The 70,199-nt window shown below is 28.2% G+C and overlaps 8 protein-coding genes and 1 non-coding gene across 11 annotated transcripts; 5 read left to right on the forward strand and 4 right to left on the reverse strand.

The window, feature by feature from the left end:
- The first annotated feature begins 8,688 nt into the window (after nucleotides 1-8,688).
- LOC119680443 lies at nucleotides 8,689-15,000 on the forward strand. The gene is made up of 5 exons (XM_038093257.1): nucleotides 8,689-9,197; nucleotides 10,192-10,320; nucleotides 13,125-13,172; nucleotides 14,336-14,452; nucleotides 14,520-15,000. Exons 1-5 carry the CDS (start codon nucleotides 9,153-9,155, stop codon nucleotides 14,874-14,876), a joined length of 696 nt encoding a protein of 231 aa, XP_037949185.1. The 5' UTR covers nucleotides 8,689-9,152; the 3' UTR covers nucleotides 14,877-15,000.
- Nucleotides 14,958-23,937, reverse strand: LOC119680434 (cilia- and flagella-associated protein 61-like). Its single transcript, XM_038093245.1, has 17 exons — nucleotides 23,605-23,937; nucleotides 23,350-23,525; nucleotides 23,145-23,286; nucleotides 22,951-23,086; nucleotides 21,852-21,997; nucleotides 21,674-21,787; nucleotides 21,495-21,610; nucleotides 20,605-20,897; nucleotides 20,236-20,534; nucleotides 19,991-20,180; nucleotides 18,445-18,731; nucleotides 18,157-18,369; nucleotides 17,012-17,577; nucleotides 16,794-16,957; nucleotides 16,190-16,438; nucleotides 15,876-16,094; nucleotides 14,958-15,236 (listed from the first exon to the last, which is right to left on the reverse strand). Exons 1-17 carry the CDS (start codon nucleotides 23,910-23,912, stop codon nucleotides 15,066-15,068), a joined length of 3,789 nt encoding a protein of 1,262 aa, XP_037949173.1. The 5' UTR covers nucleotides 23,913-23,937; the 3' UTR covers nucleotides 14,958-15,065.
- A 1,300-nt stretch (nucleotides 23,938-25,237) lies between these two features.
- LOC119680441 lies at nucleotides 25,238-26,334 on the reverse strand. Its single transcript, XM_038093255.1, has 5 exons — nucleotides 26,239-26,334; nucleotides 26,037-26,183; nucleotides 25,842-25,970; nucleotides 25,528-25,684; nucleotides 25,238-25,461 (listed from the first exon to the last, which is right to left on the reverse strand). Exons 1-5 carry the CDS (start codon nucleotides 26,299-26,301, stop codon nucleotides 25,238-25,240), a joined length of 720 nt encoding a protein of 239 aa, XP_037949183.1. The 5' UTR covers nucleotides 26,302-26,334.
- Nucleotides 26,335-26,683: 349 nt separating this feature from the next.
- Nucleotides 26,684-27,539, forward strand: LOC119673965 (general odorant-binding protein 66-like). Its single transcript, XM_038085083.1, has 3 exons — nucleotides 26,684-26,728; nucleotides 26,799-27,147; nucleotides 27,203-27,539. Exons 1-3 carry the CDS (start codon nucleotides 26,684-26,686, stop codon nucleotides 27,409-27,411), a joined length of 603 nt encoding a protein of 200 aa, XP_037941011.1. The 3' UTR covers nucleotides 27,412-27,539.
- A 1,249-nt stretch (nucleotides 27,540-28,788) lies between these two features.
- On the forward strand, nucleotides 28,789-29,601 carry LOC119680450. 3 transcript variants are annotated; one of them, XM_038093268.1, is made up of 3 exons: nucleotides 28,789-28,941; nucleotides 28,996-29,107; nucleotides 29,178-29,601. In XM_038093268.1, exons 2-3 carry the CDS (start codon nucleotides 29,044-29,046, stop codon nucleotides 29,522-29,524), a joined length of 411 nt encoding a protein of 136 aa, XP_037949196.1. In that variant the 5' UTR covers nucleotides 28,789-28,941; nucleotides 28,996-29,043; the 3' UTR covers nucleotides 29,525-29,601. The 3 variants fall into 3 exon arrangements, with proteins under 3 accessions (XP_037949196.1, XP_037949197.1, XP_037949195.1); XM_038093269.1 differs by having other exon boundaries at nucleotides 29,008-29,107; XM_038093267.1 differs by having other exon boundaries at nucleotides 28,789-29,107.
- Nucleotides 29,602-30,135: 534 nt separating this feature from the next.
- Nucleotides 30,136-31,651, reverse strand: LOC119680445 (general odorant-binding protein 66-like). The gene is made up of 4 exons (XM_038093259.1): nucleotides 31,519-31,651; nucleotides 30,838-30,955; nucleotides 30,418-30,769; nucleotides 30,136-30,344 (listed from the first exon to the last, which is right to left on the reverse strand). Exons 2-4 carry the CDS (start codon nucleotides 30,880-30,882, stop codon nucleotides 30,136-30,138), a joined length of 606 nt encoding a protein of 201 aa, XP_037949187.1. The 5' UTR covers nucleotides 30,883-30,955; nucleotides 31,519-31,651.
- Nucleotides 31,652-32,333: 682 nt separating this feature from the next.
- Nucleotides 32,334-36,137, forward strand: LOC119680439 (inorganic pyrophosphatase-like). The gene is made up of 6 exons (XM_038093252.1): nucleotides 32,334-32,610; nucleotides 34,365-34,483; nucleotides 34,570-34,965; nucleotides 35,283-35,434; nucleotides 35,501-35,610; nucleotides 35,920-36,137. The coding sequence occupies exons 1-6, from the start codon at nucleotides 32,349-32,351 to the stop codon at nucleotides 35,949-35,951; spliced, it is 1,071 nt and encodes a 356-aa protein (XP_037949180.1). The 5' UTR covers nucleotides 32,334-32,348; the 3' UTR covers nucleotides 35,952-36,137.
- A 1,948-nt stretch (nucleotides 36,138-38,085) lies between these two features.
- Nucleotides 38,086-44,321, forward strand: LOC119680436 (tetratricopeptide repeat protein 37). Its single transcript, XM_038093247.1, has 18 exons — nucleotides 38,086-38,229; nucleotides 38,303-38,386; nucleotides 38,457-38,587; nucleotides 39,197-39,395; nucleotides 39,464-40,086; nucleotides 40,214-40,291; nucleotides 40,384-40,690; nucleotides 40,755-40,868; nucleotides 40,931-41,113; nucleotides 41,178-41,362; nucleotides 41,432-41,614; nucleotides 41,981-42,186; nucleotides 42,247-42,429; nucleotides 42,814-43,030; nucleotides 43,096-43,524; nucleotides 43,585-43,759; nucleotides 43,832-44,019; nucleotides 44,113-44,321. The coding sequence occupies exons 1-18, from the start codon at nucleotides 38,140-38,142 to the stop codon at nucleotides 44,264-44,266; spliced, it is 3,729 nt and encodes a 1,242-aa protein (XP_037949175.1). The 5' UTR covers nucleotides 38,086-38,139; the 3' UTR covers nucleotides 44,267-44,321.
- A 353-nt stretch (nucleotides 44,322-44,674) lies between these two features.
- Trnay-gua lies at nucleotides 44,675-44,766 on the reverse strand. The gene is given in 2 exon segments: nucleotides 44,675-44,710; nucleotides 44,730-44,766. It is a non-coding gene; the product is annotated as a tRNA-Tyr (tRNA).
- Nucleotides 44,767-70,199: the final 25,433 nt, after the last annotated feature.

Here is a 70,199-nt window from a genome sequence, read left to right on the forward strand (position 1 = left end):
GATATCAGAATGTGTTCATGCGTTTCTCATAGATACGAGTATAATAGTAGTTAATAGATAATCAATGCAAATTTCTGTATACCAATAAAATGAGGGGTCTTTTTATTATCTTTTTAGTTTTCCTTTAACTATATTACTTATACTTCCGTCATTAGCATACAAATTTATTAGTAATAAGAGTAACTTCCCTTCTGTTTTATCGTCTATAAGCTATGCAGGGGAACGCACATAATGCATCTTATTTGAATAAATATATTATAATCGGTATTTATGTATATTGAGTAGAATTTTAACATTTCAATATGTTAAAAAAAAGTAAAAAATTGTGATACTGATAAATATTCATTTAAGTAAATTTAAATTTAAGAAAGAATAAAAATGAATAAATTCAAAATAATTTACGTGTTATATATGACTATATTTTATTACAGATGAGTGCTAAAGTTATTTTTCTAAATATTTATAAAGAGGAACATTTTTTAAGGTGACGAAGACTAGAATAAAACTAAAATAAATACTATATGGAAACATATCTAGAAACATATCAGCAGTCTAGAAACATATTAAACATACTATATAAGTTTAGTTTTTACTTGTTAATAGGTATGAGAAAAAGAGAAAAATGGTAGTGGGAAGAAAATAAGATTATTAAATCTAAACTGAATTAGGTTCAGATATTACATAGATATACATATAACAATTACATACAGAACGAGTCCCTCTGATGTGACAAAATGTCGTCCCTATCTCTAAGTTCTCTAAACTTTTGGTCACATTCTTTGTGACTATTGAGCTAAGAGAATAATGTCGGAGCTGAAATTCTGATACTTATCTACAATAAGAAATCTCTCCATGATATTTATTCGAAAAGTAGAATACGTGGTATATAGTTACATGTATATAAAATACTGTTTCAGTGGAACACTTAACTCATATTGTATTTGTGAATCTATTTCTACATATACAAAGAAGCCGATTGGAATACGAAGAAGACCACAACTTAAGAAGTTTTAGTTGGTTAATAAGTTGTAAGATGTCAGTACAAACTGTTCATCACATAATTAATATATTCGAGAATTTCTATATATTAAAGAATGAGTGTATTTTGATTCCTCGTTAGATTCACTATACATTTGAACTCCATTGCATTCTCTTGATTTGTTAGAGGATATATAAGATTAGATTTTATATATACATATAAAACATAATATAAATATATTTTTTTTTGTTGTTTTTTGTATTTTGAATCTACTTATACGATAGTTTCTACAGAAAATTTTGTTTATATGTTTTTATTTTGCTGATTTCTTTAGTGGTGTTACTTTATACTTTCTTTGTTTCTTTCTTTTTTAAGTACTATTAGCTCCTATTATGACTCCTACTATGACATATTATTTTCTTGCATTCTTTAGTGCTGTTAGCCGACTCTATGTTTATTTTTAATTTGCACTAAGTTGAGTACTGTCTGAAAGCGTTACTATGTAGAAGGGGTTTATTTTTATTTTAAACATAAAAATATGTAAATGTTTCTAAGTTCTCTTTGTAAAGACGATATTTTAACTGTTTGACTAAGCTAAGTAAATGATGTTGAGAATTTTAAGTTATAAATGTTTGTGACTATATAGAAAACTATTTAAAATATATAGTATATCATATAATATATGTATAATTTAAAACTCTTTAACTTAATTAGTGAAACTATTAAATTTAATAAAAAAAATATTTACCAAAATGGAATAACATTGACGATGTAAAATGAATTTAAAAAGAAAACCTTCAAATCACAGTCAATTATTTCTTGATACTGAATTCATGAAGATTTTTACAACGAAATATTGGAAACATTTATAAATGAAGTACATAAATAAAAACTAAAAAATACTTATTGATTCATTCATAATTTCACAGGCGTTTCGAAATTGCCCAAAGCAACTGCTATTGTGTTTATAACCAGGAAATGACGAGAAATGATAAAAATTGTTAAGAATGAAGAAAATTCGTAAATTGGCAAAATGAACAAAGTTTTTCAAGAGATAAATAATGCATATCTCACGCACATGCCTTAAATATAATAGATAGAGCAAACCAACCAGCCAAGGAAAGCTACGCCAATCCAGGCCAATCTATTCCAATAGAAGTGTGGAGTGTTGAAGTAAGTACATAGCCATAATGAGCGCAGATAGTAAACAAAAGGAGGAGTAGGCAGTTACTTTGGCTAAGATGCAAACGTTTAAGATTGCAGTGCAGCAGTAAATTTATCTGAATTGTTGTGGATTTGGTGCAGACTGAAGCAGTCAGGCTCGATCCAAGTATCTTAAGTGGCACGTAGAAAGCAGAAATCGACCGCAAATTCTTTATTGTTGCTGTTGTTGTTGCTAATGTTTATTATATTGTTATACAAGTTACTGTACAGAACATTATGGCATTTTTATATGTAATTTTAAAATTTTTTAATTTATTTACTTATTTATTTTTTATTTTTTATTTCTTCAACAGGCATTTTCAACTAAAATTAAGTTTGGTTTTGTAATTTAGCTGGTTTCGTTGTACGTTAGATGCAACCGCTTATTACCGGCTTCAATGATGCCAGCTGGGTCAAAAAGTAAGCCGCAAATATTTTTGAAGTGAAGTAGATTTTGGAAAAGGGAATGCATTACTGAGAAAAAAAAATTTCTTGATGTGCAAAAAAATATAAATAAATAATATTGACTTGAAGATCTAGTAGCTAGTGATCAACTATTATATTAAATATTATTACTTTTACATTTTTTTTTATTAAAATGAAAATAAAAATATTAGAAATAAATACATAAAAAATATACAATATTTTTATAAGAAATATATATTTTAATAGATAAATTAAGTATTGTATTTTAAGAAGACATTTAAAGTTCGAAAAAGTTTATATTTTCCAACTATCATCTGCAATACACAGTATGTTTTTTATACATTTTACTGTGGTTATAGCTAGTTTGTCCTTAGGAATACAAATGGAAGTAACTCATCAGTAGAACAGTGTTAAGGTTGCTTGCAGGTATCCTACCTGGTGGAGCATTTCAACTTGCAAGTTATTTGACGGAATATGTTAACCTCCTGGATACTTAATGGGATATTTTAACTTGCAGAGGCTAAAAAAGGATGTGATCCTCGGTTAATTTTTTCAAGACACTTCACAATACATTCTGGCCGCAATGACCTGCTGGCAACATAAATTCTTATTGTACTCTTGTATTGCAATTTATAGCTTATAAAATATATGATTTGTAATCATCTCGAATTTTTTTCATCTCCAAAACTCACTTCTTGTATATTTCTATATATACAAATACACTTCTTATACATATTATATAACATTATGAAAAGTTCACATTGGCTTGGTTGGCATGAAATTCCATACATAACACCTGGAGTTAGGTTTTATAAGTAAAAAAGCCAGCTACCATATAAAGTTTTCGAGCGGAGATCACGCGATTCCAGTTCTCCGTATAACACGGGCATTCCCCCATATCAAGCGGGAATTTGTGCAGTTCATAATTAGCTCCGCGTACCTTTGCACGTATGTATACGGGGTATACGGGAATACCTCTATTCCCGTTACGGGAATCCCTCTATTCCCGTTACGGGAATACCTCTATTCCCGTTACGGGAATACCTCTATTCCCGTTACGGGAATACCTCTATTCCCGTTACGGGAATACCTCTATTCCCGTTACGGGAATACCTCTATTCCCGTTACGGGAATACCTCTATTCCCGTTACGGGAATAATTTTAATATTTAAAATAGAATTGGTATAAAAATTACACATAGAAATAATCTAAATTTCTATATTTTCTATATCTAAAAAAATTTATTCAAGATAAATATTTATTTGCAGTAGCTTTGAAGTTAACAGAGATAGACAATTGCTACTATAACTTCAGTAATAAGTAGGACTCGTCAACTGAAAATATGTGCTATGCATTTGCAGATGAAATACCCTCTAACCCCTCTTATTAAATATTGTAAAAATAAAATAAACTAAATAAAATTTTCTAAATTATCATCAAATGCTAAAGCTGATGGTAATGGTTATGGTGATGGTGATGGCGATGTTGATGGTGATGGCACATTAATGACTAAAAGGCAGTTACGTGCGTGCATGCGTATGCACGCATGTGCGGCATGAGCAATGCTGCATTTCTAATATTTCTATAATTGTTGGTCATTTATGGTGAGTCCTCGTCTCGTTAATGTCTTTTGTTTGTGATATACGTTCATTTTACTCCTCCTGTAGTTGCTCTACGATGTCCGACTACTATGCGCTGCGATGCTAGATTGATCAGGGTTTTTTTTTTAATTTAATCATTTAATTCAAAGTTCATGTTGTGCAGTCAAAAGTGCATTTTAGTATCTTGTTAGGCAAACCAAAAATTAAACGAATTAAAAGGGTGTCGAGTGCTCATTGTCAGCGCACCACTTAAGGGTATTAATTATGTTTGTGGCCACTATCTTTGGTCAAATGCACAGTTAGGCATTAGCAATTCTCATGAATGCGGCATTAGGAGTTCGTGTTTTGAAAAGATGAGGGCTATGCACTTAAAGTGTCATTAACTGAAATTTGTGGCTTTTGTTTACTTGATTAATAAGAATTTAATAGTTAACAAATCATAAAATTAGCACCAAATTAAGGGAGAAACTCACAATTAACTATTTGTATAGAAAAATAGTGTTCGTATATTTGTACTTTGTTATTATAAAAACTTACAATTGGGAAAAAAGTACTTATATAAATGTAGTAATATAATAAACAGAGAACAATTGCTTTTTAATAATTAATAAAAAAAATATCAAAAATCTAGCGATAATGAAGGAAACAAATCATCCGACTTTTAACTTAAAAAAGTTACATTTTTCAAACATTTGGTTAAATAATAGAATAGAATAGAATAGAAATAAACGGGGTACAAGCTCCCAACGGAGCAGAGCACTGCGACCAGATTGATCTTTCGTTGAATATAATTTCTATAAAATTTATATTCAGAAAGCTAATTTATGACGTCTTCCTAAATTCGTATTAAATTTACTCTTTAAAAATAATATATAATACTGTTTGTTTAGAAGCTACCTATAATATTATGTGTGCCACATGTAGATAAAAATTATTATGAATTTTATTTACTTCGAGCAATATGTAATCTCGTTATAGAGTTGGGTTTTATTAGTTATTGGACTATATCATTATCATCAATGACTAGCTTTTCTTTCCATTCGTTACGTTTTCGAGCTTGCATTCCACATCTTATTTTTTTAATTTTTCTGTGTCGCGATTGAACTCTTTCCCGACTTTAGTTTCTTTGGGACATCTGCTTTAACTTTATGATATGTTTGGGAAATAATTTCCATTGGTTCTAATACAGTTACTTGTATAACTTGGTTTTTTTATTTATATAGTTAATAATACTATTAATAATAATCCATTTCTCCATTAAGGTATTAATCCATTAACTTTGCATGGAATTAAAGACCTATTTCCCATAGTGAGAATGTTCCGATTCTCGTTGTTTTTACAAGCCGTTCGTGTAGCAAATTTTTCACCAGAAAAATCGTTTGTCGCGGACAAGAAAATATGGTAATTATTTGGTGTCAGGTCTGGACTATAAGGTGGATGCATAAGATCTTCCCAACCAAACTTCCGGAACTTTAAGCGAGTTATTATCGATGTATGTATCCTAGCGTTGTCTTGATGAAACACAATTCCTCTTCTATTGCTCAAAGCTAGCCGTTTCTAGGCGATTGCTTCCTTCAGATGGTCCAATTGTTGACAGTACAGTACCGAGTTAAGAGTTTTGCTGTATGGCAGCAGCTCATAGTAAATTTTTCCCTACAAATTCCACCAAACACACAACAAAATCTTTCTGGCCGTCAATCTTGGTCAACGTTTCAGCCAGCTCACCGCGATTTGATCACGATCGTTTTTGCTTGACGTTGCCGTAAGTGATCACCAGTCTCTTTTCATCACCAGTCACCAACTGCTTCAGAAATTATGCGAGTTTGTTACAATTCAGCAGCGATTTGCAGATGACAATACGGTCGATGAGGCTTTTTGGGTTAACTCATGTGGTAACTAAACATCGAGCTTCTGTTTGTGTTCAGTCTTATTGAAATGACTTATACACGACGATAAGTGTTTGGTACAGAGATATTTTGACAGTTGATTATTATCGAGATAATCGCTTTAACTAATTTTGTAATACAAAGTAATATTTATATACCCAGGTTATTAATTGGTCTTTACCTAAGATTTTATTGTTTTCTAAGTTAATATGAACACCAAGATGTTAAAAATATTTAATTTCTTGGAAATTGATATCTCGAATGGATTTCTGTACCGAGTTGAGTCTGAAATTCTTGAATTTTTAATTTGTGTAATTACAATTAAGTTTCTTTTTTATATTTGTAAAATCTTCTTTCACAGACGCAATTACCTGACTAATACACATTAAATTTTGGTATTTACATTGATTATTCATTTATTTAATTTTTTGATTACGTGTTTCGCTGATACATTAAATAAATTGTACGACAAATAATCTAATCGATGTGTATTTGCCAGTATTCGTTCTGAGAAATTGAATTATGTTTTAATTACATTTCTGAAGTTTAACTTTATGATTATTACAAAGTAAATAAGCTTTTTCAACATTCTTAAAACTGAGAGGGCTTTATACAGCTGCTTTGTTATACTATTCGAGACAGTTTTGGCATCGAATAACAAATAAAAGATCATTTTATTTTATTTGAGTTTTTGTTTTAGAATCAGCCGAATTATAAAAATTTTATCTGCTATAGATTTAGTTGCTTAATAAGCATATTAATAGTTTCTTAAAATTTTTTGATTTGAGTGCGTTGCCATTTTAATTTACATGTCAAAATTTTAATGGATTACTGTAATATGTTGAAAAATACAGCTCAATGTTTTAACTAAAATAAAGAATAAAGTCTTACTATATATAAAAATCAAGATTTATATACAGTCTTTAATATTTTTCAGATAGCTAAGAAACAATGAGAACGACTTTGACAGTCAACGTATTATAAGAATCTGTTATGAAAATCCGATAATAAATTTAAGAAACAAAGTTTTTAATTATAACACAAGAGCACCGTTCTAATAAAAGGACAAAGTAATTAAACCAGCATATTAGCCCCAATCACCTTTCAACACATAATAACAATATTTATACAATACAGTAAAGTTCCTACTTCAGTAAGTTATTTTATTTATAAATTACCTGAACAATCTTAATCACGTTTGATAGTTTTGTTTTAGCAATTAGGCCAAGAGGAGACCAAAACAATGTTTATGGCATGATTGAACATATCTTGACTCTAGTATTTTACTACTACAACTGTAGTGAAATAATATAGAATCCAGAATTCTCCGATAACAAAATGATTATTTTATATACAAATAAGGATAAATAAGTAGTAAATTTTGGAAATGTACCATAATGTATTCACACTACAAAACTTAGACACATAACATATGTAGCAGAGCGGTTTGAGCGCGAAATTTCTGGTTCTTATAGTTTGACCGATAGAATTTAATTGTGTGCTATTAGCAAGTTATTAACTAAGAACTTAAAAAACTTAATTATATTCTTTTAAATAAATTTTTTTCTCTTATCTGTCAAACGAAAATAAACTAATTTTTGCACAATTAAGTTGTTTATCTTGTTTGATTACGTGTGTATGACATTTAACATAACATATTCAATATAATAGAAATGCAATATGTATATATTACTGCAGTATTAATTAAAAATAATATTGTATGTCTGCGTTAAAGTCAGAAGAATCTTAGCAGAATCTAAAGCAGCTAAATCTTCACAGGACTTCCGATAAAAATGCATGGCTTCATCATAAAAACAATCAATAATTTGTTGTAATTATTGCACATTCGTTTTGTATATGCTATTGTAATTCAATTATATTGTAAATTACACTTATATAAGTACATTTTATTTTCTAACATTAATAATTCATTATTAAATTATATTAGTTTTAATTACTGAATTGACTTACTTTGTTCTGTTGTAAATATTTCACCACACTCATTTTAGTAATCGGAGGCACACATTTTAATTTGTTAATATTATAATTTTTATATTTGTATAATATTACTTCATATTTTAACAAAGATATATTAATAAAATTATTTAATTGACAAAGTGTTCATATGTAAACATATTTTGCATTACCGGAAAACTAAAACGAGCTTTTATCGTATATATATAATATATTGCTTTATTCACATAAATACAATACAAATTTTTAAAGAAAACGTATTTATCAATAAAATGTTTAGGTCTATAACGATTTTACTTATGTTAACTGCACAATTAGATTTTGCGATATAATTTAGCGAAAACAATTCTTTTCACCTGAGCAACAACACAAACACAACTGTTTTTGACAGTTCGACTTGTTGATTAACAGAGTTGCGTGTTGCAGTTATTATTATTAAAATGTACTATTTATATATTTTGTATATATATGTTATAAAAAATGTTTTATGTTAAATGTGTTATAAAGTATAAATTAGTCCTTCTAAAATTAATATAAATATCATAAAATCAAATTAGAAGTTTTGTTTTCTACAATTACGTTAAAAATTCGTTTATAATACTATTTCAAAATGTAGTAGTATTTTGATTTATAAAAATTGTAAAATAAATCAAACATAGGATGCGCTACAAACGATTTTAGCAAGAATTTCAAATAAGTCATTGTAGAAGTGCATTAAAAAGCTGGAATCACACGATTTCATTTATTTTTTATTTGTTGATGGAAATTTACGAGTTTTGGAAAATCACCAACATATTTACAAAAGTATTAATTATATTTGTTATTGGTTGCCGGTGAATGCTGCCACAGCTAGATGAAATTTCTGAAGAACTCTATTTCTTTTTCATGAAATGTCTTCAATAACTATTAATGTTAAACTCGGTACAGACCATAAACAAATTACTATCGCTGATGATTTATTTGTAAAAGATTTAAGAGAAGTAATTGCCAAGGAATTCAATTATTTGCCACATCAATTGGAATTGGTTTACGCCGGTAAAATTCTTAAAGATTCAGAAAATATTAAGGCAGAAAAAATCGAACATGGCCGCAATTTATACGTTGCAAAATTTATGTAAACTATATAAAGTGAGTATATCTATTTTATATATTGATTAGGTTCATACAAATTATCGATATGATTCAGTACGAGTTACTTTACTTCAAATTGTTGTTTATTTATGAAAACTTTTTAACGGAAAGCTTTACTATACAAATTGTAGTTTCACCACAAAAAGAACACATTAAAAATACCATACAATTTCTTCTAGATGCTATTAATTTAATATAATTTAATTTAAACAAATATTTCCATTGAAATTTGAATGTACTTTTTATTATAGTGATTAAATGATTAGATATTATTTGTTATATTAAGGTGACCATATAACCATAACCTCAAAATGTGAGAAACTAATCCCACAAGGATTAAAGACTAGTTTTTAAATGACAACAACATGCTTTTAATTCAGCTTTGATTTTTTCTTTGAAAAGAAATTAGTAAAAAATTTTAATAGTAGTTTATTTTATGATAGTTATGTCGCTTGTATCCTAAAATCGAAGACTATGATTTTGTATAACAGATCCACCCTGACGTTTATACATATCAATTCGTTAAAAAAAATTAATTGTTTCGACTGCAGATTTTAATTTTGGTTCATTTTTTTGAACATTAAATGCCATCGAGACTTATCTATTGAGTTGAAACTTAAAGTAAGTCTAATACTTGCAGACAATATGTACTTTAACAGATAGATGTGACATACAACACAAACTATAGGTATAAGTTTGTGAATAGAAAACGAATAGAGTGAATGCTCAAGCCGAAAGATGAGTGTTAGTTGAAAACGAACTGATATAAATGAATTCAGCGCAGATTGGCAAATGAAGAATAAATTTTTACAGCGTACCAATAATCTTTAGTGCTGACTTAAATATAGTAAATTCTAGTAGCGACTAATATACAAACTATATTAGAAATATAGTTTATATTCTTCTACATTTTTTTTAGCTGTAAATATTATCATTTTTATTTTTGATTGTTTTATACTGAATTTATATTAACCTTTTTTTTTATTTTTAGAAAATGCTGCTTGACTTTTATTTCAGGAACAAATTCAAAATGTTTGTAAAAATTCATTCTATAAAAATGCCAAATCTTTCCTTTTGCCATAAAATAATGTTAACGAATTTTATTAAAAAAACTTTAAAGGTAAGTTGTTTAATTTTAAAGTTTTAATAATATAAAGAAATCGTGTAAACCATCTACCAGCGCTGAAAGTTTGATACAGAATAAATTTTTTATTCTATAGTAATATTCCGTAAAGATATCAATCATCCTATTGTTTACGGATCTGTATTACTTTTGCAGTAGAAGTGAAGAAGTCGAGAAAAGTGATTCTTGTTTACTAAGCCACTGTGCAATATGCGAATAGTAGGTTAAATACATCTCCGACTTACGTTTTACTGTATCTTAGCGAATTTCAAGACCTTCACTAATAAAATCTTTTGTTTACAAAATAATAATGACTATATTAGCGTCATAGTTATAGCGTCATACAAAGAACCAATTTAGCCTGTTTTTAGATGCCCTGATCTTGTTTGAAACTTATTAACCTTAAATATATACTCAGTTGATCTGCAATTCTCACAATTGTATAAAGTATTTGTAATACGATAGTCCTTTATCAAGTCTAAAAATTCTGTATACAAATAACGATTAATGGTAAACTATTATCGATAAATATTAACGACCAATGGAAATATTTCATAAGTCCATTTCTATATTTCCTATTCACTTCTAATACTTATTAGTCTAAAATACAATCCTAGTTTTCCAACCCTTTATAGGTAACATATATGCAATAGGTTGTAGTATAAAATATTGTTCATTAATATTTAGTTAATATTTATATGTAAATACCGGAGTTGTACCAGGATATGCTTTTCGCTCAATTTTACGTCTGCGATTTTACGTATAATGTAATATATGTGTAGAATATATAAACAATATAAAATCTTCTAAACGACTTTACTGTTATCCGTAAGCCTTTTCATATCACAATTAAACAGATTCCGAAAAGAATAGAAATAGGTGATGCAAAAATGAGGACGCAATTAGTAATTAATTATAGAATTAATTATTGAAATTATGAGGACGCAATTATAGAAATCAGAAAATCAAAGCTATTAGTCCTGCATATTGAAAAAAGAAGCTTTGGTGAAGTCTACTACAGTGTGGTAGTAGCTTACAATTATTTTTTTTCCATAGCAAGTATACATCTGTCTAAATTATTGAAGACATTAAATATATTTCAAAATTCAATTAAGTTAAGGAAAAGCTTGTCAGTTATCTGCTCAATTGCTTACGTACCATTCTGCGTTTACTATTTGTCTAGGGATTTTAGACTGTTGCCGTTGAATAGGTGCATATTGGTTCTGTTATCATCTTATATAGTAGCTTACAATTATGATAATGAAACAAATGAGATAGATTTATCTCAAGAATTCTTTTAGCTGAATGTATCATAAGAATTAATAGATCAACTTGTGCCACATAATTTTTACTGTTAATAGAAGTATTATTCAATTAACCAAGTTAATACCAATCCAATATCTTCGGCAAGTTAAGTTTAAGTACGGATAAGTACATGGATTATAAAAATTTAAGTGATGTGTGTGTTTAGTTTAGATAATTTTTTACGATCTAATAGGTCACATTTTTGTGTGTATGAGATTGTATATACAATTAGGTAGAAAAAAGTCGTGTTGTAATGTAATATAATAAATGGGACAATTTCTGATCCGCGGTTTTAAATTACATTTTTATATTATTACTTTTACATGTTAAATTTGATTTTAACTGGCCAATTAATTATAAATTTTTAGTCAATTATTTTTCTGATTTTCATATCAAAAATTTCTAACTTCCAATGACCTATATTTTCACTTTCATGTGTCATTCAGAAGTGAAGTTTTCACACTCAATTAGTGGGTAATTGACCGAAGTGAGTTCTATATTTTCGATTTGTAGTTGCGTAATGGTTTAGTCATACTCATTAACTGAATAAAAAATAAATTTAATTATACATATTTAATAAAGTCATAAACATTTTTCAAGTTCAAAACGTTTTACTAAGTCCTCACATGAAGACAATAAACCCTCTAATATGAATAGTAACAATTATGTGGAACTAACTAATGTGAGTGATTTGTTGAAGGCAAGTTTTTGACCTCACTATTTGTGATGCTACATATAGCATGAAATACGCCTGATGAAAATATCACCGCTCTATTGATATTAGAAATGAATTTGACTCTGCTGGTGGACAGTGGTCACGCGCCACTGAATATGCAATTAATGTGAAAAAATAAACAACCCAAAAAGATGACACATGTGAATTACATACACGGTTGCTTGGCGATCCATTGGTGGCTTATATAAACTTCCATGCGACCACTCTTAGCAGACAGTAGCATTTTCCATTTGTGATCAACTGAGCAACTAATTTGTTTATAATTTTTTACAAACACAACATTTATTTAAAATAATAGTAGCAAAATTTCCCCGCAATTTTTCTATTAATAAAATAAAAAAAAATTAAAAAGTTATAATATTGTTTTTTTGGGTTTCACCAAAAATTTTGAAATAATCGGACTATAAAAGTCATAGTAACTCAACGAATTTAAGCTATTTGTTCTGCACGCTCAGCAGTAAGCATACTTTATCGTAGAAAATAAAAAAAAAAACAAAATAATTAATAATAATAAAAAAATACTTAAAAAAGTGGGATAAATATATAAATAAAAAAAATATATAAAAGTAGCAAAAATCATATCTTCAAAATGTCAAAGATTGAAATTGTATTATCCTTTCTAGTGCTGTTGGAAGTGTTTCAAGTGAGTGTTCGGTTATTGTTTTTATTTATCCATTATGAAATATATAACATTAAATTCCTTTAAAAGTTTAATATATATATTTAATATTAATATATTTCTTTTAAAATTATTTTACAGTATATATCAGCGATTGCTATAGATTGCCAACGACCACCACAATTAATCGTAAGTACTTATTTAATAGTGTAAATAGTTTATAAGACGATATGCTATAATGTTTCGGATTTTATGTCAGGATATAAATATCTTTTTTAATGGCTGTGATAACGCTCTAGGTCTTAGGACTCATAGATATGTGTAAGCGATAATCCTTAAGCAGATCGTTTTATGAACGATTTATGAATTCATTAATTTTTGACTTTGCCCAAGTTTAAATTCAAGAATAATATAGTTTACTATAACTTTCTTTCATATATCTTCCAATTAACATCTAATGAAATACAAGATCTCTCTTGACATATTCTTCTTTTTTACCTTACTATTCATAATAATTTTGATTTATTTCCACTGAAGCACAAGTTTTTACTACAATCGACTAACGTAACATTAGTTTTATCTGGTTTAGAATGTAAATAATTCTACTCTGTTACTCTCTGTTATCTACTCCGTTACTGCGTAATACTCATTAAATGCCGTATATCGGCTCTAAGGCTTTCCTTCCTCAAGCGTCTGTCCAATCTCCATAGTGTAGTCGTTAAAGACATCACAGAATCCAGTGTTGTTTAGTGGGATAACCTGCCTTGAAGGCTCAAGACCGTGATATTCTAAAAACACACGTACCAAGATAATACGCTCATAAACGCCTCATTGGAACTCCGCCGGAACCAATTGAAGTTATGTGTTTAGCATAACTTACATTTTGGTAAGGTGCGAAGCCTATTCATTCTCTGCTGGTCTTTGGGTCACAACACCTGGTGTGAATATGCAATCCCACACTGAATAAAGGTAAATTACCATCATTTTTTCCGCGTAAGTTTGGGTATTACCAAAGCCAGGAATATTCTAATCCCCTCACCGCAGGGGAGTCAACAGTTCCTTTAAAACTGTGGCTTTGAAATGAGTACATAAAAATTATTATAGCGATTATTAAGTCTGACAACGTCTTGTCCAAGTAACTCAAAAGAAAAAAATACTATGATTTATAATTTATTTAATTTATAAAATTGAGCATTGTAATTAGAAATTATAATATATAGACTATATAGTATAGACTATATAGTCTATAGTTAGGACTCTAGTCCTAACTGTAGATCGTTCTTACATATTAGTTCTATGATTGTTAATGTAATTGTATTTTTAATGAACTAATATTAAAAAATTATATGCAGGATCCGTCGTTATGCTGTAAAGATGGAGGCCGTGATGAAATAACAGAAAATTGTGCTAAACGTATGGGCATTACTGGACAACCATCGGATCCAGCCCCAACTGTTGAAACAGCTACAGTGAATATTAATATATAGAAATATTTTTAATAAATGAAATTAAATTTTCTTTTTTTCCTTTTTGCAGTGCTTAGCTGAGTGTATAATTACTGAGTCCAAATATATGCAAAAACCGGAGCAATTGGAATTTGATAACATACGCAATGATCTATATACAAAATTTAACAATGATACCATCTATGCTGAAGCCATGCTTAAATCTTTCCAGAGATGTCAACCAAATGCTGTGCGCAAAATGCAAGCTTTCCGACAAATGCCGCTTGGTAATGCAGCCGTTCAACGTGGCTGCAGTCCATATGCGTCTATTTTATTGGGTTGCACATATATGGAATATTTTAAAAACTGTCCTGCCCACCGTTGGACCGAGAATGCAGACTGTGCTTTGGCCAAACAATTTGTGGTGCAATGCGCCTTAGGTGCTTAACAATTGCACCAACGACAAATCTTTTAAATTAAGTTAAAATTTTGTTCATTATTGATCATTGCAGATAAGAAAAGACGTGTGTTTGTGTTCAGTATGTTAGTTTAAGGCATTAAAATATATTTAAATAAATAAGTTTAAAAATTTAAAATGAGTTGAGTAGAAATATAAATGATTTTAAAGAAATGGACATCAGTAGAATGGTAATGGGAAATCTTCTGGTAGAGCAAAATAGCGTGGATATTTATCGCAGTTTTTACGTATATACTCCAAGAATAATTCTTCAATCTCCCTAGTTGTGCCATTATTTGACATTTTGTTTTGGAAAGAACTCTTTCGTCTGTAACGAGCTATGCTCATTCTCTGAAATTTAAAATAAAAATAAAATATTTATTACTCTCTGTAATTCTGTTTTTATAATTAATTTATAATTATAAAATTATAAATTTTATGAAACGTGGGAACAGTAGAGATCTACTTGTATTTATCTACTTATTTTTAAAATAAATTATCAATAAATATTTTATAAGAAATGTACCAAAGTATATATAAATATATAATATAGTGTTATCAGGGACTTCAAGTTTGATCCGATCAAAATATATATAAAGTATAGAGCACTGAAAATTCTTTACGAAAACTGACAGGCTTATCAAAACCGCGTTATCGAATCTCAGAATGGCTATAGGCTCCTCGGGGAGGTATGCAGATCTGGGGTCAACTATTGCTTAGTCTGATAAAGTAATAAACAATAATCCAGCCAAGGCGTAGAGAGGGGTTATGAAGAAACCTCACAGTTAATAGAGAGCAAAAGTTCACTGACTCAACTAGCCTCAACATAATAATAATAATAAAAAAAAAAATTTAACAATTAATCTGTGATAACTATATATTATATAATATACATATATTTATATTTACATATATTTTTTTATTATTTATATTTATATAAAAATACATATTTACATATAATATATATTTATAATTATATATAATACTTACAGCTTTGCTATTTATGAAATACTCGGCTTCTTCCTTAAGCAATTTTTCCAATTCCTTAATAAAATTTTGGAATTTCATAGTTATGAGTAACGTAGCCCAACGCTGTTTCAAGAACTCAGTTATATTATCAATTTCACCCAAATACCAACGTGAACGTATATTATTAAGCATCAATTGATGTTTACCACAAAAAAATTGCAGATAATCGAAATCACCAAACTGAAAGTATTAAATGGATCATTATATATATACATATATATATATAGATATTATATTGTGCTATACATAAATGCATATAACAATTTGTCCCTTACTTCTTTAGTTATATAGAGCATTTCCACTACAATCCCATGTTCATTTATGCGAATACGAGAGAAATTTCCATCATATGCAGTCATTGCCAGGTCGAATTCATTAGGTAGATGATTTGTTATGTACCGTTTTGGTATAACCACTTTATATAAGTAATAGCCGAATGGTAACTGAGCTTGGAAGTAATGAGGGCTATCAAATTTCCTTCCTATTCTTTTGTATGGTGGCAAAAGATTTAATTTAATTAAAAGCTGCAATTGAGAAAGTAATATAGAAATAATTAATATTTATTATACCTTTATATCCTTCATATGACGGATATGAATTATGACAATAATTTAGAAACTGAGTTATACAACTTAGAAGTTGAAATATGTCCCAAATCCCATGGTGTGCGCTTTCTGAGCAATTTTAAGGACATAATTCAATCCGATATTGAATACCGGAATATCGGTATCGATATATTGAATATATAGACATATTTTATTAAATTTCATTTATAGTATACCTTTTCAGCCAATTCATTACGATATTGAATACCGGAATATCGGTATCGATATATTGAACATATAGATATATTTTCCTATATTTCATTGATAATATTACCTTTTCAGCCAATTCTTTTGGATTGACATTTCTGTATTGATGATTTTGATCATCAAAATGTTGAATAAATTTGCCCAAAGCATATATATTTTTATCATTTGTACGAAAGCAATTATCGACGAGGATATCGTTATCTTCCATATAAATTTCAGCAGCATCAAGAACTACATAAGTTTTATATTTAGAAAAATGTCATTAATGTCGGTACTAAAACTTACTGTTAATAAATTTTTGAGTAATGTGCATATCATAGAAGCTAACGAACATATCGCAATCAAGTTTGACTATCGCTTTATCGTGCAATGAGTAGAACGTCACATATTTTATAATTTCGTCTCTACCATACTGTTGCCAAGAAAGAAATATGTATCGTTCACAAATCTTAACACCCAAATCAAACACCATTTGTTGTAGAATGTTTTCAACATTTATATCTATATCGGGATGATTCATAATGTGAACTTCAATAGTATTATCAGGAACAACTAGTATAATATTTTTTCCTTTAATTCCGTGCTCTATAAGGAAGTTGATAAATTCATAAACACGTACATGAATACCATAAACGATTATCGTAAAAGGATCATCCATCTCTTCCTTTATGAGGAGGAGTTTATGGTAAAAATTAATTTTATCTAGACGACAATTGAATTGTGCATAATTGTATGGAAATTTTTCATCTAGAATCATTTTTTGTGGTATACTATAATCGGTGTAACAACAAAGTATCAGAATGTCGTAGTTAACATCACATTGTCCGTTTAGTTTTACTTTATGGGATGCACTTAAAATACAAACAAAAAAAATAATCAAACATTATAAGTAAATAAAGATTTAATTTACTATTATATAAGTATATAAGCTACAAATGCTGACTGCAGTTGTTGGCTACAGTCGCTGGCTACAATCGCTGATTAAAGTCGCTGGCTACAATCGCTGGCTAAAGTCGTTAAACACAACCGCTGGCCACAGTCGTTGAACACAACCGCTGGCTACAGTCGTTGAACACAACCGCTGGCTACAGTCGCTACTACACTCACTAGCCACAGTCATTTGTTATAGAATCTGAGAACTCCCACAGTAGTTTAATTATATTGAATACAGTAGCCAGTCGCTGGCTAGAACAGTTAGAAATGTCAAAAATATAGTTGAAACCGTTGCAGAAGCTATTGGCATTATACAGCTATACCACAATAGTTCTATAGTAGTACAGCTATAAATGTATACTATATAGTATATATAGTATGTATATATCTTTACTAGTAAATGACTACTGATGAGAGTAGTCATTTACTGTAGTCAGCGATAGTAGCCTGATTGTTGAGCCTATACTATACTGTTTATTTGCATAAATAATTCTGACCGATCGATTTTACGTAGATCTCCTGATACAAATGTTATCCATTGTTGTAGATCTAAACGTTTCACGCAATCATTAATGTATGCGTTAGAATTATGGAATTGTATCCAGCAATTTTTTTTACACACCCTACAAATAAAGTCTGCATCATATTCAGCTTCCACAATACCGGGTTTAGTGATGACGGTGATATCGAAATTCGGTACACAATTCATGCTTAAATGGGAAAAAAAATTTATTAATAACTCTAGGCTTTGTTTGTGGGCTTTGTTTTGTTTTCAATGAACTCACTCCTGTGAGTTATAGCTAAAAAGCAAGGATCGCAGCAGTGCCTTAGTTACATCTGTGAAGCCGATAATCACTATTTTTATATTAGTGTCGCCGTACATTTCGGTTTCACGCATATGACGTCGATACACAGCATATGAAGAATCCGCGTAATTAAAATCGTAAATAGTGTGAAATTTTTTCTTTTTTTTATGATATTTTTTTTTTGTAATATCAAAAGTTTTAATAAGTTTTGGTTCAACAGGTTGCATTTTCTTTACCAAGTCGTTAAGTAGTGGCTTCAGTTTTCTCTTAAAAATATTATTAAAAAATATTAAAAAAAATATCAAATTAAAAATAAAGAAAAATGAATATATATAATTTCAAATTTTTATAATTGAGATTCAATATACCTTACTCTGTAATGAAATAGTGATATATGTTACTACTAGCCAACATAAATCATTGATGGATCTTTTTGATGTCACTTAAATGTCACGTTGCATTGATTAGTATCGTTTTTATGAATCATTAAACTTCTTAATGAGAGAATAGATTTATTAGACAGACTAGAGAATTTACGAGATAGTATTTTAGTTAATGATATAATTAGAGAATATTGTTAGAGATTCACAAACTCTGTTGTTCACAATGGAATCTCTGTTGTCCGGCTGTATGATGAAATAATCGTCACTCATTTTAGAGTGATCTGCTTAGTTGCAACGGAAAAACGAACAGTTCCGTTTCAATGTGTGGGGGAATATGTTTAAGGTATTATTTAAAGTTTTATGTATTTAAAGTTTTGATTCAAGAACAGTTCTGACGTAGTGTGATCTGTCAGTACCAACACATCCTTTTAAATGATTTAAGTCTAAGAATAAAATTGCGTAGAGTAAACACATTTTTTTTTGTATTTCTTTTTTTTTTGGCAGCAATGCTTGAGAGTATATCTCTTACCTGCACATTACTGAGAAAGAAATGCAAACTCTGGTTTCACTTATACAGCATTTCAATGGCTGGATAAGATATAGTGACTTTCAGTAAATAAAGTCAAAGACACAACAACAATATACATTGTAAAATCGGTTGTAGAAAATGACATTTCTACATTCTTGCTTATTCGAAATATTTTCCTCTGTTATAGAGCTATACAATCACTGGACATTTTATTTAAAGTACTCGTTAAACTTTTCATTCGTTGGTGTTACTTGAACCGTAGTTTAGAAACTCAAGAATATAAAATATCATATATATTTAATTAAGTGAAGTTGAATAATAGCGTCTTTGTTTTGATGGTAAACACCATAAGTTCTGTGGGTTTACTGTAAAATCAGTTGGAGTGTCCAATTTATTTTTAAGAATTTGTTCTTGATCTCTCTATAATTTTAATTGTGTAAGAACAATAAACAACGTATTGCTTATGGAGGCATCAATCTAAGTAGATATGAAAATAATAAGAACATATTGAAAATAAGGAATTTCCACTAATTTCAAAAGCCATATATAACTATCTTTTAATAATAACTTCAAACTACCCCAATTTCTTACAATATTAAAAATGTGCACTTACTCCATTTGGTGCTATATAATACAAGATGTTAAATCCACTCATGCGTCCTAATTCTCGAAATATTAATTGATACTCAAATTGATAAAATGGATGTAAGTACAAACACAAAATTTCTCCACTGGTGGAAATTTTCATTTCTGTACTTCTTATAAAGAAATGCTGTTCTAATGCGGAAATATCGTGAAATGCTCTTCAAATAAACAGTTTCAATATATATAAAGATCTATTTGTGATAATCTATTTACCTTGTGATAATGAATCCAACAATTGTATTGAAAGCCATATGCTGCGATGACTTGCCGCAACGTACCAAAAAAACACTGATAGTAGAATTATCAGCATCAAAGTGTTCTTTTATTCTACACATAATTTCGGCAGTTGTATCGTATAACTCATCATCACTCTCATAACACAGTAGCATTTGTTGGACTAATGCGTCATCGATTTCATTCACTTGCTGCAAAAAAAGTTCACCATACAATGCACTGTGATGAACTATATATAGATCATCGTGTAGTGAACAGTTTGGTCGAGATTGAACATGCTGAAAATTCATATTGTCTCATTAATAATTTGTATTAAATAAAATGATAATTGATTAGATCTATACTCACAACACAGCAATCTGTTAATTTTAATAAATCTTTCGATTTCTCAACTTTTTTTGGTACTGAAATAATGCAAAATTCACGATCGGGATATGCACTGAAAGTGGCTGCCAGGAAAAGCTTGAACAAGCGAAGATCTCTATCATTCTCCAGACTAAATAATTGTAGAGCAAAGACGTTCGATGTTTCCTCTGGTCTATATTGAGCTAAATTTGTAGCATCATAATCGTTTGGGATGTTATAGTAAAATTCCATAAGTGCTTCAAAGGATTCCATGTACCACTCATTGGAACGAGTTTCTAAAATTAAAAAGTAATACTGTATAAATTGTAGTTAAGTATCAAGTAATATAAGTTATTGTAGTTCGTTTTCGAATTTACATTTCTGACTGAAACACTTTGACTATGTATTAAAAGGTATACGGACTTTAGCTTAATTATTATTATTATTATTCCATACTCCATTAGGAGCTTAAGGACTCAGCAAAGATTTTTCAACAGTTTTTTTTATAGACTGAAACTAAAACATTGGCTACAAGGAACCGCATTTCTATTACAATTTGCATTGCTGTATTCGGACCAATCAATATAGTTGAATTTTCGCTCAACTAACATACTAATTTTGGTTTTTGGATTGGACCTGCCTCTATTCGCTAAACTCATATCTCTCACAGTTATTTAAGCAATATGTCAACTCTTTACTCTTCTAATGAACAAAACACAATATTTGCTTGGTTTATGGTAGTAAATGGTGATTTTACTATAAGTAATTGGTTCAAATATATATCAAATATCACCTGACATGGATTGTTAATCTGCATAAATTCCAATTTTTTATTTCTTAATAAGTAAATAAATTTTTAATATATTAATAAGTAAATTTCTTTCAGAACTTACTGTCATCAATTTTTCGAAATTTTTTAAACAATTCGTCAAATAAGTATAATCTTTCATCCTTAATATCTTGTATTTGCCCTCTATCAGAAATCACGTCTATGGTTTTATTATAAATACTAATATTTTACAAAAGAAAAAAAATTGATTAAGTCAACATTTAAGAAATAAATACTATTTACCTTATTTTACTAAATTTATGTTTCGGGAAGTATTTCATCATAACGGTCTTTTGAAGCATATCTTTAATTGAGTCCACAGTAAATAGTTTTGTTATAGCAACTTTTCCATATACACTTCAAAAATTAAATATAACTATTTATATATGTTTATAAATGTTTATAAATATAACTTGCTAACCGTAATGGAGTCTGTATTTCTATAGTTGGTAGATTTGGATCATACTTCACTAAGTTCCCAAAAATTTCAAGCTCAAAGTTCTCCACTAATTTTAGTATGTCCACATTATCGTTCAACCAAAAAAAACCAATTGTTTTATGTTTAATCTAATCACGAAACATATTGAGCAATATGATGGAGTAGATACAGTCAGTCAAATAAATGTTTATAAATCAATATTATGTTTAATAGAATTATATCATGCCTTGTAAAAAATATATATCAAAAATATTATTTTTATCTATTTGAGGTCGACCTAATTATTATAATCTGAAAAAGGGTACTACACTACCACCTAAAAGACCTATTATATCCCTTAGTCGGATTAGAGTGTTTCTCCAAGTCAGATATCTTTAATGAAAAGCAGTATAGAGCGACCTAAAAGACCTATTGTATCCCTTAGTCGGATTAGAGTGTTTCTCCAAGTCAGATATCTTTAATGAAAAGCAGTATAGAGCCTAGTCTAGCTAGCCATTCCTAATTTTGAATCCTAATCTATCGTGAAATACCCTCCTAGGTGTTTTTCCGCTTGTGCATTTGTGCCGGGCACTACCCAAACACAAGGTATGTAGTTTCTCTCTCTTCTCTACAGTATCTGCAGTTTGAGTTGAATTGAATTCCCAATTTCGTTAGGCGTTTATTCAATCTACAAATTTAATTATATCCGTATAGTTTATTATTAGTAACTTAGTTATTAGTATTAAAACCACAAACTCATTTAAAACTCCTTATTCGATTAAAACAAGACAATTTGTACGCACGGAACCCGTTTTTTTGTAATTGCACATTGTAAGCAGATAATATAGTCAGGTGCCAGTTATCTTTAGTCTCATATATGAACAGCGGTAGTTAACAGGAGCACGTCCAGTTAAGAATACATTGATATATCTGAGTTCAAATATATTTAGAATGAGAATTTGGTTAGACTATTCATATAGTCTGCCTATAGTCTGAAATCTGACACATGTCAGTAACATATACATATATTTTACATAACTATATATATAACAATTTTATTATTAAGAAGCAATTACTAGTGATAAACATAGTAGTCATTTACCTCGCAAACAATTAATGAGCTATGAGAATTTGCATTATGTAGAAGTTCCTCAGCGATGTAAAAATCTCCCAGCTCGGTTCTTATTTGTGGACAAAACATATCCATCATATCAATTATATCATCATTATCACCTGGTCTAAATAAGTTATAAATATAAAAAACAACTTAAATAATAACTAAATATAATTATATACAATGCCCTTCTGTACGTAATATCACGTATGATGCTTTCACGTTCAATGACATGAATACATTGAACATTTTTACATATTGGATCAAAAACTATTGGATAATATATAGTTGAAAATGGTTCCAGCCAGCTATGATCTGGTATATCTGTATTCGATAAATCATATAATTTTGTATTAATTATGATATTTCATATTTACTAGTAAATACCGTTAGGACGTATATAGATCATATCAGGCATTTGTAGTATTAGTATATAACGCAGTTTAAGTTCCCGCATAAAAATCTCTTCCAGTACATGCAATAACATTTCCGGTATATGTGATGGATTATATATAAATGAACTCAGAAATAAGGAATTAGTAGGTGATAATTCCAGACCAAGACTGTAATGATAAATTTCTGTTAATTGTGAAAAAAGCAAGAAAGGTAATGAATTAATATTGATGAATTGATGTAACTTGCCAAAAATTTGTAGTGATCCAGTCTTCCCAACATTCTTTTGGTAAAGCTGTAATTGGTGGATGATTTGAAAATTCTGCAAAGCCAACCGTGACAGCTGAGTGCGCACTCTCAGTGACCAAAAAAAAATGTGTTGAACTCAAATTGAAGAAGTCTATTTTGTTGGAAATTTTACGTTTCGGATAGCCAATATGTCTAATGAACTTTACATTGGCGAATACATGTAACTTTTCAAAGTCTTTTCGTAAAGCGTTTCGTATGAAATAAGATCTAGTTCGCTTATATCCAGGCTTATCAGAAACAGCTTGCATTTTTGTATAATAATCTGATCACCTTTTAATAATACAAAAAAAAAATAAAACTTTCTTGATTAGGGAAACTTAATTTTTTTTTTTTTTGATATTTAAACATAGAAAATATGATTAAATATTTTACACATACTGTTTTGAATGTGAACGATTTACTATTTTTGTTTTGTTATTAAGATTAGGTAAAAGCCTTCTTATTCTTGTTTCCTTTAACTCCTATTGAAGCATGCAGCCTCAACAAAATATCTATATCTCTTATGGTTTTAAGCTAACTGCTTGACTTTGCCCAAAGATTTCCCGGTTATTTTAATTTTTTTTAAAAGCATAAGCATACTATAAGGTAAAAGTGGCGAACTCAAACTTTATGAAATATGTAAATCGTATAATCCTATTGTGATACAATAAGATCAGCTTTTCATATAAATGTTTTTATTCTCTATATACATAAATATTTTAAAAAATCAGATTCATTGAATCCAGATAAAGAACTTTTAAGCTTCTTCCATAAATATCTTAACTTAGTTGTCCCTATTCCCTTTGCCGTATTCGAGATATCAGAAAAGAGATTAAAGCAGTTTCGTTTTGATAAGGTTTTATGACATGTTTCTTTACGGGTTAGTCGAACATTTTTCTGGAATATTGTTATTTGTAGGGTGTGTCCGTTTCTCTATTGATTATTTCTGTAACATTTTACAGTACCTTTATTGTAAGAGTGATTTGCGGTTCTCTGTACTATTGCATTTTTGCTATAACAATTTGTGTAGATCGTCATAGAAAGTATATTCAGAATAATTTCGAATAAAAAGAAAGCCATTCGCCTTGAGTTTTTTGTAGTTATTTCTATATAAAATTTAGGTTATCTTTAATTCAGAATTATCTTTAAATACCCTTGCATTTTCTTCTGGTTTACAAATCAGCGGATTTGATTAGATGCCGTGGTAACTAAATAATTTTTTATTAGTCTTTCTCTTTCAAATTATTTCAAATTATTAAAAAAGTAAATGTCTGACAATTTTGATACAGCTTGAATATTTCGCACGGAGTATGTGGACCTCATGTTTTAGTATCAAGCCATTTCTGTTCGAACGTAATGGTAGAATTTTACTCCAGTAAACAAACGGCGGTAATGTTGTTCAATATTTAAGGGATTATTTTAACTAAAACAAAATTAGAGAAGGACATGTAATGTTATACTTAAGTCAAAATACTTCTAAATAAAAACCAATTTTCTAAATAAAAGTGTAGGTTGTTACTAAAGAACGTATTCATTTTATAGAATTTATTTTGTATTTATAATAGTTAATAGCATTTATGTTATCTCAATGATACTATATAGATATTCCATCAATTTCATAGCATTTGTTTTTAGCTGTCAAGCATTCCTTTTCTTGAGGTGTCTTGGATTTACCTACCCACCGATGATAGGGACAATCCTGCTTTCTGTGATAATCAGAAATACATATAAATACAAACATGAAAAACGGTTTGCAAGAATCTTTTAACATATATTTTGCTGCAGGATTCATTTTGATTAAACCATACGTTGTTATTGCTAAAAATATATCAATGTTTGTATTATTAATACTGCATATCAGTCAAGTGATTATCTTAATAATACCATCTTTTCGGCAGAACTCATACATGGCTATGTGATAATCTTTTTCTTTGGGACGATCTGCATATGTCTTCTCGGCATCAGATTTAACCATTTTCATATTTATATTATCGCCTTTTCCAAGATACTTCTTTTGCTTATATAGACATTCAACAAAACACTTAAAGGCAAGAAAATATTAAATATTAATACAATTATAAGATTTACACTATGTATCACTGTAGCTGAAGATAAACACAATAATACTACTTTTACAAAACCTGCTACTTATAAGTATTTATAAGTGATACTGATATCTATGATGGGGACTTACATACCGACAAGAACTTCATTAATTTTGCTGGATCATTTTCATTATCTTTCGGCATTTTACTCTGATGTAGTGCGAAGCATTTCATTAAACTTTGTTCATCACCTATGAAAAGTTCGTCACAGCAGCCGTTCCGCTAAATAGATGAAAATCCATTTCTTTAGTTTCACTGAGATTAACACAAATGCGTAAAGAGACTTACACTTTTCATACATTTTGTCTCATCAAGAGCACTGATACTAACATCATTAGCATTACTACTGCTGCTAGGTGTAACGCTTTCAACCTCCTCTTTCGGTTCAATCGGACCATTTGGTTCTTCAGGTAAATCTTCACTTGCAATCAGATTCTATATAATAGCAATAGTATATTTTTACAAAAGTTTTCTTATAAATATTATTTACCACGATACATAAGGAAATTCCTACTAATATTATATTACGGCAACCAGTGATCCAAATTTTCATTATTTTAAAATCCGTAAGGCGCTGTTGTCTGCATCGAACGTTGAATAACTAAATGAATTTCCTCAAACTGCTACCAAATTTTATATAAATAGATTTATTATATCAAATCCGATATAGGTTATTTAATGTTATCTTAATATTTATCGGTAGAAATGAGCCGTTTTATATGCGGTCATCAGTGGCTGAATGGCACAATTAATTTTGAAATGTATTAAATAAATTTAGAATTTAAAATTAAATTACAAATATTAATTGCTTAAAGTTAGGCTTCATTTAACTATTTATTAACTAAATTAAGTATATTAATTGGTTAAGATAATAAATTTCATATAAAAGCAGCGTAAAAGCAAGGTAACTTACTATTCACCAAACTAACTTCAACATGAAATTACATCAAGCATTTGCGTTTGTGACTTTGCTAGTTGTGGTGAGTTAAGAAACTTTTTTTAGAATTTCACCTCGTACTCAAATTGATAATTTTTATTTTATTTTATTAGCATATTTGCGGCTTAAAAATTGATTGCGATAATCCCGATGGTATTAATGAAGATCATATACATTACTGTTGCAAACATCCAGAAAAACCCAATAAAGTGCTAGAGGATTGTTCAAAAGAAACTGGCTTTAAGTGGCCCAATCCCAAGGAGGAGGCTTTCATTGATATAACACCTGATCGCGCTATCGCTGGCACTTGTTTTAGCAAATGTGTTTTTAATAAACTTAATTTCATTAAAGGTGAAGATTTTAACATGGAAGCTGTTAGAAAATATTACAGTGATAATCATAGCAACGATCCTGAATATGTTAAGGAAATGTTGAATGCCTTTGATCATTGTCATGGCAAATGTAAGAAATCGTTGTTAATACCTTATCTTATATCTAAATTTATTACCCTTTACAGCGGAAGACAACGCAGCTAAATTCTTATCGAATCCTATGTTCAAAACTTTGTCCGACGATTTTTGTGAACCCAAGTCCAGCGTTATACTAGCTTGTGTTATACGCCAATTTTTCCATAATTGCCCAATTGAACGTTGGTCGAAGTCTCCGGAATGCGATCGTGTGTTGGAGTTTAGTAAAAGCTGCAAAGATGCTTTGATTTCTATGTAAAATTAACCAAAAACTATAAATTTTTCATTTTTATGTATACCAATTGCATTGGTCTGATTGAGTTGCATATAGAAACGTTTACTACAAAATAAATTTGAATTTACCGATTTCATGTATGATATATTAAGAAGCCAATAAATTACACCAATTTGAACTTTTAAAATTGATTTCAGTATATATAAGATCAATGTTCTTGGGTACAGTTAGAGCTACATGCTTAACAGTTCGATAATATTAGGCTTGTTCTAACAAGCTAGCTAGGCGTGTCACTGTACAGCGCCAATGGATCTTCTCTCTCTCTCTCTCTCTTTCTCTCTTAAATTTCTTACCTTTATTAAAAAAATAATAAAATATGATTATAATTTATTTATAAATTATATTATAAATTTTATATAATTATATATAATATAATTTGCTAATTATAATTTAAATATTGCACTCACATATAATAACCATAAAACTTCACGTATCCACTTCAATAGCAAAATAGTCCTCTTTTCGTTTGTTAACGAACAACAACAAAGCATATATAGTCTCATATGATTTTGTAACGAGTAATCAATATACTTCGTGTCACTAAACGATACGCTAACAACGCGTTCCACCAGCAAATTTTCGAGTAAATGAGAGCATCTGAGAGTGCCTAACATCCCTGTCGAAATTTGAAAATGCTACATAGACTTTGCTCGTACATTTTATTTCAAGTAAAATTTGTGTTAATGTGTGGATCAGCTGTTTTGGTTTGAATTTAAATTTTTGTATTTTTATTTGCGCGGCACTGGTGTTCTCATCAGACTTTACACAAAACTGTATCATGAAAATTTGTGTAAAGAGCGAAATTTAACACAATACTTATGTTACGTTCTCAGTTTATACTTTACTCGTGCTTTACTTGACTTTTACTACGAGTAGCTCGTGGAACAGACCTAATATACTTCACAAAGTATAATTTTCTACTGATTTGCTTAACAATATCTGAATGACGTGTTCATTCTTATTTTATAAATTTACTATACAATTATAATTCTTTTGGAAATCAATTATTCGTAATACCCTCATACTAACAATTATCCTCAGCATCCATATTCGTATACGTAAATGTATGCTTAAATATGATGTCTTTTTGTTTTCTATATCGCTTATACCCATGAATATTAGAATAGCATTTTAGCAGTTGTGTTTTAACGGCCTAACGCTGCAAGCCGTCTTTTATACATACTTGAGAAGTGGTTTTGGTATGTTAAAGTCTCACCCTAGGCTTTCGATGTTACTCAAATACCGAAAAAAAAAATGTATAAAAAAACTAAGCAAACCAACAAAAATGAAACTACTTAAAAATTATATTTAACATACAAAATTATAGCATAATCATAATTTTATATATTTCTGCTGATTTAAAAAGCTGTCACTTATTTTCATCAATTTTTTAGGAATAAATAATATAACATCCCTGATACAAATGAAAAGTCTTCCGAACAAAACGTAAAAGCGCCAAGTATTTGAATGAAATTTATAAGAAATACAAAAGCAGTAAGTGTATTATTGCTCGTTCTTTAACAATATGTATAGATTAATATGTAATAGATTGCTTTTAAGAAGACATAACACAAGAAAGCAGTGAAAGTATTCGTAATGGAAGGTTCAAACAAACTATCCGAGGTGCAACAAAAGAAGGACAATCTTAGCAAGGATAGAGGTATTACTTATTTGATATTTTTGCATATTATATTTTAATATATTGCAATTATTTTATTATTTTGTTATAGATTTAAAACTGCAAAGAAAGATTTTATATGAGTTAGCATGTTATGTCCGAATTTCTTCCTCTAACATTAACGCCTTAAAAACATCAGATTTATTGAATGCAGATGCAAGCGAGCCACCAAAAAATCCAAATGAGGCGTTTGAGGCATTGGGTAACTCAAGAAAATGCTCTATGTCTGGTATTGAGAAGAAAGAAAACGTTGGAAATTTCGGTGTCAATGAGAAACTTAAAACCATTTCTGATGTGAATGATAAACTTAATACCAGGGAAGATTTGAGGGTTACGATAAACTCTAAAAAAGGTCCCGAATATAAGCGTCTCAAGAAAAACCACTACCTTCGTATATAATATGACTATATAATATTTATTTAACTGAACTCCAAACTAACCGTTTAACATATCATTTTATAATTTTACAAACAACTTCTTTTGTTATACAGTTCTTAATTTTATTTTGTATTAAAGATTAATAGATTATTATTAAAAATTTTTATAACTAAAATTTATTGAATTTTATAATTAAAATGTATTTATTCCATATATAAAAATATATACGATGACAGTTATTGTGGATTGGGTAGTGGTAGTATTATCATCAATGCTGAAGTACTCCTCCACGCTGTCAACGATATTCCATTAGCAAGGAGAGCGTACTAAGCAGGCTCATTCAAGAATGGTAGAACTATTCAAACTAAAATAATTATAATTTGTAGAACAAATCAAATTAAGTTTATGACTTAAGCCATTCTTTTACTATGTCACAAAACAAGTATTCTTGATACTAAAAAATTTATCTAAACGTTAATGTTGACTGAGATATATAAATGGATTTCAGTCCGTTACAGCTATATCTACACTAATGCTCTGTTTACTAGAATTGGAGTGATAACAATAATAGAAAATAAAATTCGATAATTAACATTCCTTTTAATTTTATTAATAATAATATTATATTAGATTCACATGGAAATTAAGGCATCCTTGCACTTTTTAGCAAATTCAAGAGTTTCTTCACATTCTTTAGTTTTTGCCCAGCGATCCTTTGGACAATTATGAAAGAAATTATATATAACACAAGATAGTACAACACTTGGCTTCGGATCACAAAATTTTACATTCTTTATACGAAAGAAAGGAAAGGACATTAGCTTAGCAGTTTCCTCCTCAGCTGAAATTTTATACAAAAGATTTGAATTAAAAATAAGGAAAATCATTAAACAAATCGTGTATAATATATTTACATCTGCTGTGGCAATGATCAAATGCTGATATCATTTCACGCTCGTATTCTGGATCCATTTTATGTACTTCCTTGTAATGTTGTCTAACAGCGTTCATATCCAATTCATGGTTTTTAAAAAATTTGAACTTTTGAAAAACGCATTTTCCGAAACATGTACCAGCTACTAATTGTGCCACTGTGACATCCTCTAAAGCTTCTTCATCCTTTGAAGGTAGTTTAAATTTTGTTTCGTTTGCGCACATTTCAATAATGTCATTATGTCCATCAGGATGTTTGCAGCAATAATGTATGTGATCCTCTCGAATAGTCTCGGGATGGTTGCATCTTACTTTGATGGACACTGTAAGACCCTGTACAACAGAAAAAAGTAATAATTATTATTTTATGAATTTTTTTTTATATAAATATCATTATTTACCACAAAAAATATTATCAATACACAGATTGGTTTAAGTGTCCACATTTTGTAAAGTGAGTTTAGCCTAAACTGAAAATCTTGTGATCCATTTCAGTGCGTTTTTAAACTAAAACTGAGGCTGTTGGTGCGGAAAATTTAATTAATCAAATTATTTATTTTAATTGCTCTTAAACTTTAAACGTTTCATTAAATTTGTGCAGAATTTTGGGTCAAAAATTAAAAATATTTTTAACTAATTTATCTAACAAATATATAGATGTGTTTGAAATATAAAATATCTGTCCGACTCTCTTCCGACAAAAGAAAATCAGTCTATATTTGTTAACATAACTGCTTTGTAATATGATATAGAACTTTAAATAAAGATCAATAGCAATAAGAAGACTTTAAAACTATTCTAGGAACATTGGAAATAATTCTGAAACCATGTGTATTTCATTGATATATTCAGACGTTCCAGTGCCACTCAGCGCTTCTATTACTAACAACAACAAAATGTTAAGGTTTGAATGTGACTAGGCTTACACAGTATACATTTTGGACCCACATCATTTGATTTGACAATAAAAATAGAATATAAATAAAATAAATAAATGCTTATTATTAATACTTAATTGGGAAGTTTATGCCAAACTAATAATTGTTAAGTGAATATTTTATTGCTATAATTCTGGGACTTACCAATTTTACCTAATCTATAGTTTACGTAGTAGTGGTGAATTGCAAATAACGTTTGTACGTCAATCATAGGTAACATTTCAGTAAATGTTTGGTTATTATCCATTAGAATCCTAAGTAAATGTTACTTCTACTATTATTCTTTATGATTAATTGATTAAAACTATTAAATTTTTTATATGAAGAGAATTAAACTTCACAATGTCTTAAATCATCTAATGTATTGCTACTCCGTAAATAACATCAATTTTATTGATTGCTAGTAGGACTTCAGTCTAGATTCTCATGCGTCAATGTTTAATTTTAAATTTATGTATCAAATACTGAAACAATGCAGCGATTTGTCCTTTTTTAAACTTTTCTAAATATCTTATTAATATTACAAACAAATTTTGAAATTTCTTTTTATAATAATTTAATGTTATAATTTGTTTTGTTATAATAATGTTAAATTTTTATTATTTCAATTATTTATTATGTATAGAATATTAATATAAAAACAAAGAAAAGCAATAAATTAGGCACAAACTATTTTCCCGTATTAATACAGAGTTGGCAACCATTTTTTATGGTTTGTGTATAAGATAAAACCACATAATATAAAACACATTTTTATTTTTATAAAAATACAGTAAAATACAGTACATAATACTAAAATATATTTTTAATTTTATATAATGTAAATAATAAATTTATTATTATACAAATAATTTTTATTACATTAAATATTTTTAAACTCTTTTGAGAAATATTTTCAATTTCACAAAAATGCAACTCTGTTAACTAACACTTCGCAAACTTGTTTAGCAAAAGCTATCAAAAGAGTAGCAACAATGACGGCAATTGGCGGATTAACAAAATTTTTTCGCTTCTCGCGAAGTGCACACGTGTTACTGCGGCGTTCTAACACTTTAAATTCCAACACAAAAAGTAACATTTTAATAACAGTAAATTGCGATAAAAGACAGTTTACAACAGCAACAAAACAATTTCAGAATAAGAAAGACATTTTGTTAAAAGAAGTAAATAAAATGTCTAGCTATACAACAGTCGAGAAAGGAGCACCGGATTCCACCAACTACAGCATTTACTTTCGTAAGTATATTGGGTGAAAGGAGAAATCAAGGTTATGAACCTGTGACTCAAGAAGCCGGCCTAAAAAATAAAGTAATTATATAAATAAAATGTAACATAAATACGAAATTTTCTTATCAGTTGTTAATTATGCAATTGAGATTATCAATACGCTATGTGAGTGATAAGTGCTTGTCTCACTGCAGCATTGAACTTGGGAGCAGTTTTTCCCATGAATGAGTGTTGCAAAGTGCACTTTATGGCACCACTTGAAATGCTACTTGATTTGTTTTAAATAATTTCCTATGACGTTTGCTGTGAGCTTTGGCTTTATATTTTATACTGGAAATTAATTGACACAAAAGCGGTTTAACCAAAGTTACGTTTATCTTGTTGATATGATTTTTTATCACGAAATTCCGTTTTATAATTAACGTTGGTAAAAAAAACGTTTGCTTATCAAAGTTGATATATTCTAACTTGTATTTTAATAAAAGTATTAAAAACAATTAATCACTTCCTAGTATAGTTTTTATTTTGTTGCTCTTAATTATCCAACTAATTATTTATTAAATTAGTCCAGTTATTTATTTTTTTTTTGGTTTATAGCTAATATAATTGCATTCATAATATATGCAAATTATATTAATGTCATCATATACAGAAATATTTTCTTTTTGCACAGTTGAAATATAAAAAAAAAGCTTGAACACCTATTTTCAATGTATTCGACGATTTCTGTTCAAGTGGCAAACGCTTAGCTCTTCACTATAGTAATATTAAGAAATACATTAAACGTACGTAAGGAATTTTAAACATCAGGTCTTTGTCAACTGTCCAAACTACAATTTTACTCCCCATGACGTCGTACATCAATATTAATTCTGTAGATTTATAGACCTATCCAATTACGCCTTGATCGAGGCTGGCTAACTCATTTCTCATAACCCTCACAATTTTACTCTTCATGACGTCGTACATCAATATTAACTCTGTAAATTTATAGACCTAACCAATTGAAGTAGCACGGTTCTTACGCCTTGATCGAGGCTGGCTACCTCATTCCTTATAACCCTCATAATTTTACTCTTCATGACGTCGTACATCAATATTAGCTCTGTAAATTTATACACTTCTCCAATTGGCTATCTCATTCCTCATGACCCTAACTACATTACATCCCTATCTATTTGTCTTGTAATTCATTAATGCTTCCTGTTTTTTAGGTTTTAGTATATTTGTTTAATTTTAGCAAATATTTATATTAAATGAATAGTTTTTCTATATGAGCATTTTATTGTTAACATTTTTGTTATGGAACCAAAGCAGCTAAACAATTTGGCATAGTTATATTTGGGTGAAAATTTAATATACTCTTTATATACAGATATAAACTTCAAGGTTTCAGTAGTGACCTCGTCTACGTACGTATTTCTACTTCTTCTACGTATCGATATCGTTTTATAATAGTCGGTCACCTGTCTACCATTATTTATATGTATATTTCATGGCCACGCTAAATAGTAATTTGTAAACTGATTGGAAACTATTACTTCTTCGCACAATAGGTCCGATAACTTGCGGTGTTATAGCATTGCAAATGCAAAATTAAAAACCGTACCTTATTTCATAACCGTTATTTACAGCTAATACTTAATTATTTTTTATAAGAAATGAAATAATAAATTAATAATTATTTATATATTTTATCTAATATCAATTGTGCGTGCCTTATTGAACATTTTTTAACAATTAGTTATTATATTTTTTTAAAGAAAATGAAGAGGGACACGCAATTTCGCCTTTACACGACATACCACTCTATGCCAATGAAGAGAAAACTATTTACAATATGGTTGTAGAGATACCACGTTGGACAAACGCAAAAATGGAGGTAAGTAATTGCAATTAGTAAATTGCATGTTCACATCGAACTCACATTTTTCATAAAATATGTTAATTATTATTTAATTTATTTAGATTAGTTTAAAGAATCCATTGAACCCCATCAAACAAGATATCAAAAAGGGTAAACTTCGTTATGTGGCAAATTGCTTCCCACATAAGGGTTACATTTGGAACTATGGTGCATTCCCACAAACTTGGGAAAATCCTGATCATATTGAACTATCTACCGGCTGCAAAGGTGATAATGATCCAATTGATGTTTTAGAAATTGGTTATCGTGTTGCCCAACGTGGAGAAGTCGTACAGGTTAAAATACTTGGCACTGTTGCACTTATTGATGAAGGCGAAACTGATTGGAAGATTATAGCTATCGATATTAGAGATCCATTAGCTGAAAAATTAAATGATATATGTGATATATATAAACATTGTCCAGGCTTGTTGCGTGCAACAGTCGAATGGTTCAAGGTAACTACATTCTAATAGTTTATATTGACATTTGGTTGAGCAAATGTTAAATTTGTGCGTTGTGAATATATTGAGCATATATAAGTATGTTGATATGTGTGTTTCAAAACTATTGAGCAGTTTAAGTATACACAAATATCAACATCGTGTGCTTCTCATATACTTGAAAATTCTGGAACTACTCAAACAAGATTATATTAAATATTATTGAAAAGCTCGAATGATATTTGAAGCACAAAAGGAACATATATTATTAAAACATATCCGACTTTTAAAATACAGCATCTATAAATAATCTAATTTTGATTTTATTATAGATTTATAAAATTCCTGATGGTAAACCAGAAAATCAATTTGCTTTCAATGGTGACCCAAAAGATGCGCAATTCGCCATTAAAGTAGTTTCTGAGACTCATAACTTCTGGAAAGGATTAGTGGATCAATCTTTGAATGCTGGCAGTATTTCATGGTAATACTAAACTGTGATATATCCTATATAAAATAATATATATTAATCTTTATCGTGTATATATAGTGCTACTACAACTGTAAAAAATTCACCATATCTCATTAATCAAGAGGATGCTGATAAAATACTAGCTGAAGCACCAGAAGGTGGTGATGTACAAGACGTTAGTGATACAGGTAAGATAGTTTATGTTAAGCATCATTTGTAGTTTGATAATTTGCTTTAAAACATCTTTTGCTTTGTCTTGCTATAGCTTTAACTTTTTTTAAATTAAATACACACACAATCCTATATTGTAAAATATTGTCTATTAGTTTGTTATAATACTTTCACACAAACACACAATTGGCTAAAATATTATTTCCTTAACACAGCACACAATTGTAAAAATTTTGCTTTTTAACAATTTTATTTATATGTATATAAAATAAATTTTGAAATATTTAAAAAAAATAATTAAAATATTTACTTTTATATTCTTTCAGTTGATAAATGGCATTTCATTCATTTAGGATGAACATCCACCAACATTTACCACATTAACCATGAATAAAATTAAATTATGATTTGTGTATCGATCTGTTAGAATCTTAATGCCGTTTCAAGTGCTTATAATCCAATCCCTACTAAATGCACTACAATTATTCCAAAGCACTAGAAACAGTGATTTTAAATAAAAATGTAAAAAATTGTATAAATTCGATTTGATTTAGTTTTGATAAAAAATAATGGCTCGAAACTTTATCTAATTTTTTTAATTATATTAAAAATTTAATTGAAAGAATTTAATAATAAGTGATTTTAATATAGAAATTTAATATATCAAAAGTCTAGTCAATGTAGACGCCCAATAGTATTTCATAACTACGATAATACTATAAACTAATTATGAGAATTTGAAATTCATTAAATTGATTTAGTGGGATATAGATTTTATAAATATTTTGACCAGAACATATCAGTAGAATTGTGGACGCAGCCAAACTAACCAGTTATAAAAACTGGAATTAGAAGTCTAAAATTACAGCTGATTTGGTTGCTCGTTACGGAAAACAAGAATCTTACTCCCAAATATAAATTATAGAGAAGATACTTATATAGCACAACAAATACTTAGAGGAAAAGTATTGAAACTGAAGTTGTGTGTTATTGATACTATACATTAGAAGATTGTACTACTTCAGCTTCGAAGAGAGCATGATGCATTTTGCACGAGTTCACGTCCTATCGCAGAAACAACGCTATTATCAATACTGTCGTTGAAATCAATCGTTATAAGGCTATTTAACGACATGTTGTTGTTGTTGTAGTTCACAGAGTTTATTACAGCAGAAAACATGAAAGACATTACTTATTACTGAATAGGCAATAGAAGTGCGAGATGAGAGAAGAAAACATGAAAAGCATTACCTATTACTGACTATTATAGATAATAGCAGTGTGAGAGAAGGGAGCGATTGTTTAGAAGTAAGAATAGTTTGAGAATGGGTGGGATTTTAATTAATCTTAGAGCTTCATCTGCATCACTAGACAATATTACAAATAATCATATTAACTGAATATAAGTAGTAAAGAGAAACACGCACATTTTTTATTGAACACGAACTTAGTGTAAGACAAAGGGGGTTTCAGTTTTCGAAACCTTAAACATAATGTATTTTTAAAAACAAATCACTTATTTGAAAATGTTTTAAAAGCGACTGTTGGATCGATTAATCTTCAGGTATGACTACGTTTTCAAGATGTCTTTGTTGATGCAACAGCTTGTTTCCAATTGATAACATTAAAGTGTCATAGATATAAAAAAGCGAAGCAATAAAAAAGTGCCCTTAAAGTGTAATAGCACTTAAAATGTGAAAAAATTAAGTGAAAGGAATAGTAAAAAAAACTGGATAGTTTTAGTAACCCATTAGAATATCTGGAACAATAGCTGACATTTTGGCCTTTATTCGAAGGGAGAAATGTCTTCTGTTCAGTTTGGGTCGGATAACATAACGAAAAATCAGCTATGGGGACAGCATTCTGATCCGACGGGAGCTAGTACCCTATATATATTCTTTTCTAACCTATTAACATGCAGAAAATAAGTACATATAAGACACAAATTTTGTAGGGTAGTAGGAAGAGTTGTTGTAGGGGAAAGGTAGATAGGATAAGCAAGAGGTGAGTGAAATTATTTCTAGGTACGTTCTACAGTCAATAATCTGCACAGGTTATCATTCGTCGGTCCTCCTACTTAAGAGGGACAAAAAGTAGGCTGTCAGCCATTATCAATAAAAGTTCTTTAACGCATATTCTAGACGTATTACAAAATTATCTTTTTAAAACGATGGAAATCACGCTGAGATCGAGTCTGATAGGTTAACTTTTATAACACTCTCTCAAATGGCATGTTTTTAATTTACAAAATAAATGTTGAAGTCTTATATGTTTGCCATATATGAGACCGTATTATTATATTAATATACGATATTTGCCACAATAAAACAAATGCCTAGCGCCATCTACATTTGATATAACACAAATGTATACAAATGTGAAACAAATGAAAAACATATGATTTACAACTCAAATATAATTACAGAAAAATATTGTTTGGAAATTTTGTTTATTATAAATAAATTATAAGTAATAAAGTAAATTAGTAATAAATTTTTATGTATTTTTTTTGCTAAAACAATTACATTAAATATACATTTTTAAATATGAGTGATTCTGATAGAAAAAAGGATTTAGTAACAATTCATGGACTGATTAAAGAAAAAAAATTAACGGAAGCAATCGAGAAATGCAATGTAAGAATATTCCATAATGTTTTCTTTACGCTATTTTGCAAATATTATTAAATTTTATATTGATCCTACTTAGATATATCTAAAGGAACATCCAAACAGCTACCAATGTCATATGTTAATAGGTGCCGCTTATACAAATAATAACAATAAGATTGAGGTGAGTATGTTTTTTATATCAATAAATCTGAAAATATAATAATATATAAAAAAAATGTTGTTTTATTTAGGCTGCAAAGCATTTACGAGATGCGTTAGAACTATGTAAAGGATCACCAATATCAGTTTTACGGGGTTTAATTGGTTGTGTGTCCACAGAGGAGCTACCGGATGTGTATAAACAACTACTGCCATTAGAGAGGTAAATAATTAAATACTATATGCTGATTACTTCTATGTTATGGAATGTATAGTTTATGGGAGCATTTAGAATTTGGATATATTTGTTGGTATTGTGCGAATAAAACAATGGTATAGTGCTTTTCCCTGTGGATAGGTTCAGTAGTTCGATACTTGCTAATAAAGCTATCTGTACGTTTTATAACAATAAATGATGATGTTGTGGTTGTATATGTGAAAAAAGTAGAAATGTTAATTAAACTAAACGTGGGTTTAGATAAACTAAACGTGGGTTTAGATAAAGGAATTTTGTCACCTTGATTGTACTGATCTATAAATTCAAAAAGCTTAAATTTATGTGGACATGAAAAAAGAGAGGCGACGACACGATGTGTAGAGCACATACATTAGCAACAGACGTCTTTCTGTGTACTCAGCACGTTATTTCCAAACGTAAATTTCTACAGGATAGTTTATCTTTTATTTCCAGAGGTTCAAGTTGGAGTTTCAGGTTCCATTCAATATTACTTTACTGTTTTGTTTTATTTTAGACACAAATTAATAATGTTTTAAATTTTAATATTGAATTATTAATTTAAAAGAACATTCTAAATATTTATACTCATTTCAGTGAAGATAAATATTACTGTGAAAGTATTGAAAGAATATCCATTCATTCACAAAATCCACAAGTTTTCTTGGATTTCTTTGAACTTATGAAGCAGCAAGCAGAGACCAATATTAATGATAATCGAAAAAATGTTGTAATGAAAAGTCTGTGTGGTATGTGCGTTAGCGGAGTGAGAATATCGGATGTGGACGACCAATCGGTAGAAGAAATTAACGCTCGATAGTTAATATAGATTCTTCATATGTGTATTTTAAATTTTAATTTCAGCTTAAAAGTACTTTTGAACTTTTGATTGAATATTACAAAGATCAGGAGAAACATAGTGAAATACATGTACATAAGCTTTACCTTAGAACGTATAAAAAGTATATAAAATTGCTGTATAAACTTCAAGATTATAAAAATTGCCTAAAACATGCCAGTCTAATAGTGCAACAGAATGCAGAAGATGAGTATGCGTACGAATGGATTTGTAAGATATATTCAGAGTACTACAAAGATGATGTGTTCAAAGATTGGCAAAATGAACTTGAATATCCAATTGAACATTACAGTGAAAAACTAGTCCAACTGAACGAAAAATCAAGTTTAGGACTCTTGGTAAAATCAATTATATTTTATAATCAGCAACAATACGTGCCTTGTCGTGATTTGCTAAACAAAGTAAAAACTTTGGTTCCAGATAATATAGTTGCTATAGATCTACTTGCAATCACAAATATGGTTTTAGGAGCATTTGAAATAGCAATGAATTTGTGGCATGAAATCCATAATAACAAAATGTATGCTATATGTGCATCATACACTGCGGATAGAGAACTGAACAAGAGTGCCATTAAACTTTTGCAAACTTTGGAGCAATCTATAGACGTTGTTGAAGCACTAGCCAGGTACTTATATAAATTATCTTAATATTATATAAATATATATAAATATATTATATATATATATATATAATATATAATAAATATTATATAATAATATATAAATATAAAAATTATAGTTTTTACTCTTTAGGTGTTATTTTTCACTGAAAGACTTCGATGCACTGAAAAGGCTAAAATTAAGTGATATAGCGAAAACGGAGTACTTACTGTGAGTAAAATTATCTACATGCATATATACATTTATCTATGTATAATAATATTTATAAAAAACTAAAAGAATATATTAAATTTTCAAAAAAGCGAGCCAGTTGAAGCAATTGAATTGATTGAGCATTCTGAAGATTCAGATTCATTTTCTCGTTTCTTTTTGTTGGGTAAACTCTATTTTAAAATATCTAACTATTCCTCATCGCTTACATGGACTTTAAAGGCTACAAGAATACAATCCTATCGAGCGGAATGCTTTCTATATTTGGGTAAATGTTATTTTATGTCAAACGATATTGAGCGCGCACGTAAGTGCCTTGAGAAATGCCTTAATCTGAATCCAGTCTGCGAAGAAGCCGTAAACCATCTAAGCATAATTTACCAGCAGCTAGGGGAAGATGTAAGTTAAATAAAAATCAAAAAAATCATCGTATAAATTTATTTTTTTTTTTAAATTTTCTTAGGATATTAACGTCAGTTTGCTTCAAACAACTTTAAAGCACATGCAACCCGAGAAATCAGAACGTGTGCAATATAACCTTGGCCTACACTACCTTAAAGTATACAAATTTGATAATGTAAGTACTTTGCGTAGCTAACCTTTTGTTCGAAATCTTTCATTAGGCCATACATGTTTCAGGCCATACAAGCATTCCGGACCTCAATTAAGTATAATGTAAACCATGTTGTTTATTGGGAGTCTTTAGGTGATGCATATGCTCAACGCGGTTCTTATAATTCGGCAATTCGGGTTTTTCAAAAAATTTTGGAATTGGACGCTGATAATGTATACGCAAAACTGCAAATCGCGCTAGTTAAAACGGTTGGAAACTTTATTTTTTTAATTTTAAACAAATTGCCTGAAATTTAGTCCTATACATTTTTAGACAATCCGTATGTATACTGAAGCTATTACAGACTTCGATAATTTACTGCACTCACATCCGAACTACTTGCCAGCTCTTAAAGGTGCTGCTGATGCTCACATTGGTTTAGCTAATAATTTGAAATTAGAACACCGATATGGAAGATGTAAGGAACATTTGCAATTGGCTGTTAATCATCTACAAAGGTTTTTACTTCAATAATAAAAAAATCATGGAGCATTATTTTCAAGTCTGATCATATTTACTACCTATAGAGTATTCTGTTTGAATGACTACAAAAATATGATGTGGATTTGGCGTTTGACGGCTAATGTCTTTGTTAAAGTCGCAAGGATGCCAACATCTATGGCTAATTTGAAAGTTTCAGGAAAATTGGCTAATCGTGAAGAAGATATTATATGTTTAGATCGAAGAGACCTATTTAGTCTGGCTACCAGGTGTGTATATAATTTATATCAGGGCTGTGAACAGTATTAATTTGTAAAATAATTCGGATCAGTGGTATAGTACCCTGAAGTATTACAGTATAACTCAAAAGTCGATTTGTGTAGTCTCTGCGCATACGGTTCCAGACAGAAACCCACAATGGTTAGCTAGTGTTTCTGTTAGTGGATGCGGGGCACTACTGTTCTTATGAGCGGATCCGAAATATATATGTTGCCGTTCTTCGAATTATGCTTCAGTTCATGAATTACACTAAAAGTCTGAGGTTTTGCTTTAAAATGTATTCAGTTTAAAACCGATTCATAGCCCTGGTTTATACTATCATAGAAGCATATTTAAAAATATTTTTCTTTTATTAGATTTTACACTTGTGCTTTAGCCCAAAAAGAGAACACTTACCTCTGGTATGAGTTTGCTTTATGTTCCTACTACAGCGCGCAGTATATGCCAGATGATGCAGAACAACATTTGAATTTAGCGATAAATGCCTGCAAAATGGCTATCCAAAAACAAAGCAATTTTTGGGAAAATTGGAATTTATTGGGAGTAATTTATATGCAGCCTAGTTAGTAAATTCAAACATATCATTAAATTCAACTGCTTTTCATTGGTTTCTTTTGAATAGCGGTAAAAAATTTGGCACTATCCCAACATTGTTTTATACAAGCACTTAACTTTGAACGAAAATCCTACACAGCTTGGACGAACCTTGGTGTACTCTATCTATCATTAATGGAAATAAAACTGGCTAATTTGGCTTTTCAACGAGCACAACAATCAAATCCGGTTTTCCAAAACGCCTGGATAGGTAAATCAAAAATAAATTTTTCTTGCAATTTTGCAAGAAATCAAGACGTCTTCAATCCCCCTCCTAGTCTTATATTAAATTATTGTTTTAGCTGCGTGAAACGTTGATACGAGTTACAACGGAGAAGAAAAAAAACCTTTAATTTTTTAACTAATTCATTAAGTAATTAATTATTAATTAAAAATTTTTAATTATTTTTCTTAATTTAACGCCAATGTTATTATTTCATTTTATTATTTTTTTTATTGTTTTATTATTTTTTGCATATACTGTCTTTATAAGTCTTTTATAAAGAAAAAATTTTTAATATATAATAAAATAAGATATTATAATAATATTGTTACATATATGTAAAAGGTAATTATATTTTATTTCATAAAAAAGGTCAAGCACTTATCGCGGAAATATTAGGAGAAGACGAAGAATCCATGGACATTTTCCGTCATTGCCAGCAACTCGGCTATAATTCTGAAGCTTGTTTAGGGTACGCCAATTGGGTATGTTCCACATTGACTAATAAAGAAAAGCTTTCTGATCCTTATTACCAACATGCACTAAAAACTATGCATGCCGATATTGTAGCTTTGGACGGTATAAATTGGTAAATATCTTCTTACTTAATCAGTTTCTTAATATTTGTTCCATACACAAATGTATATTTTTAAGGTACTCCGTATATGAAGAGAATAATGCTTCTGCTGCTGGATTATCATTCTATGGATTTTTATTGGAGCGGCATAATCTTTATCGTGCCGCAAGTAAAGCGTATTTAAAGGCAGCTGAAAGAGCACAATCAAAATCGCAAAGTGATTCAATGTATACAAACTTGGGTTTTTTGTATATAAAAATGAATGATCCTCAAGAAGCTGTTAAAGCCTTAAATATGGTTTCAACAAAAAAACTAAAAACGATGCTTGGCTTGTGTTTGGCTTATCATCGCGCGGGAAATAGTTCTGAGGCATATGAACTATATGGCAGAGTTTTAGAAAAATTTGCAGACATCAATAAAGAGAATGTTGCAGGAATCTTACTTGCCATGACATCATTAATATATCCGCAAGGTCCGGAAGACACGAGACAAATTCTTTTTCAATGGTATGACATCGAATTTTAGTTTGTGATTCGAATGTTTTTTATACATAATTTATGTTATAGCTTGCTAGATGAACACCGTCCAGTAACAGCATTATATGCTGCATGCGCTATGGGTATTCTTCATGGAGACTTTGCACTAGGGAAATCTATAGCGGAGGAGTTATCTCAGTATCGAGATTCCCCCAAACATTGTGCTGATATTGCCTATTTAATGGCATATTATATGCTTAGTAGAGTTAGTTAACTAATTATAAAATATATTAAAGAAATATTTATGTATTTATATACGTATTTATTATTATTATAGAATGAACCTCATAAAGCTCTGCGTTATCTTTTGCAACGCCTGCATGTGAATCCTCATCTTGCGGACTTACGAAAAGTGATTGCCAATTTTATTTTAGACAACATTCATAGATTAACATATCCACCAAATTGCATTAGTCAAATTTCATTGGGTGCCCTACAATTATTGCACTACACTGACATATCCAAGTAAGTTTTAAATTGTTTTTATTTTGTTTATTATATTAAATTATTCAATATTTCATTAACATATCTACAATATATATTATTAACTGTTTGTAGGAGCAATGCTGTAGAGGATGCTGAACTTCTTTTATTAGCGGGTCTTTCACTTCAAGACGTAGATAGGCAGTGGTCAAAGATATTGACTCAACACGCAATTCGTCTCAATCCAGTGAATCGATCAGCCTGGCAGTTGTTACAAAAAGTAGCTTGAGTGTTATATATTACAATTTATTTTATTTTATTTTTTCATTTATTTTTCATCAATTTATTTAATAAAGTTTTTTAATTTGTGTTTATATTTATTTTGAAATGGGCCAATTTTAAGTTTTATTTAAATATAAAATAAAATTATATTAAAATATTATAAATTATATATATATTATATTGTATTTTTATATTTTATATTGCTACATTATATTATATTAAATATTAATATGTTGTCTTAGTATTTTATATGAATCCTATATAGTATTGCATATAGTTTTTATATCCAAAGTTATTCGTATAATCAAATTTTTTTTCACGTTTAATATGAATTTTAGTTAATTCTGGATTTAAATAAAATAAAATTAAAGATGTTTAAAAAGTGAATGAAATAAAATAATTTCAAAAAAAAACTTCCTTCGAGCCGGATTTGAACCAGCGACCTATGGATATCTACGTATTTTATCACACTACAGTCCACCGCTCTACCAACTGAGCTATCGAAGGTTTTGATTATGGTTGTACAAACATTGTATATTAATACAGTATCAGTTTTGTTTTTTTTTTTAATATTCTTTGTTGTATATCTGGTATCAAGAAGTGACAGCAAAAATAGTGAAACAACTATGGTATCTACTAATGTGAAAGAACTCGTGCTTTATTTAATTTGCTTTTCAATTGAACAGTAATTTATAAAAATTTAGCAAATTTTATTAATTTATAAAATAAAATAGATTTACTAACATAAAATATATACTTACTCGCTGGCATTCAACTCTAAGTATAATTAAAAAATTATTACGCTTTTATATCGTATATTTTTGCATTCATTTTTATTTTTGTGTGGATTTTGTATGTCATATGCGTCTAAATACATAACACACTTTAATAGAATGTAAAATTCGTTTAATAAAGTAGTGTAAACACTGTCAAAATGTATATTTGAGTATGATATTTAAAATTACCAAACTAATATTCTCTTATTAACGATAATTTTAATCAGTGCGAGCTTAATTGATATATACAAATATATTACATAAAAATTAAATTTAGTGAGCTAAAATTTGTTATTATAAAATTTTATTGTGATTTACACAAAAATGCTTACATATTTATAATATTTATTGAAATTTTTTATTGTAATTTAAAATACAATAACATCTTTTAGCTATTGACTGTCAATAGTTAATTATATTCCTAAGTATGATTAAAAATAAATAATTTTATATATTACGGTACAAAAGTATTAAAATATTTTATCATATAACGTTTTTGCATTCCTCAAAAACAATTTTGAATTAAACGATTTTGTAGTAATGGCGCGAAACAACTTGAATCAAAAACATAGAATATAATTTCTATGTTTGAATTTGAATAAACATTAACGAGTACAACTTCTTCTGTGAATTATGGCAAGACCCATAAAATATAGCAAAAATAATAAATTCAATAAGATGTCGCAGTTCGCTGTGATACATTTCAGAGCTTTTGTTGAAGTGTTTGAACATTAGGTGTGCAACAACAATTTGCATTAGCCAGTGAACACAATCCACATTTTCTACACACCATATATTTTGTTATTATGATTTTAACAGAAATTAAAACAATTCTGTTAAAGCAAGTAAGACCGCAACATGCATTTGGAATTGATGTTTATATGGCGGCTTTACTAGGCAAAGCAAATTATTGCTAATTTTTACGGCTTTAAGCAGATCATTTTTTTGTAAAAATTCATGAATGAAAGAAAACATATGCTTGTTTATTTGAAGAAGACAAGCAATAGAATTTATTATTTTTGGAATATCGAAACAAAAATGCAAGAAAAATTGCACATTGGTTGTGTGCTTAACTGGGAACATAATAATAAAAATGTACGAAAGCATCAACAAGACAGGTGAGTACATAAACAAAGTCAACTGAAAAACACAAAAACATATTAAACGTGTTTTTACGATAAAAGCTTTTCTTAAGCACAACTTATTTGAATTTGTTTGGCTCGTTCAGTCGCCTTTGAGACATCGCATTGTGCTGTTGGATAAATGGTGCCAGCTCGATTCGAACTAAAGTTCAGTTCAGTTTAGTTCAGGTCTGTTTTTGTATTTAACTTCGAGTATCGAACAACGAAATCAGTATGAAAAACAAATATTCAAAGTGCAAAAAATTATTGTTTTGAATTTCAAAAAAGTTGCAAAAAGTAAGCGGCGTTAATTAAAAAATTTATTTTGGTTCATTTTGTGTGTTATAATTAAAAATAAATACAATAGTAAAGTAAAGTAAAAGTATGAAGCAGTATAGAAAAATATAATTCAAAATAAATGATGAAAATTGTGACTAAAGCAACGATTTAGCAAATTTCAAACAATTGCAGTGATTATAAATACTAATTAAAAATTTTAAAAACAGTGTTTCTTTGCTTTCATTAAAAACAGTAGTTTGTTTTTATAAATTAAATATACATATTACAATACGAAATAAAGTAAGAAAATAATAGTTAAATGTAAACAAGCCGTCCTCATATCACGCAAGTGTTTCTTTAGCTAATGATAAAGTTATCGGTTCTTGTTTACCGTACCATGTACTGAATGCAGAACCCTTTGTTCATATCCGTTAACGTGAACCGCCTAAGAATTTTATGTGCTAGTCTCTTAATTGACTCCGAAGTGCGCGCGCACCTACAATTTTACGTGACTCCTGTACCAACATTGGTGTATTCAACGCAGCCGCTCTTCAGCATTTCTTTCTTGATTATTGGCTTTATCGCGCTTTATAAGGCATCGCTGTCGTGTCGTCGCCGCCTACATAAACAATTCTTTGTGGTATTGTGGTAAGTGTTGTCTTCATAAAAATTATATTCTGACATAGACCGAATTCCAAATTCATCACGCGAATCTGTTTCGCAACTACGCGGATGTGTTAAGAATTTTTTATGAAGATTTTAGATACGACATTTACAATATATATATAGATATTTTTATATACATTTTGAACATTTTAAAAAAGTGAAAATAACTTGAAGACGTGATGTGCTGAATGCAATTAACTATTATATAAATTCTAATTATAAGTTTATTTTGAAGTTGACTCCTTCATTTAAACGTAAACATGTAGAAACTTCAGTTCTTTTAATGGATGTTACCATAATAGTCTGAAAAGTGCTGAAACACTGCGCCCAACACAGTGTTTAACCCAGGAAAGTTAGGTTAGTTAGGTGGTGTCGAATGGTTATTTATTTTTTATTCCATAAACATGAACATAGTTCTTCAATAAAATTCTTATATCTAATATTATCTGTAGCACATTTTTGACATTATGCTATGACATTTCATATCACTTGTCATAAATATACTGAAAATTTTTGTGTCTGCTGCCTTAAGTGTTCCCCCGTAAATTAACTAAAACTCCATAAAAAAAAAAATGCCGTCTAAAATTTTGATATTGAAAAATTTATATATGTATACTATTGATTACACAAAACCCCTTAAAGCTTTATGAATAAAGTCCAGAACTAAATCTAGAGAAGAGTTCTTAATCTGTTCTAGTGATAGAAATTCCATATGAAATAAGTTTCTTCTGTGCGTTATTAAAGCTGGACAGTCACAAATAATATGCATGGTAGTTTTCTCATCTTCGAGGCATAATCTGCATTTCAAATTAGCAGATAATTGTAGTTTATGAAGGGATTATTTCAGACCGTAATGATCTGTACTGAAACCCGTTAACAACCTTATATTATATTATGAGAATTTAAGGACGTGTTTGTAGGAGTGCGGTGTTATCAGTGATTTGCTTTGTTTAAGTCCTGGAAAGTCTTCCCAGTACTCCAGCCCTTCCCAGTATTCCCAGTACTGGCAAAGTTTATCCCACAAAAGAGCTGAGGGCCTGTAAAAGCAGTTTTTGAATGCAGCTCATCAGCTTGTTCATTTCTAAACCCCAAAACTCCCTAAGGACCTGTTTTGACTTAAAAGTCCAAGAGGACAGAGATTTAAGAACAGCCTGACTGTCAGAGCCAATAACAAGGGTTCATATTAGAAAAAATAAGTTTCTTTACAAACTAAAGATAAAAAATTTATTAATTCTCTTTTGATTTGAGTGACTTAAAACATAGAAAACTTTAGAAAGAAAACTAAAGACAAACGAAACAAATTGTTTTCAAAGAGAATTGAGAATGAAGTATCTAACATAAGCCAGAGGATAATTTAAACTGCTATGAAGCATTGAAGAAAGCAAAATGTGGAAAATATGTTTTCTTATTTTATTTAATAAGCACTAATAATCAGATCTTGGTTTCAATGATTACTTCTATTAAATTTGCTCTAACGATATTATTAATGCATTGCTGTTGCGATTTAGACCACGGGAAATAGAATTTTGTGGTTACTTGCATTCGTTTTTTTTTTCTTTAAACGATAAGATTCTTTTTGATAAATGTTTTTACATTCAATTGAAACAAGTTTAGAGATTGTGAAACCTTATGGCATAGAAAGAATTAAAAATAATGCCCTAAAATAAATTTTAAGTTATTAGAAAAAATAACAAAAATTTGAACGTAAGTTCCCTGAAGGCATTTTTACGTAAAATTGCTCTTCCGCACAATTTTGGAGTACTTTTTTTTACCATTTTTTATCATTTTTTACCATTTTTTTAATCACATAAAATTTTTAAAAAGATAAAAACCAAATTCATGCCAAAGTGGCAAAAACGAGCGGAAAGCACCTTAAAATTGTAAAAAGTTCAATGGCTTTGATTAAGTAAAACCCATTAAAAATATTTTGGTAATAATTTGTGGAAATTTTATTTGGTCTTTTATTAATTAAAATGCTTTCATATGTAAAATATTTTAATAAAAAGAAATAAATTTTAAAACAATTAACTGCACAAATTTATGAATTTTTTTCTTTTGGAAATATTTTAATTTTAAACAGAATTTTTAGTTATTCTCTGTTTCTTCACTGTAATTTTTTTATTCTTTTGGGTCCAAGAAGGTTTTGCCTTACAACGGAAACAAGTAATAAGAATCAAATGACATCATTCCTTTTTTGTTTTGAGGGAAAAAAAATATAAATAAATAAGTAAAAAACAGCAACAAAATTTATTTCTAAAAAATGTATAAACAAAAACTTATAAAAAATTAATAGAATCTGTTAAGTCATCAATCAACTGAGTTACAGACGGGCGGACGGGTCAGCTCCGTACTTGGTTGTAGTCAGACACAGCGCTAAGCTTCGTTAGACGTAATTTCAGTTTTTAAGTTCATTGAGTTTATTAAATCATGGTTTGGCATTATTTCGACATTCTGATTCATCGTTCTTTTAATTTTAAGTTAATGATGGAGGATTCGTCATGGTACTTCAGTTTGAGGAGAATATTTCTTAATTAATATACTGATTTTATTGGATTTACGGTATGAAGTTCTTTTCACATATCTAGCAACTTACGTCTTAATCTTTTTTTTTTTTATCATATGATGAATAATCTATTAATTTTTTTATATTTATTTTTTTCTTTTTTGTAAGACATATTTGAAATATTTTCACTATCACGCCATTATCTAAACATCTTTTTAGTTTCAGATTCATAAGAACATTTAGCAGTAGAAAAATGTTTTTTGCTCATCTAAGTTTTTATTTATTTTTGAATTCATAACGGAAATAAACTAAAATAATTCAGAGAAATATCTTATTAATAAAAATTTGAAGTTGAATATCTAATTATTAATATATTACATTTTTAAGCAAAATAAATTTTATTGTACAATATATATTATATTAAATGTAGATTAATTAACTAGAACAGATAAATACTCCTGTATTAAAATCCAACAATTTATACGTAAACAATTACCCTAAATACCCGGGTATGTACATATAAAAACAAATAATAATATAAAAGAGTTAGGAAAAATATTTTATAATTACACACTCCGGTGTGTAGGATTTCGACCAAAGGGATAAGTCCAATACACACCTCTATACATATAAATTTAATCTTTATATACTCAGTCGGGTTTTGATTAAAGAGTTCCAATATCCACTTACCACTTTGGACCCAAAACAAATTGATAGTTAGGTTTCCAGTATACAATAAATGTTTACGAAATCTGGAACTTAATTTAAGTTAATCTAAAACTTGACATAAAGACTTAAACATCAGATATGGAAGCAGTCATAAAATATTTTACCCTATATAAAGCTGCAGAATATAGTTTCAGGATACTAAAAGTATTAAAAGAACTACAGAGTTTACATTGTACATTGTAAAATGTTCTATAATAGGTTTGATATTAATGAAGTTTTTGTAAAATGTGAAATTCAACAAGGCCTAGGTTTAAGTGATCAATAGTTTCCTAACATTTGATAATTGTTTCCATTTACCACATAACAGTAATGCCACAAATAACTAAGTAAGTAAGCCATCATCAGTCCATGTAAGTAAGAAAATTATTCTATGAAGTACTATGTATGTAGCATGTCAATGAAGAGCATGTTAAATATATTAATGTTATAAAACAAAACGTGTTAATTTAAAAACGTTTACGTTAAAATATATGTTGAGTGCTTGACCCCTAAGTTTTAGTTTCTAAAATTTTTTAATTTAATAACTCCATTGTATGTTTGTTAGTTTTTAATAGCAATAATTTTGGTCAGGTTTTTTAATTAACCCTGTGCAGTTTTTTGTTTGAGGTTGAGTTAAGTAAAATTAATGATAAAAAAAACATTAAATTTAATTATTTTATTTATAAACTTAATAATAAAAACATAAACAACTTCAATTAAAATGCATTAATAAGTATGTATTTATAAAATATGAATAACCTTCGACACAAAGCATTGATTTCTCTTTGAGATATTCCAATGAATTTATTATTACTTCAGCAACTCCAAATTTTTTTTTTTTTGTTAACATAAATTCCAAATGTTTTGAGATAAGAAATTATTAACCTTTTTATTTTATTGTTAAAAAATATTTTATTTTATTATAAATCCACAATGTATGAAGGGAACTTAACTATCTATGTGGTAACTGAAAATATTAATAGTGCTCGCATTTATTTGTTTAAAAGAAAAATATGGTAACTCGAATAGTTTACCAGAGTTTACAATTAGTTGTTGACATTATTGGTTGGCTAAGGAGACTATGCACAGACCCTAACGATTCTTTAGCATTGCGAGATTGAGATTTATTTAATTAATGATTAAGCAATCTGATTTATAAGATCTGCTAGAAATTGGTTAAGTGATTATTGTTACCAGTTATTGCTGGTCGGGCAAGTTACTGAAACGTTGACATTCCATAGTCAGCTACTTTAAATAGCTGAGATACGAAAATTGTTTGTTGTTGTCTTTATCAAAGCTGTGCAAGCATCTGTTCTATTCTTGACGATACTTTCTACTTCCCATCAGAGCAAGGCATTAGCAGAGTATAGTCTCTAAGTTTTTTGTTTCTTCTTTTTCACTATATTTTGTGCAAGTATTTGTATCTGTTAGTTATATTTTAAAATACCGGAATTTATTAAGCACCCCTATAATTAATTGTATGATTATTTACGAATTTCTGTTTTTTGGAGTTCACTTCTGCAAGTATTTATATAGATTATTTAATATTTTACTAGTTAATTTGAGGCATGAGATTGTTCCAAAAAGCAATTTATATACTATATATTGTCCAGATCTTAGTTTTTTTCATTTTTCTCAAAACAATACGATCTGTAGCCAGTCGGTAATTGTTCTTCAGACCTATACTTTTCTGATTATTTTCCAGGTCGTCAATACTCCGTGCCAAAGTTCTTGGAGATTTACGAGTTAATCAATTTTACTTCGTCTTTATCAAATCTGATTATTGCTATTGAAGCATGAGATGAATAAATATTACAGTGGATGTAATAATAATAATAATTATTCTTAGTAAATGTTATTAGTAAATGATTCTTCTTAGTAAATGATTGCTTGTTCTTGTTTAAAGTTGTACTTATCACTCGAAGAGGACATAAATTAATTAAATTTATCAAAATAGTTCTAAGAATAATGAAAAAACAAACAAACTGAAATTCTATAAATATTAGTCCCTCAATAACTACTCATACAACTTTAATTTTGCAGATCTAACTTCACTAAGCTTTCAAGCAAATTTATTTCCGCTTGAAAGATACTCATTAATTATTGTTTTTATTAAAAAAACAATTGCTAATAATAGGACAGGCATCATTAAAATAATAAATTACACATTTGCTGACGGTCGAGAAATGACTGACTGCTATGTGGCAACAAGTGCCTCATAAGTGGGTAAATAATAAAGCGGGATATGTAAACATATCTTTATAGCATTATAACTCGTATTCAGCTCCTATTAATTTCATTTAAATTCTTTTCTATTCAGTAAAGTTAAGAGGTAGTTAGAAGTGTTTAAATTGTGTTATTAACAATACAACTTCAACTGTTTAGGCACTCAAGCAATAATGAAAAGATAAATAACGTTAACGTTAATGTTCTTGAATGGAAGATTATAAATGCGAGATTAAGAACGTTTCTGTCCTTTTCACCGCTTTAGTTCATTAGTATTCAACTAAGCGCTAAAAAATTTCTAAACGATCACAAAAATTCAATAAAAAACGTCTACGAAATTAGTATTTTATTATCCAAATAAACACAAATACAGGCGCTCTTATTTTTATTTTTATTTATATTTATATTTATACATTCCATATTATTTGAATAATAATAAAATAAAAATTCTTGTATAGAAAAAATTTACATATATACACAATAATGTGTAAGTATATAAAAAAATATTTAACACATTTTCAATTCCCTGCACCCCTGTTCTTGCTTAAATCACGCAGAAATATTTTATTTCTAATAATTTTGAACGTATCGGAAACCTGTCTTTCCTCGGTTTGAGCAAAGAAACTTGTTAGGCATCTCAAAATAAAAATAAAGTAAATTAAAAACAAAAGATTCCAAATAAAAATTCAATCTAAAATATGCATGTTTGTTTGTTAGTTGTTTAGAAATTTATAAAAAAACTGGTTGAAATATTATAAAAATCACACAAATATGTATAAAAACCTTGAGGCGCGTCTTGACTCTTTAAAACAAGTTAATACTCGTAGATAATTGGAACCGATTTCCATGCAGATGTGCGAGTATGCAGATGCGAGATACATTTTGTTGCAGTTTTCGTTTTTCATTTAAAAAGTGAAATGTAGAAGCTATAAGAAGTTCTTATTAAGAACATTTTATTTAGAAAGCCTGAAAAAAATGATAATTCTAATACAACATGAAAATTAATAAAAAAACTGGTGTGTTTTTTATAGTTTTTAAGTTTGAAGATAAAAATATGTTAAAACTTTCAAAGATTATTAAATAAAATACATATATATAATTTTATACAAATTATAATAATTTTTAAGATTTTTTAAGTAAACTCAATTCATACTAACTACTAGCTTCTATTTACCCCTATAAATATATTAATATGTTTGTACGGCAATAAATTAATCGGTTAAAATATGCATTAAGCTTCTTAAGCTGAGGAAAAATGGATTCCACCATACTAGCCCACTTATCTATCCCAGTTTTTGAATATATTAAATGGTATTCGATACTCCATAGGTATTACTGTTTATAGAAGATTATAAATCAAAGCTTCCTTAGCTCAGGAAAAATGGATTCCGCCATGCTATCCCACTTATCTGTCCCAGTTTTTGAATGCATTGAATGTTATTTGATACTCCATAGGTATCGTTGATTATAGAAGATTATAAGTCAAAGCTAATAAATTAATAAGATCGGTGATATATTTACTCATTTATGAATAACAAGAACAAGTTTCGTTAAGTCAATGAATTTTTGATATCATGATTATAATTTTTTCCTATCCAATATATATTTTTAAGCTGATATTTGGAATCTCTCCTACTTTTGTATTTCAGATATATACTAAAGGAATAAAAGAGAATATTTCTTAATTAATGTCAATAGTGAGTGTCCAGCGAAAGTGAAATCAAGTTTTTATATTTAGCTCATAAGAGCAACAAGCGTTTTAATCGATAGATCGATTTTTTAAACAATTTTATCAAACAATAAGCTAATAAGATTCCTCTACGATCTAGTGATTTTATCTATTGAATAGAAGAAACCTTCCAAAATTTGATATTCCAATATTAGAGACATATTTGAGTTCTGATATGTTTGAACAGTAATTTAAGTAATTTTCCTTTTCCTAATATCTCATATTATAAATACAATAGAATATTATATTGTATTATAATATTTATATTATAATATAAGATAGAATATTAATAAATAGTGTTCGCATTCATTGATATGAACAATCAATACTTCTCATTCCCAAGCATATTGGATGAAAACTTCATTTTGGGGTCATTACCAATCCATCGGTAGCTGTCATGATCATTCGTGATCTTATAAATTCTAACTTTTTAAGTCTGTTAAACCGATATGACACTAGTTTCTTGTTGAAAAACATACAAAATCATAATGTGTATTATTGAAACTATAACATACCATAAATAACGATTTATGTAATCACATTAATTACACAAATGCATTGATCTTAAAGCTTATTAAAAGCGCGATTTAATTTTATTACATGATATAATTGGAAAAAAAATTGTTAAAATAAAAAATGATCAAACAATTTGTTAAAAATATTCAATGCCAATTGATTGATATCAATATAATTAATAAAATTTTTTCACATATTAGTAGGTTACATATATAAATTACATTTCAATAATGAAACGGAGTAAATATGTTGTGATAATTAGAAAAATTATGTAATTTCTCTAGCCTAAGTCAATTTAATTTTTTATAGCTTTTTAAGATCTTTTGTTCAGTTTAGGCTGTGAGCCAGGCTTGAAAATTACACATAACCGTTGAAAATTTGTCTTGTAAATATACAAATATAAAATTTTAATTAGTTTTCAGAAGGCTTTATAAAAGTTGGTAGTCATAATTAATATTATCTATGCTTAAAAAAAAAAATTAATATTAAATGAACAAAAATATAACTAGTTATGCAATTTTTTTACATAAGGGCAAGTTTATTCATTTTCTGTAACATTTTATCTTTTTCTTTTATATTCAACTTAACAGAAATATAACAGATTTTCAGATACAGATACAAAAATCAGAAAACAAAAAAATAAGATATCAGCGTAAAAAATAGACGTTTTGAATTAATTAAAACAAAATCATAATAAATTAAATATGTGAATGTATTGCCAAAAATATTAATATTAAATATTTGGTTAAAAAAATTTAAATCAAACTTTTTATTTTTGAAAGTTGAACAGTATGTATACAGGGTATATTTATTTTTCGACATAAATGTATGAAATTATCCCTCAATTCTAAAATGAAATAAATCGTATAGGGGAAGATGCATTTTCTATATCAATCGCGCCAAACAAAGCTTTCACTTAATCCTTTGTTAAAATCTAAATTCTCTAGCCCGGTTACTTCTAATGACTTAAAACGTGTAAAAATTATGTTTCAAAAAAAAAATTTCGTAAAGAAAGTAATTAAGAATCGAAAGTTTAATTGTTTAATTTGTAATATATTTTATTTTATTATTGTTGCCATTTTGGTAACAAATGGCTATAAAAAAATAGCGGCCAAAAACAGACATACTAAAATAATGCAGTGCAATACGTAATTAAACAACAATAAAGCAAAAGTTTTTCTGTGCAGAATAAACCTAATAGTTTTTTTGAAGTTCAAAAGATCTATGAAAGTCGTAGAGATCTCTTCAATATGAACCACCATTCTCTTGTTTAGTGTTATTACTATTATAAAGTTATTACTATTATAAAGTAGTAGTTTTTCACATTTTGAACTTGACGATTTATAAATAAAAACATAAAATTGATGTATATTTTTTTTTTTTTCGATTGCATACTTGCACTTTATTATAGGCCCTATTATAAAAAAAGTATACACTACTCACATACAATAGGAACATCAAATATGTTAACGTAACGAGACATTATTTGACAGCAAAAATAAATCAATTTATCTAAAAATACTTTAACCATTCTTAAGGTCATTTCGATACATAAAAGATAAAATATGTATCTTGTAGTTAAAACGCCATTCTGTCTATTACTTTGTTTACAGAAAAATACGAGTATTGAGCTGTCTTCAAGTGAGATGTCTTTAACAATTTAAGGCCAGCAAGAGCCAACAAATATTTGTGTTAGGCGGCATATAAGTACCCACAAATGTTACTTGAAAAAAATGAAACTTAAAACTTATGCCGATGCCGTAGCCGTAGCCGATGTTGGTTGAATTCAAAACTGTAGTCCATTATGACATAAAATATCTCAAATTTATAGAGAGCAAGCTTAGAAATAAACTAAAGATACAATTAAAAAAATATTTTAAATATGAAAACCAGTTGAAATAATACATTTTGCTTGCTTCTATTTTATGAGTAATGAAAATATTGTTTACATATTTTATTTACTCAGTTAATATAAGTGTTTGAATGTATTGTACTTGAACTACTGCAGTTTTAATGTGACACCAACATTTGTTCAGTTTGTTTTTTATAAGTTTTGTTTTATTTCATATTTTTTTTTTGTTTTATATAAACACTTTTATAACCACATTTTTTATGGCTAATGTCTGTGCGCCGTCATGACCTTGTCTTCGCACCTCTGGTCTAATGTAGGCCAATAGCCTCAACAAATTTTATAGTTATAAATTAATATAAAAATACAATTAAATGTTAGTTTTTGAATACTAAAAATATAATAATTGTTGAAAAAAAACCAAGTTTTCCAAAGCAATCAATTTTTGTTTTAAAAGATACTTAAAAAGTATAGATACACAATATACGTGTATATATATTACCGGAAAATCTTTTAAAATACTGCTTAAATTCTAAAATATTTGTATATAAAATTTTTAATTAAAATGTTATTTATAAGCTACATGATTGGTTTATTTAAAACATTTTATTTAAAACATTTTTAGCTTTAGATCTTGAAAATTGCAATCGCTATTATTGTCGTAATATAAATTTGGCATGCCATTTGGGCCTTATCCTCTTTCTGAGTTGAAACTTACATTTTAAATGCAATTTTCTATCTAATGAGAACAATTAAAATGCAACTTAATAATAGCTATACAATCTTTTATTAAAATTGAAAAAAAGTTCTATCTAATGTGAAGGCAGAATCTGATGACTTTTAACAAGTTTAAATAATTCAAATTTTAAAATATATAAAGTAAATCACAAATGTTATCCACACTTTTGTAAATGGAGCGCAATATATGGACTTATATGTAAGAATTTAATAATATTTAAAGTAAGTCACAAATAAAGAGGTGTTATCGACAGTTTTGTAAAATGGTCTACATAATATAAAAATAAGAATATTATAGTATTTAGTAACTATCTAATCCAAATTAAAATTTAGTACCAGTCCACCATTAGTACCTAAAGCTTATTTGTTTATGGTATTTACCAGTGAGACCATGCCATACGCTTACTTCATTTACATATGTAAATACCAATCGTTTACATTTGCGCTTATGTTGTTAACATAGTGGACTTTATAGTGAACACTTATACGTATTAAGGCGTGCGCACACGCACCCACCTCATGATTAACCGAATATTCGGTTATTCGGAATAACGTATTAGATTCCAATAATTATGTTTAAATATTGAGAAAAAATATATGAAAAAAAAACTTTCACTTAAAACAGAAAAATACTATAAAATCAAAAGTATAAATTAACAATTGGCAGGCCACTGTACAAATATTTATTTAAAAAATGATAAACATTTTTGTGCCTCGACCAGTACGAATATACGGAATGAAAAAAAAATTAATTGTTTAAATATTTTTATTACTGTTTAACACGTTTTCGGCCGTGGTTGAAGTTGTAATTAGACGCGTAAATATGTTTACTAAAGTTTTGGCTTAGATTGGCAATAGGCTGGCAACAGGTCGAAATAATTATTACTATAATGAGCAGACGCAGTTTCATTATGGAACGACTCAAATTGTATTACAAATTCGGCAAGGTAAAGAGAATCAATTATCATTGAGTTTTGATAGAAAAAACAATTATATAAAATCAGTTTTTAGTTAAATTTTAGTTAATTTGTATTTGTATTGTCTACTGTGAATTTAACCCAATTTCTTGTTGATAGAGTTAGTTGCTTAACTAGCAAATATTTAACTCAACTACGTATTTTCATTTTATTTTCAATTTTATTAACAACTTAAAGTGTTAATTTTTTTATCACATCTTTATATTATATTTAAAATATTTTCAAATTTATTGCAAAATTTTTACAAAAATAATGATGACTTTAGTTGTTATGAGCTGTAAACTTAATGCCAAAATTTAAGCGCGTAAATTAATAATTAATAGATAATTTTTTAAGTTTATTTCAGTATTTCAAAGCGGAAAATTTTTCATCGCAGCAAAAAATCATAAATGTAAATAAAATTACTTTCTATAAATTATCAATTGAAATGATTTAGAAAGTTTTTCATGTGCACATATAATTGATTTTTATAAAGAAATAATATCATATTACATATTATATAGTAATAAATATATCATTTTAAGCAAAATTAACACTTTCTTAATAATACACACCTTACATTATAAGTACTTTAAAATATTTTTATATATATTTTTAGATCTAACATATATATAAAAATATATATTACAAATTATTAATTCGTTTTTGATAGAGAGGTTTTGAAAAGTAGTGAACTAATACAAGAAAAATTCTTTTTATATTATTTTAATTAATTGAATTTTTGGCCAACCACTTGTGGTTTTCGAATTATTTCTTGTATTTAATTATTTGTAAATAATTTTTTTTTAAATTATTTTTTTATGCTTTAAACTTGGTTTTATTAATTTTTTTTTTTTGTATGTAATTCATAATATACATGTTTTTTATGAAAATGTATTGTATTCAATCAAATATTCAATATAATACAAAGAAAACCTATTTGTACAACATCTGCTCATAAATCAAATATCTCATTAATTTGAAATGCAGAATTCTTAAGTATGGTAAACCCACATGCAGCAAGTAATGATAATTTTTTTAAGAATATTGTAAATTTTTGGATGCTAACAAAAGACTTAAGCAGCGAACGCGCCTTGGTAATTTGCATGAAATTGTGAATTTGTCATACTTATTTTGAAAAATAAAGTTTCATTCATAAAAGTTTTGCAAAATAAAAAAGTGATTATCGTCATCATCATCTTTATTACCAACAAAGTAATAAATAATTAAAAATCAACTAAGAAAAGACAAAAAGCTTTAAATTGCAATGAGCCACAGTGACGTAAGATACGTTGGAATGTCTCGTATTACTTAGCAGATGGTAAAATAGTGTTCAGTTGATTTTTATTTATTTTAAAGAAGTTTGTGGCTTTCGTTTGAGTAAATAACGAAAATTGTTTTATTGAAAATACTATACCTATAAATTCGAAAATAAAATAATTTTACTATTTAACATTTTTTAACTATATGTAGAAATTATCGGTCTACGAGACTGTGTTGTAAGCTGCATATTTTTAAAAGTATTTCTATCTAAAAGTATAAATTTAACAATACAGAATTTTGTTTTTATTTAACTTACTAAAAATTAGATACTATTGTTAAATGTTGATCTTAAATCTTACTGAGCTCGATCTATGCTACTTTAGTATAAACTGTATAAGAAACATAGAAATAATTCTATGTTTTCGGTTGCATATTCTTAACAGTATTTCTATAAATACAAATACTATAGTACTGTATTATTAATTTATGTTTTTTTCTAAACTACTGTCAACTAGGCAGTGTTGTTTAATGCTGATCTTGAATTTTACTAAGCTCCACTTTGCCTTCAAGGTTTTTAAACATTTTTTGTGTAAATACACTGCAGTCAATGTGCCCAACCTTAATAGAGTACAACTTAATACAAGCTTATAAGGTAAGGTAATGCTTGCATATAATTGCAACAATGCAATAAGTTATGCAGCAACAATTTCGTCCTACATCAGCACAACGAACGCCAACACTACAATAAATGACAACGTTAATGTTAATAGCGAAGCTGCGGTCAGCTTCATCTCAGTTGAGCACATTCTTTAAATTGTACCAAATGTTTGAATCCCGCTGTGCTGCATTGGAGTAAATATATGTATGCTTGTATACAATTGTGAGCAAATATTTATAAAACGATTGCATATGAGTGTGCAACAACTCATATTTGTTATGAGTTAAAAATGCAACGTTATCAACATATTCATTTGTTGAGCATAATCTAAAAGTAAAAATAATATAGTTAAGTAAAAATGTGTGCAAGCACGCGTACGCCTTCATTGCGTTATACGTCAATATATTGAAATGCTTTATAAACCATAGACTTTTCTGATATGTATACGTGTGTGTGTGTGTCTTTGAACATACCTGAACTCGAGTTCGTACATGTTTGTTTGGTATTCGCATTGCATATTTGATTTCGTTTTTTTTTGTTTTTTTTGTTTTTGTTTTTGATTTTGTTATAAACCAATGCAGAAGTTACGAACCACTGAAATTGGCGAAAAAATGTTATTTATATGCAACACTACAAACACACTCGCATATATATGTACAAGTATTTACGTTACTGTGTTTATGTTTAAGTTGGTTAAAATCTATTCGTATTGTAAATGTTTTTACCACTTAAAGTAATTATGCCGCTGCATAATAGTGACTATTACACAATAGTAAATAGTATTTTTGCGAAATTTGCACGCTTTGAAATAATTAAATTTAATTTTATCAAAAAATAATTATTTCTTTTTCATTTGTAATATTAAGCTTTTATATGTATTTATTTTATGGTATGTAGTATATTTTGTAATTTGTACGTTCCATTTTTTTTGCGTGAATAATTAATTAAATATTGAAAAATCAAAATAAAAAAAATAAAAATATAAAAGGTGGACATTCTTTTACTTACTTAAAATAACATTATTCTGTTATTAATATTTTGAATCTTATCTTGTTTGGTAATATTATTCTGTTATTAACATTTTTAAGCTTACCTTGCAATAGCAGTACTTGGTTAAAAGAAACAAGTTTTAAAATTAGTTTTCTATTTTTAAAGTTTAAAAAGGGTATACTATATTTGATAGTTGTTCTGCTAATGAGAGACAAATAATATGCCGTAAAGGACATTTATATGAATTGATTTACCTATATAAATCTGATTGATACGGTGTTCAAAAGCACCCTAATATAAACTTAACAATAAAATCTATGTTTAATTTTATATTTAATTTTATTATTATGTTGAGGCTAGTTGAGTCAGTGCACTTGAGCACTTATACCCTCTATTAACTGCGAGGTTTCTTTATAACCCCTTTCTACGCCTTGTCTGGATCAATTAATTTTATGTTTTTCAAAATATTAAGCATAAAAATATATAATAGATACGATTAATGATCGGTTTAAAATTAGATGTAGCTATAATGCGTAATGATGATTTTTAATTTTTTTTTTTTTGTGATGACAAATGTTGGGTAAATTGCTGTGTTAGTACGATTCATCCTACATGTAATCAATAAAATCAGAATCGAACCCATTTATTTCAGTTTTGTTTTAAATCAACTTTCCTCAATGTATCTGGATTCTGCAAAGACACCTAGCATCATACAGACACCCGGTATCTATACGTGTTAAATGTCATTGTTAACGTATATATTGTATAAGATAGATATTACTTCTTAAAAGAGAAACCCTATACACTGTCTGTCGACATAGTGTAATAAATTGTATTTAAGAACGGGTTAAATCGTTATTTTTATCATATATTTAAATATTTTTTAATGGTGCAAATTCATACTATTGTATGGATTAAATTAGGATGTCTAAAGCTTGCTATGAACGATGTTGTGATGTTGTTGTTGTCTCCATTTTCTGAGAATATTTTTTGGTTAATTTTTTTTGTTATTAAAAGCTACCCTAAGCGTTCCTGGAACCATAAAGATTAATAGTAGGAGCTGGTTAAAGTGTTTGTTAACCAAATAGCATAATCGTACGAAATATTTCATTAGTTGACGAAACAAAAAAGTTTATATAGGTGGGGAATCAATTTTAATATTAACTTAGTTACATTGTGTCAAAGAGAAAGACTACTATAAAAACCCTCAGTTATAAAATAGCTTATCATATATCAATTTTTTTTAATTTGTGAAAATAATTTTTTATCTATTACATATTTATTTAATACAGGCTACAAAAGTAAATTAGTAAATTACTATTATTATTTTCAATAAAAACTTTAATATTTATTTTTTAATGCATTTACACCTTGGCAAACTTATACGTTTTGGTTTAGAAAAAATGACTGACATTATTTTTTTGAGCTGAAATGACACCATATATTTCCACAACGTCTTTTCTTTTATAATTTTTTATTTTACTATATGTATATATGTAGATATGAAAAAACTTAAGATTTTCATATATATATCTATAAGTACTTGACTTTCTTTTAATTAAGCGTGTAATCAATTTTATTTAGAAACTGCTTTTTTAAACAATACAAAATTTAATATCTACTATTACTATCTACAGCAACTAAATTTAAAAGTGTCTTAAAATAAATTAAATTTTCTGCAGTTTATGTACATCAACGTATAATTTATATACATAAAACTTTAATTATTTAACTCTAATTATGTGACTTAAGCTGAAACTGATTATTAAATGATTATTTTACTGCACCATATAATTCAAATAGTACTTAAAACCATTTACACTTAATATATATAAATCGATTTACTTAAACACGATCAGTACAAATCCATAATATTAAAATTTATTTTTTTTAACAATTACCTGATTTTACCAAACGTTAGTTGCACAGAATTGCTTAAATTGTGGTGTGATTAAATTTATTTTTTAATTATCAATTTACACGCAAAAGGAAATCGTTAGATCAACTATCTTAAAGTTGCACTGACCTACTGCACAAATCTATAATCTATATAATGAACCTAAACTCGTTTTACGTAATTACTATACACTTTTCGATTAGAAAAGTAAACGTAAGAGGAAAACTGATCACAACACAAATAGTACGGGTAGTAATAATTGAAATCAGGTTTCACATAGTTTAAGTTTTACATTAAATTATAGACTTTATTTCAGGAATTCACAGTGCACAAAATTTAAAATTGGATTACTAGTCTCCGGAAAGAAAAAGGTGATAATGTTGTTATATAGAAAGTGGAATTTAAATAAAGCAACCAGTAAAAATTTATTTTTTTGATTAATGTAGGTAGTACGAGTATTTCCTCGACAGCTTTTATTATCGTTATGATATTTTTTCATCATTGTAAAAATTTGTTATTTTATATCTTGTAGCTTAATTGTTTTATATATTATATTTCATAAGAAAAATAATCTTATATTGCAAACTTTAAAAAATAAATAATAATAAAAATACATACTTAATAATATTGTGTGATATATATGACAGTTCTCCTTTTGAAAACTTAACGATCAACATAACGATGTACAGTACAAGCATTACATATTAATAACTAGTTCACTTCACTTTGTTGTTTATACTACACTGATTTATTATCTTCCCTTTATTGATATTACAGGCTTGGTCTTCTATACAAATATTCTCGTCTTCAGATATCTCGCAAGTCTTTCCCCAGTATTGACGTCAAGTTGTCTCAAATCAGTTGTAAAACTGTTAAGGTAGTAGAAATTGTTACGTTTCACGTGCCATCATTTATTGTCACAAATTTGGGTGTCTATTTAATTCTCTGAGGTTTCTGTTGGGCCTGTAAGTGCCTATGTTATAATCTCATCAATTGTTTATGTGGCACTGCCCAACGACTGTCCTGTTGAACTTTCAGTTCGCACACATAGACGATTGAGTTTACTTTCACAAAAATTTCACAAAGTCCAGGTATTGCATAGATCGTATTGGATGTGTACTTATTTTGATTTCAGCCTTGGCTTAAAGTGTGGTATTACAAAGTAAAAAATATTATCTGCATCGATGATCCGTACTTGAAGGGATGATGTGCAGTCGTTTGAGAATTAAGTCAGGTTCTGTCTAAATTTGCATATCCATTACTTGTTCGTTAATAACAATGTTTTTGTTTTACCATTATTAATGCAAATTCCACTTTCTTAGAAACTCTGCTTTTTGGTCTTAAAACTACATTTCTATTTTAATAACTGATTTTCCTATTATTTCGATATCGTCAGTAAATATAAGAACTTGTGATGGTACAGTAAAATTTGCGGCTCTGAAGAGAAATAGTTCTGAAGAAAACACCAAAGTGCTTTATACTTTTTTATTTCTCAAATAACTGAAAGGATTAGTTAAATAATGCATTTTTTTAAGCTCCTTACACGTAGTATGTAGGGCATACTAAGTATCAATGCCACAAAGAAGATATCGTACGTCATATAAGGCAGTGAAAAATATACTGTGCATTATATGAATTATATATGCATGTGCATACATAAGTAGGGGCGGACGGCAGTGCCTCCTAGATTTCATTACTTCATTGTTGTTTTGATTAAAAATTAAATATTGCTTAAAAGAAATGTGTAAAATTCGCCATTTTAATCTTTTACTAATTTACATACATATATTTGACATACCTACATATATTTCTTAAATAATAGTTTTTCCACTTCATGCTTGCATAAAATATATGATAATGTCATATCAGCATACCAGCGTCCCCCCACTAACTTCGGCTCTGGTTACGCCCATATATATGTGGACATATATTCTATTATTTTTTCCTATATTTTCCTATATTAAGAACACTTAAATTTTATTACCATTTAATTTTTGTTTGAGATACTTAATTAAATGTAACTAAAAATAAACTTTATGATTTTCATTTGAAGGCATTAAAACCGATTTTATACAAAAATATTAAATGAATTAGTGGAATGACTAATTTTCAGTATTATATTAATTAAGCAAAATATGTTATTTACACTTTGTTAGGCAATAAACAAACACGCTGTAACTACATATAAAAAACTCAAGAATGCTGTTTTACTGGTTTTGGGCTGTGTAAATGGTATTTAGAAAAACCATTCTTAATTCATGATTTGTTCAATGGTAAACCAATTAATTTCACTTAAAAAAAGAAAAAGAATTCTTTAGATTTTATAGTTTATGAAGAATACGATACGAACGCTGGCATGTAAATGCGGGCTTACACACAAGCAGACAAGCAGGTGTTGCGACAAAGATTCTTATCAAATGAGTACAAATAATCAATGGTAAATCGAGGAATGTTAATAGAATTGTTTTATAGAACATAAGCCATGAGCTACAGATACGTTAATTGTAAATTTGTAATAAATTAAGTATGATTTATTTACACTGGCAGTAATATACATAGTTTCTTATAGACAATGAATTATGTTTTTTTATAAGCATTGAGACTCACCCTAACACTCACACTCACTCTCTTTGCGTTACAATTAACGTTTTCATTATAATTTATTAACGATTTTAAATCACAATTTCAGCTTCAGCTTTATTGCAATTTAATTGACCTTTTGGTTGCAGTTGTAAACAATAATTTTGTTACAACAATTGAAACAATAAAAAATCATTAAATACACACAACAACCTACAATAGTTTTACTTAGGCTTGATTTGACTCCTATGCAAGTTTGCATCTTCTTTAGAGCTTCAAAATGTTTTGTGTGGGTGTTTCGATAGCTTTTGCATCTGTAATTATTATAAGTTTTTTTGTTTTTTATATGGAAATTTAGATCAATGTCACTAGCCAGATTTTGTCACTGACATTTAAATTTGCTAATATTATCGCTTATTACGTTCAGTGCCAATTAACTCCAAAATAAATGAAAATAAGATAAAAATTTCTAAGTATTTATTATAGTATGCTTAGTCATTTGTATGAAACATGAGATTGCTACCGTTTTTGGTCCTAAAGGTGTTGTGAGATTTTTTCTTATGTATTCTACATACATATATGTGGGAAGCATATAGTCGAGTGTTATAAATCTGTTTCGATGAGATTCGGGTGGACCGCAAGACTTTGATATTCTCAACATTCGTAATTGCTCTTTCAGGAGCAATTCAGGTGGTCGTACTTCATATATACAGCGATGCAACTAATATGGAGTTGGAAGTCTCGCTTTTCACCCAATGGGAAGGAAGTTAAGATCTAAGGGTACTGACAAAACAAGAGCTTTTATTAGGGAATTACATTGAGCCGAGAGTTAAGGACACCATGTTATTATAACCATCACGATAGGTGACCAAATAATCATTATTGACAAGAAATTAGACACAAAAACAAGACTAACCGAATAAGATGAAAAAAAATATGACGACGATTTCATTAGACGCTGTCATAAGTTGAGGAAACTGCAGAACAAATACAGCGACTACAGTTAGTGCTTTTTATATAGGGACTTTGTATTAACTGTACAAATACGAATAAAAGAGATATATTTTTTATTTGGGTATCTAAAATTATACCTTGTACCGCACATCTACACATATTCCTATGTTAAAAAGCAATTGCATAAAGTCATATTTATATCGTATCATAAAACTTTTATTAAATAAATAAATAAATTAAGAAAAACGCAAATATTTTTTTTTTCACACAACATATTTTAGTATTCCAAAATAAATTTTTTAAAAACAAATTTTTGCAAAATGTATTAACAGCAAAAGGCATACAGCGCCGTGAGCTACCTTAATTGGTGCATGCTGAGTACAAAATATTTGCTCCATAAACCTGACCAACTAACATCATTTCGTTTTGTTTACATTTCAAGTCAAACTATGCTGTTAGATAAAGATACTTTGCAATACAAAGTAAAAATACCACAAGAAATATGTGAAATTAACAACTTTGAAGTTAATTGTTTTCATATCAAATTTCAATAATAATTTGTGGTTATTGCACCGACAAGTCTTTTTCTGCAGTCGTCTAAAAGAAGTTAATAGTAACTTTTAACGCCCATGAGGCAATGTTCTTTTTTCTACTATTTAAAGGTATATGCATGTGATCTGAAAAGAAAAAAAAAGATTTTAAATATTTTTTTAAAATAAATTTTTATTTATTGTTTTCCAAACAATTATTGTTAGCTGTTTAGTTTACCTATGAACGCCTCTACTATTTGCCTATGCTTTTAATGCCTTTAATTTAACTGACACTTTGACTCAACTCGAGAATATTTTTAATAATTTCTTAAGTAATTCTTAATATAGTGTTTTTTCAGTATACGAATATTTTTTTTCCACGGAAATATTAAATCTTGAAGTAGCAAAACTATTAAGGTAATTGTTTTCCACACCTTTGGCGTAATATTTTTAGATGTGGGTATATTTGGGTTATAATTTGTTATAAGCCAAGTGTGTTTTGCCAAATTCAATTATTCTTTTTTTTGTGTTCTTCAATTTTAGTTCCTGAAATGTGTTTACGAAATTTTTTTTGAAATAAATAAATACACTAACAACAAATGAATGTTACAAAAGCATTGGAATTAATTAATGAGATTAAATCATATATATACATATGATATATGATATGATATTGAAAATGTCATCTTTGACCCTTGCTTGATTTCTTTTCTTCTCAAATATCCATATAATCATTTAAAAGTTTAACTTATTTAGATATTGAAAATGTCCCTGTAACAAACTAAGCTTTCTTAATTGTGCATATTTCAAATATTCAGTATTAAATATTAAATAGTATATAAAATATTAATGTGGAATATAAATATTCAATTCCTGCATCAGAGAAATCAAATTTTTTCTTTATTTTTACTTGAATACATATTCAATATTGGCATTAATTCATTCAAATAGGTATGCAATATATAATATTTTGTGAAGTGGGCATTTCGTTCATTATTAAACTAGACTCTGCTCTTATAATCTTTGATTTTAAGTAGTGCTATTTAAAATGATTATTTTTTTTTTAAATTCTAATATTAACATATCTTTTGCTTTTACTTTTAATTTTTGTATTCATATACAAATATTTCAATGCAGTTTAGATACTGAGCTACTGAGCTTGAATATAGTGAAAACCCTTGCAACCTATACTTCTCTTGTGCGAACAGTTTTTTTTTATTTTTTAAATGCCATTTATGTAGAACGACTTTAAATCTTTTAGGCAGACAATCTTTTTATTCCAACAAAAATCGATATTACTACTTATCTTATTTTAAAACAAGAGTGATGGGCGATATATACATATTTTAGAACTATAATCAATTTATTTATCTTTATAAATTTACTTCAAAATCCACTTTCATTTATTTTTTCATTTTAATATTCATATAAATACATTTAATGTATATATTTAATGTAACTCATCTCTATTTAAATATAAGCTACATCTAAATCTGAAAGAAAGTTACTTATAAATTTAAGAAAATTATTATACTTTTAAAATATTCTATTTCTGAACAGTGAATCTCCGCTCAACAGAGTTTTCACTGTAGATACTTAAAAACATTACAAAAACAAGAATATTGCGACATCGAAAAACTATAACAAATATTTTTATTATTTCAATACAAAGGGCATAACAAAATCTCAAGGTTACGAAACATCGTAATTGTTTATTATTCTAGTAAGATAAAAAAAAAAACAAAATTTAATTAAAATTAAAATTTAATTAAATTAAATTATCATTATGAAAACAAAATATTTTTATTGTAGCTTTGACCTTTGTGGGCTTAGATATGTTTTGTAATTTAATTCAATTTAATGGCTAACAAAATATGAATGCGCTTTCGCACGAAGCTTAAAAAATGATAAATTGATTTTTTATGATTTTGACGATTTTTATGAATGAACCGAACCAATCGCAATGCAAACCGCGTTCATATCAAGAAAATTTCTGGTCATTAAACTTCGAAATTATGGTCAACAAAAAATTAATTTTAAATATGAGCAAAATGAAGAAAACTAAATACAATTGAAAAAGTAATGAAATATAAAATTTCGAACCAAATGCCCATGGGCAAAGCAACAAATTAAGAAGTGCAGATTCCAATGTGATTCGAGACCGTGCTTTCATGGGTTGCTCGATTAGGGAACCCAGTTGAAATACGTGTCAATAATATCTTTACTATTTGACAATTTCAAGTTTCTTTGAAGTGTTTGGTGTTGCTTTGTTGGCTTGTTAACGCAGTTTGTAAAGGTATGAACACTTCACTTCAGGTTAACGAGCCTGAAATTGAAAGATACTACAATTTTGATTGTTTGACAAATTATTGACCGCAATGTATCAGTGCCCAATAACAATACCTTAAATAAGTGAAATTATTATGTGAAAAATATTTACGCTTTGATTGCTTAGTGTAATATTGTTTTAATTTATATTTTCATTATGATGTACATATTCATTCAAACTAAAACAAACTAGCTTTCTTTAGTGAAAGTATTACAAACAATTGTTTTTTTAAACGTCGTTTCAAACATATGAATTTATAAATTAATTAACTTAACATAATGATTATATTATTTTTTATAAATTATTATTTAACATTTGAAATTAATATATTATTTATTTTTATATTGATATATATCAAAATTTTAATAGTTAATAAAACATTCAAATTTATTATATAAAAATATATATAAGACAATATTTTGAAATTAATATATCATTTATTTTTATATTGATATATGTCAACATTTTACTAATTAAATAAAACATTTGAATTTATTATATAAAAACATATACAAAACAATATTTTGAAATTAATATATCGTTTATTTTTACACTGATATGTATCGAAATTTTAATAGTTAATAAAATATTTAAATTTATTATATAAAAATATATATAAAACAATATTTTGATATTAATATATCATTTATTTTTACACTGTATCGGATTTTA

Source organism: Teleopsis dalmanni, chromosome 2, assembly GCF_002237135.1.
Source record: "Teleopsis dalmanni isolate 2A chromosome 2, ASM223713v2, whole genome shotgun sequence".
Taxonomy (NCBI): domain Eukaryota; kingdom Metazoa; phylum Arthropoda; class Insecta; order Diptera; family Diopsidae; genus Teleopsis; species Teleopsis dalmanni.

What these genes read in the sequence shown, in the direction of transcription:
- LOC119680443 (XM_038093257.1), top strand. Translation starts at nt 9,153, where the DNA reads ATGGCCGCAATTTATACGTTGCAAAATTTATGTAAACTATATAAA. An exon ending in AACGACCACCACAATTAATC is followed by an intron (nt 13,173 to 14,335) that starts GTAAGTACTTAT and finishes AATTATATGCAG; the next exon opens with GATCCGTCGTTATGCTGTAA. An exon ending in CAACTGTTGAAACAGCTACA is followed by an intron (nt 14,453 to 14,519) that starts GTGAATATTAAT and finishes TCCTTTTTGCAG; the next exon opens with TGCTTAGCTGAGTGTATAAT.
- LOC119680434 (XM_038093245.1), bottom strand. Translation starts at nt 23,912, where the DNA reads ATGCAAGCTGTTTCTGATAAGCCTGGATATAAGCGAACTAGATCTTAT. An exon ending in CATAAATTTAGTAAAATAAG is followed by an intron (nt 21,611 to 21,673) that starts GTAAATAGTATT and finishes GTAAAATATTAG; the next exon opens with TATTTATAATAAAACCATAG. An exon ending in GATCTACGTAAAATCGATCG is followed by an intron (nt 17,578 to 18,156) that starts GTCAGAATTATT and finishes TTGTATTTTAAG; the next exon opens with TGCATCCCATAAAGTAAAAC.
- LOC119680441 (XM_038093255.1), bottom strand. Translation starts at nt 26,301, where the DNA reads ATGAAAATTTGGATCACTGGTTGCCGTAATATAATATTAGTAGGAATT. An exon ending in AGACAAAATGTATGAAAAGT is followed by an intron (nt 25,971 to 26,036) that starts GTAAGTCTCTTT and finishes TCATCTATTTAG; the next exon opens with CGGAACGGCTGCTGTGACGA. An exon ending in AATTAATGAAGTTCTTGTCG is followed by an intron (nt 25,685 to 25,841) that starts GTATGTAAGTCC and finishes CTTGCCTTTAAG; the next exon opens with TGTTTTGTTGAATGTCTATA.
- LOC119673965 (XM_038085083.1), top strand. Translation starts at nt 26,684, where the DNA reads ATGAAATTACATCAAGCATTTGCGTTTGTGACTTTGCTAGTTGTG. An exon ending in TTGTGACTTTGCTAGTTGTG is followed by an intron (nt 26,729 to 26,798) that starts GTGAGTTAAGAA and finishes TTATTTTATTAG; the next exon opens with CATATTTGCGGCTTAAAAAT. An exon ending in TGATCATTGTCATGGCAAAT is followed by an intron (nt 27,148 to 27,202) that starts GTAAGAAATCGT and finishes TACCCTTTACAG; the next exon opens with CGGAAGACAACGCAGCTAAA.
- LOC119680450 (XM_038093267.1), top strand. Translation starts at nt 29,044, where the DNA reads ATGGAAGGTTCAAACAAACTATCCGAGGTGCAACAAAAGAAGGACAAT. An exon ending in CAATCTTAGCAAGGATAGAG is followed by an intron (nt 29,108 to 29,177) that starts GTATTACTTATT and finishes ATTTTGTTATAG; the next exon opens with ATTTAAAACTGCAAAGAAAG.
- LOC119680445 (XM_038093259.1), bottom strand. Translation starts at nt 30,882, where the DNA reads ATGTGGACACTTAAACCAATCTGTGTATTGATAATATTTTTTGTG. An exon ending in TATTGATAATATTTTTTGTG is followed by an intron (nt 30,770 to 30,837) that starts GTAAATAATGAT and finishes TCTGTTGTACAG; the next exon opens with GGTCTTACAGTGTCCATCAA. An exon ending in TGATCATTGCCACAGCAGAT is followed by an intron (nt 30,345 to 30,417) that starts GTAAATATATTA and finishes ATAAAATTTCAG; the next exon opens with CTGAGGAGGAAACTGCTAAG.
- LOC119680439 (XM_038093252.1), top strand. Translation starts at nt 32,349, where the DNA reads ATGACGGCAATTGGCGGATTAACAAAATTTTTTCGCTTCTCGCGAAGT. An exon ending in GGACAAACGCAAAAATGGAG is followed by an intron (nt 34,484 to 34,569) that starts GTAAGTAATTGC and finishes TAATTTATTTAG; the next exon opens with ATTAGTTTAAAGAATCCATT. An exon ending in CAACAGTCGAATGGTTCAAG is followed by an intron (nt 34,966 to 35,282) that starts GTAACTACATTC and finishes ATTTTATTATAG; the next exon opens with ATTTATAAAATTCCTGATGG.
- LOC119680436 (XM_038093247.1), top strand. Translation starts at nt 38,140, where the DNA reads ATGAGTGATTCTGATAGAAAAAAGGATTTAGTAACAATTCATGGACTG. An exon ending in CAACTACTGCCATTAGAGAG is followed by an intron (nt 38,588 to 39,196) that starts GTAAATAATTAA and finishes TACTCATTTCAG; the next exon opens with TGAAGATAAATATTACTGTG. An exon ending in AAATCGCGCTAGTTAAAACG is followed by an intron (nt 41,114 to 41,177) that starts GTTGGAAACTTT and finishes ATACATTTTTAG; the next exon opens with ACAATCCGTATGTATACTGA.